Source organism: Schistocerca piceifrons, chromosome 7, assembly GCF_021461385.2.
Source record: "Schistocerca piceifrons isolate TAMUIC-IGC-003096 chromosome 7, iqSchPice1.1, whole genome shotgun sequence".
Lineage (NCBI taxonomy): Eukaryota > Metazoa > Arthropoda > Insecta > Orthoptera > Acrididae > Schistocerca > Schistocerca piceifrons.
This window is the reverse complement of record NC_060144.1, coordinates 4,532,419-4,604,507: the sequence shown is the minus strand read 5'-3', so window position 1 is coordinate 4,604,507 and position 72,089 is coordinate 4,532,419. Positions and strand designations below refer to the sequence as shown.

The window sequence follows — 72,089 nt, the reverse complement described above, 5'->3', positions numbered from 1 at the left end:
AATAATTTCATATCCCTGCAACTACAATAATACAAAAACAATAACAAAAAATAACAATAACAGAGAGGGTACGCTACAATTCATATCCCTACTTAGATATCCAAAGAGTATTGTCTCACTACTTTTGTTTTGGTGAGTGCTAGTTGACATTGTTGGTGACATCATACTCCGTTTTTTTGTGTTTGTGTTTTGTAGAGTTCTTTGTAAGTAGGGCATTCTAATACCCCAGCTTTGAACATTTTCTTTTTCTGTTCTTGCAAGGAACACAGCCAGCAGTTGTTTCTTTACGATTTTAAAAATTTTGTGTGACTGGGTTTCCCACATTTCCCGCATATAGCTTCCCTGTCACATCATTTTGAAGAGTGGCCAAAATCCTAACACTTGAGGCACTTTCGTACTGACACACTGTGTGTGTGTGTGTGTGTGTGTGTGTGTGTGTGTGTAGTGAACCGGGGACCTAGAAACGACGGAGAGGCTTCGTCCGGCCGTAGTCCTCAGTGGTTCACAACCCCACAACGGGCCACAGCTGTCCACCCACCCCTCCGCCGTCCCACACCGAACCCAGGGTTATTGTGCGGTTCGGCCCCCAGTGGAACGTCTCATACCAGACGAGTGTAACTCCACATGTTTTTGTGGTAGAGGTATTATGGTATAGGTGTATATGGAGACAGTGTCTGCGCAGCTGTCGCCGACGTAGTCGTACCGACACACAGTCCCTAATGTGTAAGGTCGCTGAGACTTATTTCAAACAGTTCTTCTAGAAAGTGTTGATCTGTTGTGTTGTTGGAACGCTGTGTACTGTCAGAAGTTTCCGTTTTCTGGATTCTTCGCATCGAATATCCTTGAAGTTCGATGTTTTTTTTTTTTTTTCAATAATCTTCCTCTTGTTTGCTTGTGTCTCAGTTCGAAGAGTTACTGTGTTTGCTGTATTACTTATTGCTCTGTTGTTGTTGTGGTCTTCAGTCTTGAGACTAGTTTAATGCAGCTTTCCATACTACTCTATCCTGTGCAAGCTTCTTCATCTCCCAGTACCTACTGCAACGTACATCCTTTTGAATCTGCTTAGTGTATTCATCTCTTGGTCTCCCTCTACTAAATTGGTGATCCCTTGATGCCTCAGAACATGTCCTACCAACCGATCCCTTCTTCTAGTCAAATTGTGCCACAAACTTCTCTTCTCCCCAATCCTATACAATACCTCCTCACTAGTGATGTGATCTACCCATCTAATCTTCAGTATTCTTCTGTAGCACCACATTTCGAAAGCTTCTATTCTCTTCTTGTGCAAACTATTTATCGTCCATGTTTCACTTCCATACATGGCTACACTCCATACAAAAACTTTCAGAAACGGCTTCCTGACACTTAAATCTATACTCGATGTTAACAAATTTCTCTTCTTCAGAAACGCTTTCCTTGCCCTTGCCAGTCTACATTTTATATCCTCTTTACTTCGACCATCGTCAGTTATTTTGCTCCCCAAATAGCAAAACTCCCTTACTACTTTAAGTGTCTCTTTTCCTAATCTAATTCCCTCAGCATCACCCGACTTAATTCGACTACATTCCATTAACCTCGTTTTGCTTTTGTTGATTTTCATCTTATATCCTCATTTCAAGACACTGTCCATTCCGTTCAACTGCTCTTCCAAGTCCTTTGCTGTCTCTGACGGAATTACAATGTCATCGGCAAACCTCAAAGTTTTTATATCTTCTTCGTGGATTTTAATACCTAATCCGAATTTTTCTTTTGTTTCCTTTATTGCTTGCTCAATATACAGGTTGAATAACATCGGGGAGAGCCTACAACCTTGTCTCACTCCCTTCCCAACCACTGCTTTCCTTTCATGCCCCTCGACTCGTATGACTGCCATCTGGTTTCTGTACAAATTGTAAATAGCCTTTCCCTCCCTGTATTTTACCTCTGCCACCTTCAGAATTTGAAAGAGAGTATTCCAGTCAACATTGTCAAAAGCTTTCTCTAAGTCTACAAATGCTAGAAACGTAGGTTTGCCTTTCCTTAATCTGTTTTCTAAGATGAGTCGTAGGGTCAGTATTGCCTCACGTGTTCCAATATTTCTACGGAATCCAAACAGATCTACCCTGAGGTTGGCTTCTACTAGTTTTTCCATTCGTCTGTAAAGAATTCGCGTTAGTGTTCTGCAGCTATGGCTTATTAAACTGATTGTTCGGTTTTGTTCACATCTGTGAACACCTGCTTTCTTTGGGATTGGAATCATTATATTCTTCTTGAAGTCTGAGGGTATTTCGCCTGTCTCATACATCTTGCTCACTAGATGGTAGAGTTTTGTCAGGACTGGCTCTCCCAAGGATGTCAGTAGTTCTAATGGAATGTTGTCTACTCCTCTACATCCTTACATTTGTCCTCTAGCCATGCCTGCTTAGCCATTTGGCACTTCCTGTCGATCTCATTTTTGAGACGTTTGTTTTCCTTTTTGCCTGCTTCATTTACTGCATTTTTATATTTTCTCCTTTCATCAATTAAATATTTCTTCTGTTACTCAAGGGTTCCTACTACCCCCCGTCTTTTTACCTACTTGATCCTCTGCTGCCTTCACTACTTCACCCCTCAAAGCTACCCATTCTTCTTCTACTGTATTTCTTTCCTCCATTCCTGTCAATTGTTCCCTTATGCTCTCCCTGAAACTCTGTACAAGCCCTGGTTTAGTCAATTTATCCAGGTCCCATCTCCTTAAGTTCCCACCTTTTTGCAGTTTCTTCAGTTTTAATCTACAGTTCATGACCAATAGACTGTGGTCAGAGTCCATATCTCTCCCTGGAAATGTCTTACAATGTAAAACCTGGTTCCTAAATCTCTGTCTTACCATTACATAATCTATCTGAAATCTTGCAGTATCTCCAGGGTTCTTCCAAGTATACAGCCTTCTTATTGCTCTAACTTTTATTTTATCGAGTCTAGTGTTTATTGGTTCAGTTAAGTCTCCCCTTATGGCTTTAGCATCCTGGTTGTTATCTGACTTGAAAAAGAGGTAAATTGCCTGTTCATTTTTTGCTAATTCAATTTGTTCTTCAACCCTGGTTTCCGGCTTGGTGATAGGACCACCTGGTGCGACTGCAGCGAAAGTCAGTGGTGTTGGCCTCCTCTCAGTGCGTAATTTTTTATTTTCTTGCTTAAAGGCTGCGATCTCCATTTGCAAACACTGAGTTCTGTGTGTTGCGTCGGGAGCATTTGCCGCCGCTAACTCCCTATGCAGTCTTTCGTTTTCAGTTCTTAGTTCCTCATTTTGTGCAAGAAGTCTGATTTGGCCAAGTGCTAATACCCATATTTTATTCCTGACTGGTGCAGTAACTGTGGTAGATACCCTTTTCTGCTTTAGATCTGTTTGGAAATCCGCCAGTATTTCGTCTACAGATGCTATGATTTTTGATTCCATGTTTGTACGTCTAGGTGTTACATCCCCTGTTGAGCTTGTTCGTCTGATCGTTCCTTGTTCCCATGTTGGTGTGTTGTCATTTCCGTTTCCTGCTGGTATTATTGTAATGTTTAATTACAGCGTGCGGCTGCTTTCACGTTGTTTGATGCCAGCTTGGTCCGCGATGTCTGTGTGTTAGCGCGGACTTGGAGCTTAACCTAATAGAGAGCCCGATATGCACGTGCTTAGAATCTTTCACAGAGTGAGGTAGAGGGAGCGCATACCAGGTGGTACTTGGTAACCGACAGCCAGCTTCCGCTATCTGGGTTTAATGTAAGTGAAAGACAGTCTCTTAAATCCTAGTAAACACTGTTAACTCGGCTTTCGTTCAGCCAATGTGCCAGTGTCAGCATCCGCTGAGTCGGCTGCTGCTGTCCGAGACGCCTGACGCAACGAACAGCTGTGGCTCGCGCAGTCAGCCTGCCACGAGCCGCGCTGCCAGCACCGCCTGTGTCCGACGTTACCGCAGCCTGCTGCACGCCGCACGCTCAGCAGAAGGGACCACGCGTCGCCGCCGCCAGGGGATAACTACAGTGCCGAACTAGTCTTTACAGCATCAGTGACAGATTACGCTTTTAACTATCTGCTACTGGCCACCCTGTCACAGGTGTCGCCAGCCGTGCTCCATTCATCGCCCAGCACAACGGAGCTTTTCCCACTTTACCCAGCAGCTTCCACCACTCACTGGAATGCCCAGCAGCTGTCGGTATCTTCAGGACTGTCTTCACATCATTGATCACATTTAGAAAGTACAACAACTCTACTTCAACATGCATGTGATGAGCATCCATTTGCAACATGAAAAAATGGTTCAAATGGCTCTGAGCACTATGGGACTCAACATCTTAGGTCATAAGTCCCCTACAATTTAGAACTACTTAAACCTAACTAACCTAAGGACATCACACACACCCATGCCCGAGGCAGGATTCGAACCTGCGACCGTAGCGGTCCCCCGGTTCCGGACTGCAGCGCCAGAACCGCACGGCGACCGCGGCCGGCGTAACATGAAAACTGTGCTACATATTGCATAAAAAACAGAACAATCCACGCATCACAGACCACATAGACTATCATGTCGCGAATGCAGTGGTAGATAAACTCCTACAAGCTGGTTTTGTATGGCACACTGGTAGTTCTTGGGCTTCACCCATCAAATTGGTTCCCAAAAAGACGTATTGTCAGTTTGTGTGTCGATTACAGTATTAACAACGCCCATACTAAACTGCAAAGCTACCCAGTCGCAAACACTCAAAACTTTACTGATTATGTCGTGGACGCCTCTGTGTTCAGCGTGACTGACTCCAAGAAAGCATACCTGCAAATCCCCATGTGCCCAGACAACATTCACATAACCATCATCACCACGCATGTGGCCTGTTTTGAGTTTATTTTTATGCTGTACGGACTGAAGAATGCTTCTCAAATAGGGCAGCACTTCATTGATTGCATACTACTCAAGTTCCCATTCTGTTATGCCTGTCTCAGTGACACCCTAATTTTCTCACCAGATGAAGACTGCCACAGCATGCATCTCAAACAAGTTTCCAACTGCTGTTTGACAATAGAGTTGTGATCAATGAAGTGAAATGCCGACTCCAGCAAAAGGATGTCATTTTCCTTGACAATGTAGTAAATGCCTCAGACATTCACCCTACCCCACAGTACATAGAGAGCATTCAGCAATTGCTGCCCCTCCAGGACTATGAGGAATTACACAGCTTTTAGGAGTGGCAAATTTTTACTGAAGGCACATTCCGCAGGCAGGTTTCCTTCAGGCTCCACTTACTCGAGCCCTCTCAGGCAAGAACCATTACTTTGGCGTACCTCCTCCCTGACTCTCATTAACTGCAGATGCAAGTGACTATGCCATTAGTGCTGCCCTGTAACAACAGATGGGGGCTGTTCAACAGCCACTCCATTCTTTCTCGCTCAATCTCTCGCCTTTGCATAGCAATTGGTCAGCTTATGATCGAAAGCTACTAGCAGTTTATGAAGCAGTATGATGCTTCTGGCAAGACATCAACATCTGATTATTTACATGGACTAAAATCCACTTGCCAACTCTATCTGAAACCCTCCCAAAGGCAGTCACTCTCTACGGTTTTGGCCTTTAGATTACAATATACATGTAACATGGTCAGTCTTCTCTGAAACTGTCATGCAACACATTTCAGAATATTTTATACTCATTTGCCTCAATCAAATGGTCAATTGAAGATGGTGCTTAATAACTGCAATCGAAAGATCTAGTATCTCCACTCACTTTTCCTTACTGCTTTTTGCTCTCTTCTCTTTTTTAGGACGGTGGAGGAACTATGCAGTTGGAGGCCTACGGGATGTCTAGCGAAAGATAAAGGTCATTTTAAGAGGAACTGGGTATCGCAAAAATGTACCGCATCAGAGGCAAAGTCGCAGTCACAGGCAGACGAACAAGTATTCCGTTCCCTCTCACTCCACTCTTTCTAGGTAGACTTGGGGCAGCCGCTCTCTGTCGAAAAAACATAATATTCTTCGCAAGATAACAGATTTCTACCCAGGTGTCGCTTCCCAGAGGACCATGTGAATCTTCATTACAATGCCTCGAAATAATGTTCAGCTTAAATTTTCAGAATCTAGATTTCAGATTGGTTCTTAATGTTATTTCCTTATAGAGCATACAGCATCTCAGCTGTGTCTAAGTGTCACACTTATTATAGGTCCTCTTGAAAACTGTGCCATATAGAAGATTTTCTGCCTTCCTTCCCCACTTCAGAGTACTACTGGTTGAAAAATAGCAAAAATCTGCAAGAGTGGGAGGTTGATTAACATCTTTATTTGCGTTTAGCTGGACGGAACTCGCAATCTCTAACCATTATTGGCTGGTGAGTTCTGTCGAAAAGGCAGCCAGGTTAAAGTATGTTCACAAAGAATACACTTCATATTGTACTTTTTCAGTGTAGGAATGCCTCTGAGAGAGGATGAAGTAAAGAGTTGTTACTGGGCGACTGATGAGGTGAGCCTTGTGGACACACAGAAAGATGTTTCCACACGAGTGCTGTGGACACAGAGACAGCTGAACTCAGGGCCTCCGGCCGCTACTGCTGCTCTTCCACATTACGCTACGAGTGTGGTAAGATGCGCCAGCGACGCGATACTAGTTCATTCTATACAGGAGCCAGTTCTTCCGTTTTAATACCTCGCAGCTGGCTAGTTCGCTTTCAGTATGCGCTTTGGCGATATCATTGGTGTTCAGTCCTACTTTTCCGTATTCTTCCTGTAATTTGCTAACCATACTTACAATTACTGTTGGTCGTATTCGTTTGTTATCTGCATGACTTTCCATTTATTGTGTCCGCCCATCTGTGCCAAGGTTACTGTTCACCATTAGAATACCACTGTCCAAGTATTCAGTGTACAGTGATTACTTTACTAGTAGGAATCTCATCGTAAAAGGACCACTTCTTTGTGTTGTAGATTAGATGATCTCTCCTCTCGGTGCCGGTCGCGGTGGCAGAGCGGTTCTAGGCGCTCATTCCGAATCCTCGCTGCTGCTATGGTCACAAGTTCAAATCCTGCCTTGGGCATGGATGTGTGTGATGTCATTAGGTTGGTTAGGTTTAAGTAGTTTTAAGTCTAGGGGACTGATGACCTCACATGTTAAGTCCCATGGGAACCATTTTTCTCCTCTCATTAACAAGACTATGTGTGTGGTGTGGTATCTATATTGTCATCTTTGATGAGGCCACCCCTATTAATTTCCAATCAGTAAGACATGAACCATGGACCTTGCCGTTGCTGGGGAGGCTTGCGTGCCTCAGCGATACAGATAGCCGTACCGTAGGTGCAACCACAGCAAAGGGGTATCTGTTGAGAGGCCAGACAAATGTGTGGTTCCCGAAGAAGGGCAGCAGCCTTTTCAGTAGTTGCAGGGGCAATAATCTAGATGATTGACTGATCTGGTCTTGTAACATTAACCAAAACGGCCTTGCTGTGCTGGTGCTGCAAACGGCTGAAAGCAAGGGGCAACTACAGCTGTAATTTTTCCCGAGGGCATGCAGCTTTACTGTATGGTTAAATGATGATGGCGTCCTCTTGGGTAAAATATTCCGGAGGTAAAATAGTCCCCCATACGGATCTCCAGGCGGGGATTACTCAGGAGAAAGTTGTTATCAGGAGAAAGAAAATTGGCGTTCTACGGGTCGGAGCATGGAATGTCAGATCCCTTAATCGAGCAGGTAGGTAAGAAAATTTAAAAAGGGAAATGGATAGGTTTAAAGTTAGATATGGTGGGAATTAGTGACGTTCGGTGGCAGGATGAACAAGACTTCTTGTCAGTTGAATAGAGGGTTATAAATACAAAATCAAATAGGGGTAATGTAGGAGTAGGTTTAATAATGAATAAAAAAGTAGAAATGCGGGTAAGCTACTACAAACAATATAGTGAACGCATTATTGTGGCCAAGACAGATACGAAGCCCATGCGTACTATAGTAGTACAAGTTTATATGCCAACTAGCTCCGCAGATGACGAAGGGATTGATGAAATGTATGATGAGATAAAAGAAATTATTCAGGTAGTGAAGGGAGACGAAAATTTAGTAGTCATGGGTGACTGGAATTCGATAGTAGGGAAAGGAAGAGAAGGAAACGTAGTAGGTTAATATGGAATGAGGTTAAGGAATGAAAGAGAAAGCCGGATGGTAGAATTCTGCACAGATCATAACTTGATCATAGCTAACACTTGGTTCAAGAATCATAAAAGAAGGTTGTATACATGGAAGAAGCCTGGAGATACTGGAAGGTCTCAGATAGATTATATAGTGGTAATACAGAGATTTAGGAACCGGGTTTTAAATTGTAAGACATTTCCAGGGGCAGATGTGGACTCTGACCACAGTCTATTGGTTATAAACTGTAGACTAAAACTGAAGAAACTGCAAAAAGGTGGGAATTTGAGGAGATGGAACCTGGATAAACTGAAAGGACCGGAGGTTGTGGAGAGCTTCAGGGAGAGCATTAGGGAACGATTGACAAGAATGGGGGAAAGAAATACAGTAGAAGAAGAATGGGTAGTTTTGAGAGATTAAATAGTGAAGGTAGCAGAGGATCAAGTAGGTAAAAAGACGAGGGCTAGTAGAAATCCTTGGGTAACAGAAGAGATATTGAATTTAATTGATGAAAGGAGAAAATATAAAAATGCAGTAAATGAAGCAGGCAAAAAGGAATACAAACGTCTCAAAAATGAGATCGACAGGAAGTGTGAAATGGCTAGGCAGGGATGGCTATAGAACAAATGTAAGGATGTAAAGGCTTATCTCACTAGGGGTAAGATAGATACTGAATACAGAAAAATTAAAGAGACCTTTGGAGAAAAGAGAACCACTTGCATGAATATCAAGAGCTCAGATGGACACCAAGTTCTAAGCAAAGAAGGGAAAGAAGAAAGGTGGAAGGAGTACATAGAGGGACTATACAAGGGCGATGTACTTGAGGGCAATATTATAGAAATGGAAGAGAATGTAGATGAATATGAAATAGGAGATATACTACTGCATGAAGAGTTTGACAGAGCACTGAAAGACCCGAGCCGAAACAAGGCCACGGGACTAGACAACACTCCGTTAGAACTACTGACAGCCTTGTGAGAGCCAAGCCTAACGAAACTCTACCATTTAGTGAGCAAGATGTTCGAGACAGGCGAAATACCCTCAGACTTCAAGAAGAATATAATTCCAATCCCAAAGAAAGCAGGTATTGACATATGTGAAAATTACCGAACTATCAGTTTAATAAGCCATGGCTGCAAAATACTAACACGAATTCTTTACAGACGAATGGAAAAACTGGTAGAAGCTGACCTGGGGAAAGATCAGTTTGGATTCCGTAGAAATATTGGAACACGTGAGGCAATACTGACCCTACGACTTATCTTAGAAAAAAGATTAAGGAAAGGCAAACCTACGTTTCTAGCATTTCTAGACTTAGAGAAAACTTTTAACAATGTTGACTGGAATACTCTATTTCATATTCTGAAGGTGGCCGAGGTAAAATGCAGGGAGAGAAAGGCTATTTACAATTTGTACAGAAACCAGATGGCAGTTATAAGAGTCAAGCGACATGAAAGGGAAGCAGTGGTCGGGAAGGGAGTGAAACAGGATTGTAGCCTATCCCCAATGTTATTCAATCTGTATATTGAGCAAGCAGTAAAGGAAACAAAAGAAAAATTCGGAGTAGGAATTAAAATCCACGGAGAAGATATAAAAACTTTGAGGTTCACCGATGACATTGTAATTCTGTCAGAGACAGCAAAGGACTTGGAAGAGCAGTTGAACGGAATGGACAGTGTCTTGAAAGGAGGGTATAACATGAACATCAACAAAAGCAAAACGAGGATAATGGAATGTAGTCGAATTAAGTCTGGTGATGCTGAGGGAATCAGATTAGGAAATGAGAGACTTAAAGTAGTAAATGAGTTTTGCTATTTGGGGAGCAAAATAACTGATGATGGTCGAAGTAGACAGGATATAAAATGTAGACTGGCAATGGCAAGGAACGCGTTTCTCAAGAAGAGAAATTTGTTAACATCGAATATTGATTTAAGTGTATGGAAGTGAAACGTGGACGATAAATAGTTTGGACAAGAAGAGAATAGAAGCTTTCGAAATGTGGTGCTACAGAAGAATGCTGAAGATTATATGGGTAGATCACATAACTAATGAGGAGGTATTGAACAGAATTGGGGAGAAGAGAAATTTGTGGCACAACTTGACTAGAAGAAGGCATCGGTTGGTAGGACACATTTTGAGGCATCAAGGGATCACCAATTTAGTATTGGAGCGCAGTGTGGAGGGTAAAAATCATAGAGGGGGACCAAGAGATGAATACACTAAATAGATTCAAAAGGATGTAGGTTCACTAGGTACTGGGAGATGTAGAAACTTGCACAGGATAGAGCAGCACGGAGAGCTGCATCGAAGTAGTCTCAGGACTGAAGACCACAACAACAAGACACTTCTATTGCATGACATTATCATTTCGTTTAATTAAGTTGTGTGGTCATATAGGGATGTAGATCATGAAGGGCTACAAATAGAGATATGCTGAATGAAACACGTTTGGCTGTCAAGAGACCAATGCATGATGCCTTCAGTGACTACCAAAGCAGAATATTGTCAAATGACATTTCACAAAATCCAAAGAATTTTGGTTGTATGTAAAGGCTGTTAGCGGCACCAAAGTTAGTGTCCAGTCCGTAGCGAATGAGACAGGAACTGAAATTGAGGGCACCAAAGCAAAAGCTGAAATGCTGAACTCTGTTTTCAAATGTTCCTTTATAAAGGAAAACCCCAGACAATTGTCCCAATTTAATCCTTGTACAACTGAAAAGGTGGATGAAATAAGTATTAGTGTCTGTTGTGTTGAGAAACAGCTGAAATCGCTAAAACTGAATAAGGCTCCAGGCCCTGATGGAATCCCTGCCAGATTCTATACCGAATTTGCAGCTGAGGTAGCCCTTCTTCTCACTATAATCTATCATGGATCCCTTGAACAAAAGCCATGCCCAGTTCTTGGAAAAAGGCACAGGTCACGCCCATCTACAAGAAGGGTAGTAGACATTACATGATGACGCAATACAACCAGCCTTGCCACCCTCATTTTCGGATCCTCACAAGGTATTTTGATGGAACTACCATACATATGACACACTGTTACCTGGTAAATCTACTACAGTGTGCATTAATCATCTTAAGTCAGCACAGACCATGCATGACGCTTTACTGGACGATGATCCCAGCCAAGTTCCACCCACTACTCTGTTGAATAACCCTCCTACTACTGGCGGTGCACTCTGGCCTTCGAGTTATGTTTTCATGTCCACGACTCTCTTCCTAAATACATTAACATCAAGCTGATTGACAACAACCTCCTCATTGTGGGACACCATCCAGACTCTGGACAGCTCCGTTACCAGTCACTTCAGGAATATAGTTACGATACCACTCGATACTACTGTTCTCACTTCCCGTTTCTCCACCTATCGTATTCTTACCATCATGGCTCCCCATCTGAGCCCTGCAGATGATGCATCATCACCAGCGCCATCCAGCCCTGTGACCTCTCCACGACCCCTTTGTCCTCTGACACCACCAAGCGGTCACACATTGGCCATCACCACTGAGTGCTGGTGTGCCAGTGTGTGTTATTGACTGCCAACTGTACGCCATTCAGTGTACATCACCTTCCAGTGCGGGCTCTGTGCAGACAACAATATGCCCATGACATCCACATGGCGCCCTGACGATCTCTCTGTCTCCATGTTGTCTCATTGGCCCTGTACTCCGGGCATCTCCCCTCAGATAGCTCCACACTATGGGTGAGGGCTCTGTGGGAACTCTGCAACAAGAAAGAACATTGGTGGTGGTCGCCTGAGACCGTGCATCAATGATCTTTGACTACCAGTTTGGTTAATGGCTTGTGACAGTGCAAACATACCTCTACTGTACTGTCTTATTATTAATATACTTTGTGTTTATTCGGATTGGAGTTGTGTTACTATGCATCATGATTACTCCCTTAGTGGAGTACTACATATATAAACGAAGTATATGGTAGTTTGACCTCCTCTGTTCTCTGGGTCATCAACAAATACTGAGAACCAGCAGGAACATGAAGGAGGATGAAATTGCAGTTGCAGTGTCAGAGGAAAAAGTCTGTAATAGATTGATGGTAGACTGCAGCCAGGGAATTAAAAGTTCTGAGTCCTGCGATACTCAGAAACAATCTAAACAAAAGCTCACTGGCTGTGTCTAATATATATAGACTTCCAAACACGTTTAAAAATGTAAAAAAGTTGGAGCTTGTCGCAATTGACATGTTACAGAACTGATGTACTTTACTCATCTTCATCAACTTCAGGACGGCATAAATACATCACTTGTGTTGGGTATGATTGTCTCGAAAATGGAGTAGGAAATTGCATATCCTTGGAACTATTTTCTGATGTGAGGAACCTTAATGTCACTGTTGGCTACTCACGTGGAAAAATTGCTCTCCTCACACAAGCATTTTGCCTTATTATACAAGTAGTTATGATCATCAAAATATACTTATATGTTTCCAAATCCATCCAAAAAAGTGCTATGCTAAGACCAGCACAATATTATTGTGCAATACTTATGCCTGGCATATGTCATGTTATGAAGAATAGGCGAAACAAGTCCAAAAAGCCTTCTGTGACTATTTCTGTGCCCAAGGGCACTTTCATGGAGCTTAAATTCATCAGTCAGATAATTACAAATTATACACATGCGTTCTGTAATTGTTTTTACTTGAATAGGCCTGTCCAGTAAAGCAATTAAGTAAGGTGATCACAGTTTTAAGTAACATACAAGAAACGTTTTATAGTACTAATGCATGCATCTAACATACAAAACACACGCATAGGAACAAGAATAAGGAACACAAATAGAAATTAATCATTTGATGATGTCTTGTTCTTGTGAGTGACTTACAATTAGTTAACAAATCGGTAAGTATCTGCTCTGTCAGGGTTTGTTGAGGTGAGTCTATTTTTCGTCTAATAAAATAATGTCTGTTATCAAAATGTCTTGTTCTTCCTCTGTAGCCACTTGTTTTGGATAAATCATTATAAAGTTTCATGGCATGGAAAGATTTTCTGTTTTAACCTCTGTAGTCAGAGTGCCCCTTGAAAAGCTGAGGCCAAGACCATATATTCAGCTTCAGCAGCTGATAAAACCGCTGTGGGTTGTTTCTTACTGCTGCAGGAAATTACTGCTCCTTGTGATTTAAACAGAAAAATCGTGATTGACATTCTGTCCTCTATGTCTCCTGCCCAGTCTGCAGGACCTATTGGTTCTCTTCTCAAAATTGCAGCTTCATCTCCTTAGTCCCTTCCTCGTATCTCTTGATTCCTTTTTACTGCCTGCCAGTGAGACATGCCTAGAGCATTGTTGAAGTGGCCTACAGTTATGATGGTATACATGAGGTCAGGTCTGGTTTAGAAGTGTGCATGCATCATACTGCCTATAGCTTCTCTGCAGTGATTATTTCTCATAGCTTTTCTCGTTTTATCTGTCTTGGGGCTCATATAATGTGTAAATACTTGATTGTTGTTTGAGGTGTAGGCAATGAACTGCTGCCCTTCATGCTGTGTTTATTTAATATTTGTTCTGTGTAGTGAGATTGGTCCATCCATAATAGTCCCCTTTTATCACTGGAACTGAAGATGTCAACAAGACAAAGTGCAACACTTAATATGTTGTTTCCATTATTCTTCTGATAAAAACGTGCGTCCTCTGCAATGCTTGTAAAGTTCATGGTTAAAGACGTATTTAAACTGAAACGATCACAAGTGAACGTGAGTGAAAGTACAGTCACACACGAAACCTGCAAGGATTCACTAGTGTGTATCATCCATACTTGTATCTGTGAATAGATATTTATACTAGAATGAACAGAAGAGGACTGAGATGAAGGGGAAGCCAACATGTTGGATTCAACATTTGTGAAGCCGACATGCCATATTTGGTGATTTTCACATTTATACTTGCGTGTTACGAAAATACGCAGATTTAGTGATGCACTACTTTAAAGATCTCTCTGAAATGCATCATGTTTATTACCGTTTGTTCTGTCAATTCATCTGCAAATGTACGTAAACGTGAAAAGGGTGGAGATAGCGCACTTAACACTGAATTGCTGCTCCAGCTTTTCTTAGCACTAGCTCAAAACTTTTCACATATGTAGATGGATGGTCTTTGGTAGCTTCTCATTTCAAATGAGGAGGAACTTAAAAAGAAGGGTACTAATTACAGACGATCAATACAACCTGAAGAAAGGTTAGCATTTACACTTTGGCTATTAGCACCAGAGACATTTGCTTTAGTGACTGTTTCGCATTTCAGTAGCTGGTATATATCTGATAGTTTCTGATGTCTGCATTGACAAATGCAAAACACTTCAAGAATTTAATCGAAGTACATGTAAGGAAGATCAGGCCAATAAAATACGATTACTAATAAAAAGTGAAATGTACTTACAATCTGTCAATAAGGCTACTTGATAAAATTCTGCTATATCGTTTGTTACAGGGTAGGTAGAGGTATTTATCATCAACAACCGCTAACCGTGATACATAAGCCATGTAACTGCGTATAAAAAGAACATATGTAACTAGAATTATCAGGTCTTTTGTGTATTTTTACTTTTAATCAGCATAATAAGCTCAGTGGACAAAAAAATTAATCACTCCTAGAGAAATCATTTCAAGCGTCATTCCAAACCGTGTAATTCCGGCCCTGGACTTCATAACTGACTGAATTTGGTTAGAAAGTAATTCCACAATGCTGTGCAGCTACGTCGCATCCAGGTTAAGCCACTCGCTGAGAATTTAAACGCGCGATTTTACCAAATTGTGGGGATGCTGATGTCAGCGTTTTACCCACGGTTCCATGTCCCACAGAGGGCACAGAAAACTAGTCAAATATTATTCAGACCTGATGCACTCTGCTGCTGTCATCTTGAAAAATAGGGTATCAATAGCTTACTCATCATGCAGATGTTGACTGAAAAGCAACGCCTGATGCTGAGAATGTTTAAATAAACATCCTGTTCATGTTAGTGGTCACCTTAATGAGTGGGTCCAATTAATGATACAAAAAACACTCCCAAAACATCACAGAACTACCTCTGGCGTGAACCTGACGTTGCACACATTCAGGATGAAATGCTTCGGTGCACTCGACAATGTGCATCATTTGAATACAGACAAATGTGATTTGTCAGACATTACGATCTGCCAGTCAGCTACTGTCCACCTTCGATGATTTCCAGCCAACTGAAGATGCACAGCTTTACGTGCTTGTGTGAGAAACGGCCTCTAGCGAGGTGACTGACTCAAAATCTTCATTGCATGCAGTCCCTGTCGCACCGTTCTCTCTCTTGCACGTGGAGATGGACCTTCATTCACGGCCTGCAGCGATTCCTGTCAAATTTGGAGCAGATTTTGATTCACATACCGTGAAACTCGTCTCCAATCACTCTTAGTCAGGATCTTTTTCCGACCACAATTCTTACGTCGTGTTTCGTGACCATGTGAGTTACACCCCTGCTCTGCAGAGATGTTGAACACTCCACCACAAAGCACCTACAGATCCAGCAACTTCACACAAACGTATGGCCATGCACATGACCAAACGCGATTGCCCCTTTTGCCACTCTGTTACATCCTTGCATTTACCTATGTTTACATAGAATGTCCGCTTGAAACATAAATGGCCCTCTGATCTCTACTTCCTTATGCTTACGTAGGGGCAGTGCGCATGGAGTTGAGCATGTTGTTGATATAGGTCAAGGGTTCCAGCTCAGTTTCTGATATTTGCCATTTACATTTTTCAGTTCTTTGCGGAAATTCGTTTGGAGCGAATATCTGTCTCGATGGGCTTGACATGTACTGAACAAGACATGGAACGAACGTCAGTATTTTAAAGCTCTGCATTCTTTTCCACATATTGTGAAAACTGTTAACACTATATAATTTCAGATGGTCAATAATATTCCACAATTCTCATTACTGTGCAACAAGCATTGAGCGTGTGTGTGAGGGAGAGGAGGCTTAATACATTTTTCTCATTTTTTTTCAGCAGAAGTATTTTTAAAAGCTGTGTTGTTTTGAAAATCAGCCTTATGCAAACGCAATTAGTTTATTTTTATATTTACCCTGACATGTTTCGACACCAATGTGTCATCTTCTGTGGGTCAATCATTTTATTTCTTAGAATTACATCGCTAACTGGTCTGTATTATTATACACCGGTTTTAGTGCTCGTTTTCGTCGTTTCTTTCTTTTTTGACAGCATGTCACCTGCAGAGTTTTTTGGCCTGTTTCTTTTCTCTGGTTGGTGTCTAGATCAACTGCTATTTAGTGCATTGTTTTCACTCAGTTTTTCACAAATTTCTGCTCACTATTTCACCCCACATGCGCTTTCACAAAATGTGGCGAAATGTGGTCTGAGCAGACACTTCTGACACCATAATCAGTGAGCACTGAGTGTGGTGTCAGAAGTCTGCCCGGTTAGCCGTGAGGCCTAAAGCACTGCTTTCTGGGTGGGACGGCGTGCCGGTCCCCGTCACGAATCTGCCTGGCGCATTAGTGTCAATGTCTGGTGTGCCAGCCAGGTTGTGGATGGTTTTTAATGTGGTTTTCCATCTGTCTCAGAGAATATGGGCTGGTTCCCCTTTTTCCGCCTCAGTTACACTATGTCAGCGATTGCTGCACAGACACTGTCTCCACGTACATGTACACCATAATTACTCTACCACGCAAACATTTGGGGTTACTCTCATCTGGTGTGAGACGTTCCCGGAGGTGGGTGAGGGGGTGGGGGGGTCCACTGGGGATCAAACCGCACAATAACCCTGGGGTCGGTGTGGGGCGGCGGTGAGTGGACTGCTGTAGGCTGTTGTGGGGTTGTAAACCACTGAGGGCTACAATGGGGACAAAGCATCTCCACAGTTTCTATGTCCCCAGTTCCATACTGTAGAATACAATACAATACAATGATGTCAGAAGTGTGTGCTTAGATCACATTTTGCCAAATTTTGTGAAAGTGCATGTGAGGTGAAGTAGTGAGCGGAAATTTGTGAAAAACTGAGTGAAAACAGTGCACTAAATAGTGCACTAATTAGCAGGTGCTCGAGATACCAACCAGAGACATGAAACAGTACACAGTATTTTGCATCTACGTCTACATCTACATCCATACTCCGCAAGCCACCTGACGGTGTGTGGCGGAGGGTACTTTGAGTACCTCTATCGGTTCTCCCTTCTATTCCAGTCTCGTATTGTTCGTGGAAAGAAGGATTGTCGGTATGCCTCCGTGTGGGCTCTAATCTCTCTGATCTTATCCTCATGGTCTCTTCGCGAGATATATGTAGGAGGGAGCAAGATACTGCTTGACTCCTCGGTGAAGGTTTGCTCTCGAAACTTCAACAAAAGCCCATACCGAGCTCCTGAGCGTCTCTCCTGCAGTCTTCCACTGGAGTTTATCTATCATCTTTGTAACGCTTTCGCGATTACTAAATGATCCTGTAACGAAGTGCGCTGCTCTCTGTTGGATCTTCTCTAGCTCTTCTATCAACCCTATCTGGTACGGATCCCACACTGCTGAGCAGTATTCAAGCAGTGGGCGAACAAGTGTACCGTAACCTACTTCCTTTGTTTTCGGATTGCATTTCCTTAGGATTCTTCCAATGAATCTCAGTCTGGCATCTGCTTTACCGACGATCAACTTTATATGATCATTCCATTTTAAATCACTCCTAATGCGTACTCCCAGATAATTAATCACAATTAACTGCTTCCAGTTGCTGACCAGCTATATTGTAGCTAAATGATAATGGATCTTTCTTTCTATGTATTCGCAGCACATTACACTTATCTACATTGAGATTCAATTGCCATTCCCTGCACCATGCGTCAATTCGCTGCAGATCCTCCTGCATTTCAGTACAATTTTCCATTGTTACAACCTCTCGATGTACCACAGCATCATGCGCAAGAAGCCTCAGTGAACTTCCGATGTCATCCACAAGGTCATTTATGTATAATGTGAATAGCAACGGTCATACAACACTCCCCTGCAGCACACCTGAAATCGCTCTTACTTCGGAAGTTATAGGTCTATAGTTCTACACATCTGTTCGACGTCCCTTCTTGAAAACGGGGATGACCTGTGCCCTTTTCCAATCCTTTGGAACGCTACGCTCTTCTGGAGACCTACGGTACATCGCTGCAAAAAGGGGGGGCAAGCTCCTTCACGTACTCTGTGTAAAATCGAACTGGTATCCCATCAGGTCCATCGGCCTTTCCTCTTTTGAGCGATTTTAATTATTTCTCTATCCCTCTGTCGTCTATTTCGATATCTACCATTTTGTCATCTCTGCGACGATCTAGAGAAGGAATTACAGCGCAGTCTTCCTCTGTGAAACAGCTTTGGAAAAAGACATTTAGTATTTCGGCCTTCAGTCTGTCATCCTCTGTTTCAGTACCATTTTGGTCACAGAGTGTCTGGACACTTTGTTTTGATCCACCTACCGCTTTGACATAAGACCAAAATTTCTTAGGATTTTCTGCCAAGTCAGTACTTAGAACATTACTTTCGAATTCATTGAACGCCTCTCGCATAGCCCTCCTCACACTACATTTCGCTTCGCGTAATTTTTGTTTGTCTGCAAGGCATTGACTATGTTTATGTTTGCTGTGAAGTTCCCTTTGCTTCCGCAGCAGTTTTCTAACTCGGTTGTTGTACCACGGTGGCTCTTTTCCATCTCTTACGATCTTGCTTGGCACATACTCATCTAAAACATATTGTACGATGGTTTTGAACTTTGTCCACTGATCCCCAACACTATCTGTACTTGAGACAAAACTTTTGTGTTGAGCCATCAGGTACTCTGAAATCTGCTTATTGTCACTTTTGCTAAACAGAAAAATCTTCCTACCTTTTTTAATATTTCTATTTAGGCTGAAATCATCGATGCAGTATCCGCTTTATGATCGCTGATTCCCTGTTCTGCGTTAACTGTTTCAAATAGTTTGGGTCTGTTTGTCACCAGAAGGTCTAATACGTTATCGCCACGAGTCGGTTCTATGTTTGACTGCTCAAAGTAGTTTTCAGATAAAGCACTTAAAAAAATTTCACTGGATTCTTTGTCCCTGCCACTCGTTATGAACGTTTGAGTCTCCCAGGCTATATTGGGCAAATTAAAATCTCCACCCATAACTATAACATGTTGGGGAAATCTACTCGAAATATTTTCCAAATTATCCTTCAGGTGCTCAGCCACAACTGCCGCTGAGCCAGGGGGCCTATAGAGACATCCAATTGCCATGTCTGAGCCTGTTTTAACTGTGACCTTCATCCAAATTATTTCACATTTCGGATCTCCGTCAATTTCCTTCGATACTATTGCACTTCTTATCGCTATAAACACGCCTCCCCTTTCACTGTCCAGCCTGTCTCTGCAGTATACATTCCAATGTGAGTTTAGAATTTCATTACTGTTTACATCTGGTTTCAGCCAACTTTCTGTCCCTAGTATTATGTGGGCATTGTGACCGTTTATTGATGAGAGCAGTTCTGGGACCTTTCTATAGACGCTCCTGTAGTTTACTATTAGCAGATTAATATTGTTATTCCCTGTTGCATTTTGCTTACTCCTACCTCGCCGCGTCTCAGGAGGCGTCTTGTCGGACCTAGGGATGGAATTCTCTAACCTAAAAAACCCACATGCTGTCAAAATAAAAGATTAAAAAGAGCACTAAAACCGATGTATAATAATACAGTTTAGTTAGCCATGTAATTTTAAGAAATAAAAAAATAGACCCACAGAAGATCACACTTGGTGTCGAAACATGTCTGGGTAAATATAAAAATAAACTAGTTGTGTTCGCATAAGGCTGATTTTTTTAAAAAAAAACAGTTTTTTAATCGCAAAAACGGAAGAACAAAAAGAGGAGCTTCAAACCTTAGTAAAATAAGTATTTTTTCTATAATGAGATCCTGTTTAATTTAAATAATTTATGAGTTTGCGAGAGCGTATTCGCTTTACTGTGAAATTTATGTTCTAGACCAACAGATGTCGGGCCAGCAGCAGCTTGAAATAATGTTGCTTGAACGCACCGTGTTGCGGCGATTTACTGTATACGTATTTTTGCGCAGTATATTGCGCAGATATTTCGTCGGTTTTAGTGTTACTCTGATAACTGGAACGAAATAAACAAAGCAGTAGATCTCTGGATTCAAACTTGTTGTTACAGAGATATTAGTAATCATGATACAGGCATGGCCGCGAATACGGTGAAATTTTTACGTGTCGTGCGAAATGTTGCGAATGGTTTGAAAGCTGTGTCTTCCGTACAAGTTTATACTCCATTGACGAGTAGACGCTGGACAAATGGTGACTTTAGAGTTGATACTTCTAGGTTCTACGCTTCAGAAGGTACAAGAAACCTCTGTTTACTTCGTTTAACCAGTCAACTCCATTCCTTTTTGCCGGTGGAATTTTGTGCTTACAACAAGTTTTTACTTACCTGTAGGAGTTGGAGTGGCGACGTCAGATAAAACAGAAACTGACGAAGATACGAAGAAGAGAGAAGCATCATGGAAGGCAATGAAATACGGATTTATAGCATTTGGAGTTTCGTTTGGTTTTTTGGGCTCCTATGCAATTTATGAATTAGGTAAGGTTATGAATAGTCGGTTTTGTTGCGTTAGCAGTAGTGAGTCATTTCAGTCATTTAATTTCCTCGCCATAAGATATTTCAAGGCTAATCAATGTTGTACTTGCTCGGATCATAAGTCCAGTAGGCATTGTGGCCAAGCAATGCAATATAGTGAGTGGCATGTTCATGTCAGCAGTGAAGATAGTGTGAAATACTAACTGCTCACTGTTCACACGTCAGTAATTCAGTCAAAGGCAAAATTTTCCGTCTTCAGGACTGTAGCGTAACAGGAGAAACAGTTTCGTTAGGGAAAATGTAATTCACTTCTAGACAATATAACTTGTGTTAGTATTACTTGAAAACTTTTATTTGCTTCATCCAGTGCTATTTTCCATAGACATATCGTTAAGCAAAACGTAATTGCAGGCAGTATAATTATGTATGCAATTAATATGGAGTATGATCCGCACCCCGAGAGGTGTGACTAAGGAAGCTGATACTGTTAATCCTTCACATGCAGGTAGTCTTTAGTTGACGAACATGGGTTAGCCATGCCAGCTTTTTATCAGAGCTACAAAAGTCGGTACTATCCAACAATGTCCGATGCCTTCAGTACAGAGAAAGTTGTTATTTAACATACCAAAAAAACCATTCCCTTGGGAAGATATCAGTTATATAAAAACACTAATAATGAAAAGAACATCATGCAAAACAGTTTCAATAAGCAAATTATTAAGCACATGTTACATAAGTAGTAACTATTAGGTTGCTCCTTGGTTTCATAGTCTTAAGTATATGGCTCCATGCTGCCTGTTTATTCTTCCTCATCCCCATCAGATAGCTAGTGACCTCTGTTGGACCAGTGGTCTCCCCTGTTCGGTGTGTCGATGACTTTTGCATTTTGTGTAGCTGTCAGTCTGTAGCCTTGGCTAAATATCAGCTCCAAGGAGCTTTCTGAAGGGTCACTGTTTGGACTCTTTCGTATGGATTCCAATCCTCTCCCATGAAAATGCAAGTCTTGTATCTGTCATATCGCTTTTCATTCTGTCTTCGAACTGTACGTGGGCACCCGGCACTTGGACATTCTCAGATAGTACTGATTTTTGGGACTCCTCTTTGATAAAAAGCTGATTTGGGCTGCTCTGTTTTCTCAGCTAAGGAGCTGCTGCAACCAAAAGGTTAACAATTTCCATTCCTCTCCCACACATCTGGGGATGCGGATCATACTCCTTGTTTGCTTGGGCTTTGGTCTCATCCCGACTGGACTGTGGTCATCAAGTTTACGACTCAGTAACATTTTTAGCTTTGAAATTATTAGTTCCAGTGCATCATTATATGCGGAGCTGGTCACATTCCTGACTGGTCCTGTAGACAGTCTCCTTGCCAAAGTGGGATCTTACCTCTTCATTTTTGGCAGTACCAACTGTTCCTTATTTACACAGCCACCATACGGCAATCTACTACTCATCCAACTTACTAAATTCATTTTTCATACAAGGGACATCACTCCCCTGACTGTCACCCTCAGTTGTAATGCATCTGGAGAACCTTGCCATCTACCCACTTAGAATGTGCTGTCGATATTTTCACACCCACCTCTCCTTGTTTAGTACCTAGACTTTTGATTAGGATTGACCTATTTCAACGATCTCAAGTTTTAGTTGCCCCCGTGACCTTTTGGCATCTGTTTGTATAAATTCTTCTGGAGTATCAGGTAGGGATGGTGGTTATTGCTGAAACAACTGGTTTTCGGTTATATTGGTTTTATTACATGCCGGTTTAACCTTGTTGTTAAAACCATTCAAAATAAATGTTTTCCAAAAAACCAATTTTTATTCTTGTTATTTCTGATGATAAAACATAGAATTTGAACAAAAATTGCGAAAATTTTGGTCTCTTCGTTTCAAGACAGACGGAATGAAAATATTAGGCGTATATTAAATTGGCAAATAAAAGAAAACATAGTGCATTCACTGTTCACAGCTTTTCTCGAAAAGTTATAAGTGGCTGAATACAACAAAACATTACCCATCTCCTATTGATTCCGATTTTTTGAAACTCTGCTCAAAATTATGTGGTAAACTGGGATCATACCACTATTTGGGAATTATGAAAAAAAAAAAGTTTGTTTAAAAACAAAAAATTCCACCACTGCTGCTATGGCTAATTGATATTTCGGTTTTTTATTTGGTTAGTAGTAAAAAGTAAAGAATGCCTGTTGTAACAGAGACCAAACAAATACTGAAAAATACTGATTATTCAGAAGTAGTAAAACACCGGTATCAGTTTTAACTGGTCGGTTTTTGCCAACCCTAGTATCAGGGTAGTACCATCATTTACACTGTTGACTCTGAAACCTGATATAAGATGGGATATGTTTTTACATCTCTTGCTGGTTAATAACAACACTCATTGGTGGAATATGTAGTGCTTTTATGACAGAGATGATAGCTATTAATAGAGCTCATTGTTTTCTTAAGTAGACCATCTTCAATTGCATTTTATTTTGCAGTGACCCAGTGAGCAGTCTCCTGGCTATCGATCAGTGTTACTTTTGTCACCCTGTAATATCTGCTGTTGACTGTCTTCTATCTGACCTTAGTTGTACTACCTGATGAGTTGTCCTGCTATGGGTCGCAAACCATGCGGTTATTCCTTGTAATGAACTGACTGGCCATTTGGCTAGAGGAACAGTTACTTGTTAACATTCAGTTTGATGATGCCAGATTTGGATTTGGTCCAAATAAGAGCTTTACTCAACAGGAAGTGGAACATCATCTGGTGGGCTAAAGAACTCTATGCTATCAAGGAGACCACCACTGAGACCACCACTGCAGGATGATCCTCTTTCTGTTTCTCCAGATAGGAATCCAACTTCATATGCCACCTTTGCATTGACCATACCAGACTAACCCATATTTATATCTTTTGTAATCCGCATTTTGATTGTGGAGCTTTAGAGGCATTAGTCACTTCCAGTGGGAATTCCCCTTCTGCCCCTCCACACTAAGTTTGGTTTTCCAGATTCTTTCTCTACTGTTGGCAGATGATGTATGGCATTTCCTCTGAGAAAGTGGTTTTCATTCTCAACTGTAATCTTTTAAATTGTTTTTGAGGTCTAGAGAGAGTGGTTTGGGGCTATAGTGCCTCCCACCACTTGCTGGGCTCAGGGCCGCTCGTCCCTACTTTCTCTGCCAGCTGCCTTGCCCATCCCTCTTTTATTTTGTGTTACTCTTAGGTTTGGTTACCCATTATTTTTTCTGCTGCAATGTATTATACTATTTAATAGGGCCCTTTCATTTTGTTCTCTTATGAAGACAAAGATTCTTTATCCTTGATACTAGCTGTTGATTGATAGAATGGTTGAGCAAGTTTTTACACTTTCTTTGAGAGTGCCCTCTGGATGCATCTTTAACATTTTGACCATAATGGATTGAGGATGGGATGTTTGTGGGACGCTGTTGAGTCCTGGAGGCACTCACTCGCCCCCACTGACCTGATTATTATTTCTCTCACCTTCTTTTACTATTTTTGATTATGTTTTTAACCTTTTCACTTTTACTGTTACAAACTTCCCAGTTACAAGGCATGATTTATTCCTATACTGTCTTAGCCCTTTTCTCGGTTTGGTGAGAATTGAGATGTGGGCGAGATATCTGTAGCCACAGATGAGTCCTCTGGGAGCTCTTGTCTGCTCAGTGACTGGCATACTGGCCTGACCAATACACTTTTACTTCTCTTTAAATTGTGTCCCATCTCTGGCATTGATATTGCCTTCAGTGCCTTGATTTTACCACTCCTACATACAATCACAAATTGATTTGATTTGTGGCTGATATGATTAACTCCACAGGGCATATCTCTTGACTGATAAAGACTGATGACTTCACTGTTCAATCCCATAACCCTGCCAACCAACCAACCAACCACCCAACCAATATTCACCTGGCCCTCATTTAGGTTTCCCAGTTCTCATTGATCACTTTAGTAAATGGCAAGTTGGTTGCTTCAGTAAGCTGCATGCAGTTTGCTACCCATTCCTATAGCATTCTAAGACAGTCTTGCAAGGCTAATGACTGATGGAATATGGTACCATATATTTACTTCCTACCTTTTTGAATTGCACAGGAAGATAGCATACCCTCAACACATCGTCTAGTCTTTGCAGTCCATATGGCCTCAGTCTTCCCTAGTCATCTGTAATAATGACCGTTCCACTGACAAGATTAGTTCTTAGCTTTCTTCTCAATGTACATCCTGCTCCCCTGCAGCAATTTGTGCCCCCCCCCCCCCCCCCCCACACACACACACACACATACACACCTCTTTATTCATGTGTGCAGCATGCAACCATCGCTCCGCACACCTCAGAGCATTTTTGCTTGCCTCCCTATTCCTGTCTTTCACCACTGCATTCCCACCCTCTCAATATTTCTTGCTATTACCTGCTGTATTCTTCTTTCACACTGATCACACATACTGTGTCAGACACACTTACCTCATAGAAGAGCTGCAGAATCAGGTTACTCTCCCTCCCTCCCCACCAACTTCCAGTGTGTGTGTGTGTGTGTGTGTGTGTGTGTGTGTGTGTGTGTGAGAGAGAGAGAGAGAGTGAGTGAGTGAGTATTGTTAGTGAAGCTTGTTTGCTTCCTGTAAGTTTGCGGCTTACTCAGTGTGTTGAATAAGCATACATTTTCTGTAAGTTTTGTGTGTGATTTAAAAATTCCTTTTTTCAGGGTCGCCTGAGACAGATGAGCAAGGAAATGTAGTTGAGGATGAATTTAGTAGTATGCCTCTCCCAATACAGTACCTCAGGAGGACATGGAGGCAAATGAATTATTTCAAAAAGGTAGGAATGTTATGCACACTCCATAACTTGGAACTTACAAATTTTTTGGGTAGTTTTCTTTTTTTCTTTTGCCTGTCAGTTTTCTATTCAGTGAGGGCCTGCTTTAGTCCTAAATTATTTTTTGTTTGTTTCAAACATTTAAGCAATTGTTACCTCACAACTGTTATTTTATTTTTAGACACACAATTTGTGTTTTTGATAAATTGTAAGATGATAGTTTTCTAAACTATTTTTGTGTCAGAAATATTGGTTATGATATGTGTATAAATTCTGGGCACTTGATCACTAAGTCAGCTTTTGTGCATCACTATGCTACTACCATCAAGTAAGATGAAGTTACAAAGCATACTGTCCAGTTTTGTGTGTGACTGTCATTCTTTGTTATTGTAAAGTGAATGATGAAATGCAAACAGCACAGTGAGTTATGCAATGACATGGCAGTAGTATGCATGTTAATCACGAGTCTTACATAAGATCTGCTGAATGTTTTTGTTTCATGTAAAGCATTCACAGTACCTGTAACGAGAAGGTCTCCATTGAAACTTTGTAAAGAGTTTTTCACTTCCCAGAATTAGAAAATGGTGATTATTATTGGTGCATTCTCAATTTGGAGTTAACGTTTTGGTAAGACTGCAGTGGCATTCCTCCATCCCCCCTGCTGCCCGTTCCTCCCACATGTTACTTCAATAGTAGTGCATCTGTTTAGGCACCTGTCCAGACCTGAGTTTTGTAGCATCTCCACAGGAAAGCAACAGCTGTGAAAGTATTGCCTGCAGCAGGCACATTCAGCAGCCACAATGTTTTGGTTTTGTGCATAAAGAAAATGAAAGTACAGTATATTGAGGAAAAAAAACCAACCTTTTCCTTTCCACTGGCACACAAGCTAACTTTCAGAACCAGGGAATGTGCCATCCAGAAAAAAAGACAATAGAAAAAGTAGAAAAATTTATACCAAGACCAGGATTCAAACATGGCGCTCCAGCTCACAAGGCAGATGCACTAATCACTGTGTCATCCTGGCACATTGGCTTTGCACAACTGCACGGGCTATGCCGGCATGCCTCCCTCCTCAATCCAGAATCCAATTCACAACTTAGATTGAAGAGGGAGGCATGCTAGGGCAATCCACACACATGTACAAATCCACTGTGCCAGGATGGTGCAATGGTTAACTCATCTGCCTAGTGAGCAGGAGACCCGGATTCCAATCCCAGCCTTGGTATAAATTTTCATTCTTCAGTCTGTGTATGTATACATCAATACTTGATTGATAGATATAATTTCAGGAGGCAGAGTTCCACACGGCTAGCTCTTATAGGCAGCTGTAAGAGAGTAGTGAGGCTGTGACACTGCTACAATCATCCAGAGGGCCTAGTGCTTAAAGCCAAATTAGCTCCATTGGCCTAGCTCTAATGACTGTCTTCTTGGTTGAGGGAGAATGGCCTATTTCTGAACTGTGTTATAGGGTCAGCTTTCTTCAAAAGCATTGACACGGTTGTGTATGATTGATGCAGCTGGAACTCAGGCCAGTTTGGCAGTTTGCGCTTACAAGCAGTTAGGAACCACTACGTTTCCTCCGCTCTATGATGAAAAAATACAGGTGTAGCATCTGCACTCCATTTTCAACTTGCATAAATGTGAACACAGCCCATATTTACATTAACAGAATCCAAAAATATATTGGCTACAATGAACTCTTTGTTATTATTGAATAGTGCGTTGTGGATTTTTGGATCACTGCCCCAGACACATGGTTTCTCTTTTTTGTTATTGAAGAGTGTGTTGTGGATTTTTTGATCACAGATCCAGACAAATGGTTTGGGTCGGTTGTCATTCTCACTCTCACCAAAGTTGTTCTGGCTGCCTGCTATAGCCTGTAACCACCTGAAAATGTTGAGCATATTGCGGGAGGAAATGTTACGGTATTCATACAGACCCTAGAGCCAAATGTTCAGCAATTCTCCTAGAGAGCACAAAGTGTCACAGATGTTGATGTTCATTCCAGATTTAGACAAACATTAATTGATTAACATGGTGTGCATGCACTCACACTATATGTTGAGTGTAGGAATTCATATTTGACATTGGTTTAAATATATGATCTTAATGACTCACAAGCAAGATGTTTTAGACTCTCTCGTCATCTTTCATATACATAAAACGGTGGAGAAGTAGAATCTAGAGGGAGGAAATGATTGTAATAACTGTACTGGACACTCAGTTAACATATATGGCAAAATGTGTGGTCTCTCTTTACGAGTTATGGCTAGGGTGATGAGGGAAAGACTGTTTGTGCTCATAGTATTTTTGCATTTCTTTCCTAACAATGGATGGAAATCCAGCCATCCTAGGCAGCCTTTAAGTAAGGCACTGCTTCATAACATGAAATTTTCTGCTTAAACAAGATTATCAGTTTGTTATTTTTGGAACCTGGTTTCTATTTTAAGTGAAGATTAAATAAATACGATGTACATTTCAAAGCTTCATTGTCTCTGATCTCATTCCTCTATTAATAAACAGAATGGGCCAAGAGACACATTTAATGACTTACTCATTTTTTCCTGTTTTAGTTCCCAGTTAGCTTATGTTTAATTCTTGTAATTATTTTTAACTGTTTGCCTTTTAATTCTTCAAATAGTAAAAACACCAAATTTACACTGGATGTGCAATAATCTCATATTTTAGAACTTACCACTGTTATTTTCGACACACATATTTTCCCCCGTCACTTTTATGTTTTTATTGCTCACTGGTTCCAATTGCCAGACTAAGCACTTACATTTTCCTGTAGATTACAGCAATTTTTGGGGGTAAGTGCAGTCATGTGGTTTCTTTTTATTATTCTTCATGTATGAAACAAAAAATACATTGTGTGCTTATAAAGATATTCTTTCAGCTGATAAGGGAGCCATCTCGAGAAAAACTTCTTCCGGATCCCCTGACATATCCCTACCAGCAACCTCCATACACGCTTGTTTTGGAAATGAAGGATGTACTAGTTCATCCTGATTGGACAGTAAGTATTACATAATTTCTCTGACATTTTGAATTCTTTTGTGGCTTACTAGTTGTGGGTCTAAGATTTTTGTTGGCTGAGGGTACCACAAAAGCTTACATGTACCCTTAGTTGCAGCACTGTGATATTAGAGTGACTGTTGTAAACACAAAGTAAACCAGGAAGAGTTGTTTGGTTTATTTAATGTCAAATGTAACCACTAATATTTGAAAGTGTGTTCTCTGTTCCCTTTCCTAATTCATATTCGTATATCAAACAATGGAAAATCTTGGACTGAATACTGAATAACAATATGAGCTACAGTAGACACTGCTGTTCACTGTGCCCACTTCCTGCCGCCTTACACACACACACACACACACACACACACACACACACACACACACACACAAACACACGTTTTTTTTTTTTTTTTCCCCACTGAGGCCCGACTGAAGGAAGTAACAATCTCATCTGGGGTGGATAATGGGGGATACAGAAAAGGCATTGGGCAGAGAAAGGAAAGGATACCATGTTAGGGGTGTGGGAGATGCAGTACTGCTGCTTGCGGAGTGTACAGGGTTGTGATAGAGACAGATTGGTGGCCTGTTAGTTACAGCATTGGGAGGCTATGCTATTGAGAGAAAAAAAAGGAGAGGAGAGAAGAGAAAGGGAAAGGACTATGCAGCTGTGCTTGGGGGAGTAGAAGGCATGTGTGAGATTAGAGCAGTAGCAGGGAAGAAGGTAGAAATAAGTATAGGACAGGGACTAGGGAAGGTTGAAACCAGGACCATAATGAGAATGAAGGATGTGTTGCAGGGAGTGTTTCCATTTGCCCAATTAAGAAAAATTATTGTTGGTGTCAAGAATTTAAAGGGCAGAGTTGTGGAGCAGTCGTTGAAGTCAAGCATGCTGTTGCGCGGCGTGCTCATCAACTACATGGTCCAGTGGTCTCTGGGATGCATTTTGGTGGTGGCCATTCATCTGGGCAGACAGCTTGTTAGTGGTCATGCCCACGTGGAATTCCACATAGTGGTTGCAGCTAAGTTGGTAGACTGCATGACTATATTCAACTGTGGTCCTGCCTTTCATGGGATAGGAAATGACTGTGACAAGATGAGAGTAGGTGGTAATGGGAGAATGTATGAGACAGGTCTTAAAGCTAGGTCTGCTGCAGGGGTAAGAGCCATGCAACAATGGCAACAGAGTAGGAGGAGGTTGGACAGTGGTATTGCATAGGCTGGGTGGGTGGTAGGATGGTAATGTAGGAGGATAGTTGGGGTGATATTTCTGATTTCTAGGCATGACAAAAGGTAGTTGAAGCCCTGGTAGAGAAACTGATTCAGTTTCTACAATCCTGGATCAGATTGAGTCATGAAGGGCCAAACAGTTGCCCCTCCCCTCCCCCTCCCCACCCTTTTACATATGGACTAACCACAAAGGAGTGCACTCTTCATGGCTCAGTATCAACCAGGACAGGAGCAGCTGAATCACGTTCAACTCTTCTGTACAGCCACTAACCACCACACTTGAGGTCGCTACTCACCCATGTTGGGACTCAGTTCCTGGAGACAACAGTGGTCTTGTGTGTGTGAGTGTAAATGGCTACAGAAAACTACTACTTTTGTAACAATGTGAAATTTGCAGGGTTTAAGCACAAAGAAGTCTTCCATGAACTAGGCCTGTTGAAGATAAATGTGTGTGTGTTCTCAGTGAAAGGTGAAGCAGAAGGGAATCAAAAATATAGCAGATTAGTCATTTTTACAGTGGCAGTAATGAGGAGGAAAGGCTGGCTGTCCATAAGGAGTGTAGAGGAGATATCATGTACAGGGAGGAAATTAATGTGAGAATTATGACTGTGAAAATCTCAAGATATGCCCATGGAATTATCTTTGTTGGAGTTTATGCACATACAGATGATACTGACAGTAAAGCCAAAGGTACGTTTCATGAAAAAAGGGTGTTAGAAAGCATAAGCACCTACAAAGAAAAAATTTTAATGGAAAAGTAGGAGTGGCTACCAATAGTGGAGTAGTGGAAGATTTGGAGATGACACAGTAAATGACAGTGGAGAAAGATTAGTTGACACATGTGAGACATTGTCCTTGAAGATTTAAAATGGTTTCTTTCCTCACCAAGAGATCCATATGTATCCATGGGAGGATCCTTCCATAAATATCAGGTGAATAATAGACTATATTCTTCTTCATCACAGCACTGCACTATATTTTTCATCATCACTGCACTGCACTGAACAGATATTTGAATGTTGTGCATGGGCAGTTGAATTTAGTGAAACTAAACTTCTAATTGTTGTTGTTTATAGGCCCACTAACTCTGACTTCAGAGCATTTCTGTTTGAGCTAGAGAGGGTTCTTGGTTCACTTTATAGGAAGTACCAGAAATTAGTTATATGTGGTGACTTCAGTATTAATTTCGTATATGATTGTGCAAGAAAAAGCATGTTGGTAGATCCCCTAAACTTAATGATCTGATGCAGACTGTGTCTTTTCCAACTAGAGTGCAGGGGAACAGTAGCATAGGCATAGACAAAAGTTTTATTCACTCTTCATTACTAGATGGCCATTCTGTTAGTAAAGGGGCTAATGGCCTTTCTACGTCTACATGGATACTCTGTAAATCGCATTTTAGTGCCTGCAGAGGGTTCATCGAACCACCTTCACAATTCTCTATTATTTCAATCTCATCTCGTATAGTGCGCACGAAAGATTGAACACCTATATCTTTCCTTACGAGCTCTGATTTCCCTTATTTTATTGTGGTGATCGTTCCTCCCTATGTAGGTCGATGTCAACAATATATTTTCGCATTCAGAGGAGAAAGTTGGTGACTGGAATTTCGTAAGAAGATTCCGTCGCAACGAAAAACGCCTCCATTTTAAATGATGTCCAGCCTAAATCCTGTATCCTTTCTGTGACACTCTTTCCCATATTTCGTGATAATACAAAACATGCTGCCTTTTTTTGAACTTTTTCGATGTACTCCGTCAGTCCTATCTGGTAAAGATCCCACACTGCATAGCAGTATTCTAAAAGAGGAAGGACAAGCATAGCGTATGCAGTCTCCTTCGTAGGTCTGTTACATTTTCTAAGTGCCCTGCCAATAAAATGCAGTCTTTCATTAGCCTTCCCCACAACAATTTCTGTGTGTTCCTTCCAATTTAAGTTGTTCGTAATTGTAATACTTAGGTATTTAATTGAATTTACACTTTTAGATTAGACTGATTTATTGTGTAACTGAAGTTTAATGAGTTCCTTTTAGCACTCATGTGGAGGGCAACACAATTTTCGTTATTTAGGGTCAACTGCCACTTTTCGCCCCATTCAGATGCTGTTGTTGTTGTTGTTGTTGTTGTTGTTGTGGTCTTCAGTCCTGAGACTGGTTTGATGCAGCTCTCCATGCTACTCTATCCTGTGCAAGCTTCTTCATCTCCCAGTACCTACTGCAACCTACATCCTTCTGAATCTGCTTAGTGTATTCATCTCTTGGTCTCCCTCTACAATTTTTGCCCTCCACACTGCCCTCCAATGCTAAATTTGTGATCCCTTGATGCCTCAAAACATGTCCTACCAACCGATCCCTTCTTCTATTCAAGTTGTGCCACAAACTTCTCTTCTCCCCAATCCTATTCAATACCTCCTCATTAGTTACGTGATCTACCCACCTTATCTTCAGCATTCTTCTGTAGCACCACATTTCGAAAGCTTCTATTCTCTTCTTGTCCAAACTATTGATCATCCATGTTTCACTTCCATACATGGCTGCATTCCATAGAAACACTTTCAGAAATGACTTCCTAACACTTAAATCTATACTCGATGTTAACAAATTTCTCTTCTTCAGAAACGATTTCCTTGCCATTGCCAGTCTACATTTTATATCCTCTCTACTTCGACCATCATCAGTTATTTTACTCCCTAAATAGCAAAACTCCTTTACTACTTTAAGTGTCTCATTTCCTGATTTAATTCCCTCAGCATCACCAGACTTAATTCGACTACATTCCATTATCCTCGTTTTGCTTTTGTCGATGTTCATCTTATATCCTCCTTTCAAGACACTGTCCATTCCGTTCAACTGCTCTTCCAAGTCCTTTGCTGTCTCTGACAGAATTACAATGTCATCGGCGAACCTCAAAGTTTTTACTTCTTCTCCATGAATTTTAATACCTACTCCGAATTTTTCTTTTGTTTCCTTTACTGCTTGCTCAATATACAGATTGAATAACATCGGGGAGAGGATACAACCCTGTCTCACTCCTTTCCCAACCACTGCTTCCCTTTCATGCCCCTCGACTCTTATAACTGCCATCTGGTTTCTGTACAAATTGTAAATAGCCTTTCGCTCCCTGTATTTTACCCCTGCCACCTTCAGAATTTGAAAGAGAGTATTCCAGTCAACATTGTCAAAATCTTTCTCTAAGTCTACAAATGCTAGAAACGTAGGTTTGCCTTTTCTTAATCTTTCTTCTAAGATAAGTCGTAAGGTTAGTATTGCCTCACGTGTTCCAACATTTCTACGGAATCCAAACTGATCTTCCCTAAGGTCCGCTTCTACCAGTTTTTCCATTCGTCTGTAAAGAATTCGCGTTAGTATTTTGCAGCCATGACTTATTAAACTGATAGTTCGGTAATTTTCACATCTGTCAACACCTGCTTTCTTGGGGATTGGAATTATTATATTCTTCTTGAAGTCTGAGGGTATTTCGCCTGTCTCATACATCTTGCTCACCAGATGGTAGAATTTTGTCATGACTGGCTCTCCCAAGGCCATCGGTAGTTCTAATGGAATGTTGTCTACTCCCGGGGCCTTGTTTCGACTTAGGTCTTTCAGTGCTCTGTCAAACTCGTCACGCAATATCTTATCTCCCATTTCGTCTTCATCTACATCCTCTTCCATTTCCATAATATTGTCCTCAAGTACATCGCCCTTGTATAAACCCTCTATATACTCCTTCCACCTTTCTGCCTTCCCTTCTTTGCTTAGAACTGGGTTGCCATCTGAGCTCTTGATATTCATACAAGTGGTTCTCTTCTCTCCAAAGGTCTCTTTAATTTTCCTGTAGGCAGTATCCATCTTACCCCTTGTGAGACAAGCCTCTACATCTTTACATTTGTCCTCTAGCCATCCCTGCTTAGCCATTTTGCACTTCCTGTCGATCTCATTTTTGAGACGTTTGTATTCCTTTTTGCTTGCTTCATTCACTGCATTTTTATATTTTCTCCTTTCATCAATTAAATTCAATATTTCTTCTGTTACCCAAGGATTTCTATTAGCCCTCGTCTTTTTACCGACTTGATCGTCTGCTGCCTTCACTACTTCATCCCTCAGAGCTACCCATTCTTCTTCTACTGTATTTCTTTCCCCCATTCCTGTCAATTGTTCCCTTATGTTCTCCCTGAAACTCTCTACAACCTCTGGTTCTTTCAGTTTATCGAGGTCCCATCTCCTTAAATTCCCACCTTTTTGCAGTTTCTTCAGTTTCAATCTGCAGTTCATAACCAGTAGATTGTAGTCAGAATCCACATCTGCCCCTGGAAATGTCTTACAGTTTAAAACCTGGTTCCTAAATCTCTGTCTTACCATTATATAATCTATCTGATACCTTTTAGTATCTCCAGGATTCTTCCAGGTATACAACCTTCTTTCATGATTCTTGAACCAAGTGTTAGCTATGATAAAGTTATGCTCTGTGCAAAATTCTACAAGGCGGCTTCCTCTTTCATTTCTTCCCCCCAATCCATATTCACCTACTATGTTTCCTTCTCTCCCTTTTCCTACTGACGAATTCCAGTCACCCGTGACTATTAAATTTTCGTCTCCATTCACTACCTGAATAATTTCTTTTATCTCGTCATACATTTCATCAATTTCATCATCATCTGCAGAGCTAGTTGGCATATAAACTTGTACTACTGTAGTAGGTTTGGGCTTTGTGTCTATCTTGGCCACAATAATGCGTTCACTATGCTGTTTGTAGTAGCTAACCCGCACTCCTATTTTTTTTATTCATTATTAAACCTACTCCTGCATTGCCCCTATTTGATTTTGTATTTATAACCCTATAATCACCTGACCAAAAGTCTTGCTCCTCCTGCCACCGAATTTCACTAATTCCCACTATATCTAACTTTAACCTATCCATTTCGCTTTTTAAATTTTCTAACCTACCTGCCCGATTAAGGGATCTGACATTCCACGCTCCGATCCGTAGAACGCCAGTTTTCTTTCTCCTGATAACGACGTCCTCTTGAGTTCAGATATCTTTCTTAAATCGTTTTGCAGTTTGTTTTGATCTTCTGATGACTTCATTAGTCAATAAACTACAGCATCATCTGCGAACAACCGAAGACTGCTGCTCAGATTGTCTCCCAAATTGTTTTTATAGATAAGGAACAGCAAAGGGCCTCTAACACTACCTTGGGGAACGCCAGAAATCACTTCTGTTTTACTCGATGACTTTCTGTCAATTACTACAAACTGTGACCCCTCTGACAGGAAATCACAAATCCAGTCACATAACTGAGACGACATTCTACATCTACATTTATACTCCAGAAGCCACACAACGGTGTATGGTGGAGGGCACTTTACGTGCCACTGTCATTACCTCCCTTTTCTGTTCCAGTTGCATATGGTTCGCAGGAAGAACGACTGCCGGAAAGTCTCCGTGCGTGCTCAAATCTCTCTAATTTTACATTCGTGATCTCCTCAGGAGGTATAATTAGGAGGAAGCAATATATTCATTACCTCATCCAGAAATGCACCCTCTCAAAACCTGGACAGCAAGCTGCTTCCATAAGCAGGCAATTGCACTATGAGCCGCTTGTGTGGTACAGTGTCAAAAGCCTTCCAGATATCCAGAAATACAGAATCGATCTGAGATCCCTTGTCAATAGCACTCAACGCTTCATGTAACTAAAGAGCAAGTTGTGTTTCACAGGAACGATGTTTTCTAAACCCATGTTGACCGTGTGTCAATAGACAGTTTTCTTCGAGGTAATTCATAATGTTCGAACACACTATATGTTCCAAAGTCCTGCTGCAGATCGACATTAACGATATGGGTCTGTAATTTAGTGGATTACTCCTACTACCTTTATTGAATATTGGTGTGACCTGTGCAACTTTTCAGTCTTTGGGTACGGATCTTTCATCGAGCGAATGGTTGTATATGATTGTTAAGTATGGAGCTAAAGTATCAACATACTGCGAAAGGAACCTAATTGGTATACAGTTGGGAGCAGAAGACTTGCTTTTTATTAAGCGATTTAAGTTGCTTCACTACTACGAGGATATTTACTTATTCATGTTGGCAGCTGTCCTCGAATCGAATTGTGGAATATTTACTTCATCTTCTATTGTGAAGGCATTTCAGAAGGCTGTGTTTAGTAATTCTGCTTTATCAGCACTGTCTTCTATAATATCTCTATTGCTATTGCACAGAGAAGGCATTGATTGTTTCTTGCCACTAACATTCTTCACATACAACCAGATTCTCTCTGGATTTTCTGCCAGGTTTCGAGACAAAGTTTCATTATGGAAACTGTTATAAGCATCTCGCATTGAAGTCTGCGCTAAATTTCAAGCTTCTGTAAAAGATTGCCAATCTTGGAGATTTTGTGTATGTTTAAATTTGGCATGTTTGTTTCATTGTTTCTGCAACAGTGATCTAACCTGTTTTGTGTACCAAGGAGGATCAGCTCCTCCGTTTGTTAATTTACTTGGTATAAATCTCTCAATTGATGCCGATACTATTTCTTTGAATTTAAGCCACATCCGGTCCAGACTTATATTATTAATGTGGAATGAGTGGAGATCGTCTCTCAGGAAGGCGTCAAGTGAACTTCTATGTGCTTTTTTGAATAGGTATATTTTTCGCTTATTTTTCGAGGATTTGGGGATTACAATATTCAGTATCGCTACGACAACCCTGTGTTTACTAATCCCTTAATCGGTTTTGATGCTCATTATTAACTCAGGATTATTTGTTGCTAAGAGGTCAAGTGTGTTTTCACAACTGTTTACGATTCGCTTGGGCTCATGAACTAACTGCTTGAAATAATTTTCAGAGAATGCGTTTAGCATGATTTTGAATGATATTTTATGCGTACCTCTGGAATTGAACATGTATTTTCGCCAACATATCGAGGGTAAATTAAGGTCACCACCAACTATAATAGTATGAGTTGTGTACGTGTTTGAAATCAAACTCAAGTTTTCTTTGAACCTTTCAGCAACTGTATAATCTGAATTGGGAGGTCAGTAAAAGGATCCAATTATTATTTTATTCCGATTGCCAACAATGACCTCTGCCCATACTAACTCACTGGAAGTATCTACTTCAATTTTCCGACAAGTTAAACTACTTCTGACAGCAACAAACATACCACCGCCAACCGTGTTTAGCCTATCCTTTTGAAACACCGTTAGGTTCTTCGCAAGAATTTTGGCTGAGCTTTTATCCGGCTTTAGCCAGCTTTCAGTGCCTATAATGATTTGAGCATCAGTGCTTTCTATTAGCACTTGGAGCCCTGGTATTTCCCAACACAGCTATGACAATTTACAACTGTTATACCAATGGTTCCTTTATCTATGTTCTTCCTGTGTTCCTGCACCCTTTGTGACTGACGCCCTTCTTGTGTTTTTCTGAGATCCTATAACCTAAAAAACTGCCCAGTTCACACCACACAGCCCCTGCTACCCATGTAGCCACCTCCTGCGTATAGTGGACACTTGAACTATTCAGCGGAACCTGAAACCCAACCACTCTTTGACGCAAATTGAGGAATCTGCAGCCTACACGGTCATAGAACCGTCTGAGCCTCTGATTCAGACTCTCCACTCAGCTCTGTACCAGAGGTCCGCAATCGGTCATGTCGACTATGCTGCAAATGGTCAGCTCTGTTTCATCTTGCAAGCAAGACTGGCAGCCTTTACCACTTCTGTTAGCTGCTCAAAACCAGAGAGAGTCTTTTCTGATCCAAAGTGGCACACATCATTGGTACTGACGTGAGCAACCACCTACAGTTGGCTGCACCCTGTGCTCTTCATGGCATTCGGGAGGGCTCCACCCGGTATGCACACGGAGTGCACATTGGTTTTCTTACCCTTCTTGTCAACCAAGTCCCTAAGGGGCCCCATAATGTGCGTAATGTTGAAGCTTCCAACTACCAATAAGCCCACCCTCTGTGATTGCCCGGATCTTGCAGGCTGAGTGGTTTTCTCTGAAACAAGGCAGGTGACAGCATCTGCCTCAGCGATGGTGTCAGCCACAGACCTGGAACCTGTTTGTCAGACAAACTGGGGAGGCCTTACGTGCGACCGCATGGGAAGTCTTTCGCCACCTGCTTTGCCCCGGGGCAACCTCCCACTCGACCACAGGTGAGGGATCAGCCTCAGTGGGAGTAGTAACTTGGTTGGCCACCAGTGAGGACCGATCGGAGGACTCGGACGTGCTGGACATCCATTGGATCCTCATGGCCGGCCCACAACAGTGGTGCCCATCCACTGCAGCCTCGAGCTGTGTAACCGAAGCCATCACAGCCTGAAGCTGAGAGCGAAGTGTCACCAACTCTGCTCACATCTGCACACAACAATCGCAGTCCCTGTCCATACTAAAGACCGTGGTAAACTAAACTATGCAGATAAACGGACTATCAGCACAAGCTGTGCAACTCTGCTGTACACCCTGACGAAAACACAGGAACTGTGTCTAGTGATACGCAGATATTCAAAAACCTAACTACCGAAGCACTCAGGTGAAACTAAATAATTCGCCCCTGATTAGGAACTTGCAATATGTCACAAAATCAGTTTACTTTCTGATGCAAATGAAAGCACGAGAACTGTGGCTATCTTCTCACATTAAACACCTATCATCATTCCACAACCGCAATACTAGATCGGATACGTCTAGCATCTTGGCTGTACCTTTACATAACACAAAATCTTTCTCTGTGTCATTCTCCATCTCAGCCATACGACTATGGAACGTGCTCCCCTGTGATCTGCGTCATATCCAGAACCACTCAACATTCAAGAGGGAACTCAAAACTTACATATTAGGGACGGTATAGCCACCATTGTTGTGCCCCTCTCATCTCTTTCTGTCTCCTCTCCATCATAGCTTCGAATTTTACCATTCTATTTGTCTTCCTCTAACCTATCTACCTCTTCTATATCTCTTTCATCCCATACTATCCTCTTACGTCTCTGCTCGATGAGAATAACTCACAAGCTGCAAGAACATAACGAGGAAATTCCCAACTAACAATAGGACTGACATTCATAAAAGAAAAATATGTTTACTTTCATATACATAGTCATTACTATTATTATTATTATTATTATTATTATTATTTCTTTCTTTTCTCAGACATTTTGTCTGGTCAAAAATGGAAAGTGACGCGGACCTTGATTAAGCGTGACTTCCTTTTAACTGTACCGTATATGTTATATTGCATTTAGGAACTTTCGGGTAATTGAACATGTATCAATAATTACGGATTTCAAATTAATGATATGAATATAATAGAGGGAAACATACCACGTGGGAAAAATACATCCAAAAACAAAGATGATGTGACTTACCAAACGAAGGCGCTGGCACGTCGATAGACACTCAAACAAACACAACTATATACACAAAATTCAAGCTTTCGCAACAAACGGCTGCTCCATCAGGAAAGAGGGAAGGAGAGGGAAAGACGCCTTTGCCACGAAGAAAAATGATCCTAATCCTACTCCTAATGATCCAACTCTCCAAGACACTATCCAAATTGAACCCTGCCCGGAACAGTTCCGTCCTCCGTCACAGCGGGACCCACCTCCTCTTCCTCAAAATCACCCTCTCCAAACCTTCCAGGAATTTCTGACTTCCAGCCTTGCCTCTCAATCCTTCTTAAAAAACCTTAATCCTACTCCCAAAATCACCACTGCTGAAGCCCAGGCTATCCGTGATCTGAAGGCTGACTGATCCATCGTCATTCTTCCGGTGGATGAGGGTTCCACGACCGTGGTACTTGATCGTCGGGAGTATGTGGATGAGGGACTGCGTCAGCTTTCAGACAACACCACATACAAAGTTTGCCAAGGTAATCCTATTCCTGAGGTCCAGGCGGAGCTTCAAGGAATCCTCAGAACCTTAGGCCCCCTACAAAACCTTTCACCTGACTCCATCAACCTCCTGACCCCACCGACACCCCCCACCCCTACCTTCTACCTTCTTCCTAAAATTCACAAACCCAATCATCCCGGCCGCCCCATTGTAGCTGGTTACCAAGCCCCCACAGAACGTATCTCTGCCTATGTAGATCAACACCTTCAACCCATTACATGCAGTCTCCCATCCTTCATCAAAGACACCAACCAATTTCTCGAACGCCTGGAATCCTTACCCAATCTGTTACCCCTGGAAACCATCCTTGTAACCATTGATGCCACTTCCTTATACACAAATATCCCGCACGTACAGGGCCTTGCTGCGATGGAGCACTTCCTTTCACGCCGATCACCTGCCACCCTACCTAAAACCTCTCTCCTCATTACCTTAGCCAGCTTCATCCTGACCCACAACTTCTTCACTTTTGAAGGCCAGACATACCAACAATTAAAGGGAACAGCCATGGGTACCAGGATGGCCTCCTCGTACGCCAACCTATTCATGGGTCGCTTAGAGGAAGCCTTCTTGGTTACCCAGGTCTGCCAACCCAAAGTTTGGTACAGATTTATTGATGACATCTTCATGATCTGGACTCACAGTGAAGAAGAACTCCAGAATTTCCTCTCCAACCTCAACTCCTTTGGTTCCATCAGATTCACCTGGTCCTACTCCAAATCCCATGCCACTTTCCTTGACGTTGACCTCCACCTGTCCAATGGCCAGCTTCACACGTCCGTCCACATCAAACTCACCAACAAGCAACAGTACCTCCATTATGATAGCAGCCACCCATTCCACATCAAATGGTCCCTTCCCTACAGCCTAGGTCTTCGTGGCAAACGAATCTGCTCCAGTCCTGAATCCCTGAACCATTACACCAACAACCTGACAACAGCTTTCGCATCCCGCAACTACCCTCCCGACCTGGTACAGAAGCAAATAACCAGAGCCACTTCCTCATCCTCTCAAACCCAGAACCTCCCACAGAAGAACCACAAAAGTGCCCCACTTGTGACAGGATACTTTCCGGGACTGGATCAGACTCTGAATGTGGCTCTCCAGCAGGGATAAGACTTCCTCAAATCCTGCCCTGAAATGAGATCCATCCTTCATGAAATCCTTCCCACTCCACCAAGAGTGTCTTTCCACCGTCCACCTAACCTTCGTAACCTCTTAGTTCATCCCTATGAAATCCCCAAACCTTCTTCCCTACCCTCGGGCTCCTACCCTTGTAACCGCCCCCGGTGTAAAACCAGTCCCATGCACCCTCCCACCACCACCTACTCCAGTCCTGTAACCCAGAAGGTGTACACGATCAAAGGCAGAGCCACGTGTGAAAGCACCCACGTGATTTACCAACTGACCTGCCTACACTGTGACGCATTCTATGTGGGAATGACCAGCAACAAACTGTCCATTCGCATGAATGGACACAGGCCGTTGGTTGCGAAGGCTGGGATTTTGTGAATGTGTTTGTGTTTGTTGCTAATGAGGATCACCCTGTGGCAAAACATGCCTTGGTGCACGGCCAGCACATCTTGGCACAGTGTTACACCGTCCGGGTTATTTGGATACTTCCCACTAACACCAACCTATCCGAACTCCGGAGATGGGAACTTGCTCTTCAATATATCCACTCTTCCCGTTATCCACCAGGCCTCAATCTCCGCTAATTTCAAGTTGCCGCCACTCATACCTCACCTGTCATCCAACAACATCTTTGCCTCTGCGCTTCCGCCTCGACGGACATCTCTGCCCAAACTCTTTGTCTTTAAATTTGTCTGCTTGTGTCTGTATATGTGTGGATGGATATGTGTGTGTGTGCGAGTGTATACCCGTCCTTTTTTCCCCCTAAGGTAAGTCTTTCCGCTCCTGGGATTGGAATGACTCCTTACCCTCTCCCTTAAAACCCACTTCCTTTCGTCTTTCCCTCTCCTTCCCTCTTTCCTGATGAGGCAACAGTTTGTTGCGAAAGCTTGAATTTTGTGTGTATGTGTGTGTCTGTTTGTGTTTCTATCGACCTGCCAGCACTTTCGTATGGTAAGTCACATCATCTTTGTTTATATATATATATACATATAATAGAGGGAAACATTCCACGTTGGAAAAATTTATCAAAAAACAAAGATGATGTGACTTACCGAACAAAAGCGCTGGCGTGTGTGTGTGTGTGTGTGTGTGTGTGTGTGTGTGTGTGCGCGCGCGCGCGTGTGTGCGAGTGTATACCTGTCCTTTTTTCCCCCTAAGGTAAGTCTTTCCCCTCCCGGGATGGGAATGACTCCTTACCCTCTCCCTTAAAACCCACATCCTTTCGTCTTTCCCTCTCCTTCCCTCTTTCTTGATGAAGCAACCGTTTGTTGCGAAAGCTGGAATTTTGTGTGTATATTTGTGTTTGTTTGTGTGTCTATCGACGTGCCAGCGCTTTCGTTTGGTAAGTCACATCATCTTTGTTTTTAGATATAATTACGGATTTCTGTAGTTGTATATATAAGTTTGGATGTAGCTGTATTGCATTGATGTACTGGTGGATATTGTGTGGTATGACTCCTGTAGTTGATAATATAATTGGTATAATTCAACTTTATCCTGATGCCACATGTCCTTGACTTCCTCAGCCAGTTGGATGTATTTTTCAATTTTTACTCCAGTTTTCTTTTGTATATTTGTTGTATTGGATATGGATATTTCGATTAGTTGTGTTAATTTCTTCTTTTTATTGGTGAGTATGATGTCAGGTTTGTTATGTGGTGTTTTTTATCTGTTATAATGGTTCTGTTCCAGTATAATTTGTATTCATCATTCTCCAGTACATTTTGTGGTGCATACTTGTATGTGGGAACGTGTTGTTTTTATTATTATTATTTTTATTATTATTCTTGATTGTTGTAATTATATTTTTGATTGTTATAATTATCATTGTACTACTGTTATAATCTCTCTTTTTTTCTTTAACATCAATACTATATAACACGTTATATGTCCTTAATGTTCTGTAGAAACTGTAATTCGTTCAATCTGAGTATGCCTGGTTAGACGTAAGAGGGGGCCTGATGGCCCTAATCTTGCCAGGTAAAATAAATGCATAAATAAAATAAATAAATAAATATTATATTTACATGCAGAAACTCAAGAATCTAAACTATTAAAGCACACAGATGATATAATAAAATTCGCTCCTGGTTAGGAACTCATAAATGTCACGAAAGCAGTTACTTCCCTGTTGCTGCGTCTGTCTCGCTCGGCTACTACTGCCTGACTTTCAGACCATGATGCACAAATTTTGACATTAAAAGGCTTCTGTACTCAAGCAAATGTCACATATAATTGCAAACTATGTAGGAAAGCTAATGCAGTGGCAATAGACAGTTTTGTAAACCTCGTTAAGGAACAAGAGTGGCAGGATGTTTGTAGTGTCAATAACGTAGATGACAAATACAATGCTTTCCTTAACACATTTTCTCATGCTCTTTGAGAGTTGCTTTCCATTAGAACATTCTAAATGGGGTGCTAGCAGTAAAAGGCAGACTGGGTGGCTGACTAGTGGGATAAGGACATCATGCAGAATATAGCAGGAATTATATCGAAATGTAAGAAGTAGTCACAATCAAGCTGCAGTAGTCCATTACAAACAGTACTGTAAGGTGTTTAAAATGTTATTAGGAAGTCAAAGAGTATGTGGTATACAAATAGACTAGATAATTCACATGGTCAGTTGTGAAGGAAGTGTCTGGTCAGCAGCACAAGGTTGTCGATACAAAGTCAGTTTGTAGTAAAAATGTTTCTGTTACTGATAAATCCGATATACGTACAGTATTTAACAATCATTTTGTGAGCATTACTGGTGAATTAAATAAAAATTTAGTTTCTTCAGGAAATCGTATAACTCTCTTGGCAAATGAACTTCCGAGATTGATGTCTGAAATACTCACAAGGGGAGATTGAGTCAATAATTAAATCACCAAAGGCTAAGGACTCTCATGGATATGACGGAGTGCCTATCAGAATATTGAACTACTGTGCTGGGCATGTTAACCCTATATTTAGCCATTTTTGTAATTTTTCCTTCAGGAATGGTTGGTTTCCTGAACAATTAAAGAACTCAGTAGTAAAGCCGCTTTATAAAAAGGGAGAAATGGACAATGTAGACAATTTTAGACCTATTTCTGTGCCATCAGTGCTTGTTAAAGTTATTGAAAAGGCTGTTTATGTAAGGATAATTGATCATTTTATATCACATAATTTGCTATCAAATGTACAGTTCGGCTTTAGAAGTCATATTTTTTAATTTAAGTAAGGCGTTTGATTGTGTTGATCACAAAATATTGCTCCAGAAGTTGGACCATTACGGAATAAGGGGAGTAGCTCACAATTGGTTCACCTCTTACTTTAATTCACAGTGTTGAGAATGGCTGTGATGTGGGGTTCTGAGTGGGGTACAGTCAATTGGGGGGTGCCCCAGGGATCAGTGTTGAGGCCATTTCTATTCCTTATTTATATAAATGATATGCCCTCTAGTGTTAATGGTAATTCTAAAGTATTTCTGTTTGCTGATGATACTAACTTGATAGTAGAGGATGTTGTGTGCAACATTGGCTCTGTTTCACATAGTGCAGATCATAACATGTAGAAAATAAACTACAACAAAACCCGACATTTTAATTTCACAGAATGGGAATATGATTAGTGGAACTAAACAGTTCAAATTTTATTTATTTACATTTTCTTTGCGTGGAGCGATCGTAATGATGACCTTTGCAAACATCAGACTTAATACTATGGTTATATTTACACTTTTAAAATGCACTATATTCTGTAGCTGTTGCTTCTTATGTCTATTTTTTTATATTTACTACATTACAACTGATATGCTAATGCCTCATGTTACAATCACTATCTTAAAATTCGTTGAAAGAATATAAACATTTTTCTATTAGAAAAGATTTAAATTTTGTTTTAAAAACATTTCCCATGTACATTCTTAGAGCATTTGGTAGTGATATATGGACTTCTATCAGTCATTTTTAACGTTGTTCTGTTGGTTGACTAATAAAAATACAACTGTTTTTAAGATGTTTAGAGAATATATTGTCAGATATTTGTGCTGCACAAACACTTCATGACATGAATCTGTATGTCCCATTCCATGTACATGTCTTATTGCTCTTTTCTGTAGTAGTAGTATTCTTTTTAAATGTACAGTAGCTGCACAGCCCCATAGTTCAATTCCGTTATAGAGAAAGGGATAAAGTGTTCCATAATATACTAATTTCAGTGCTTGGCTAGGAACTATCTTTGCAAGCTTGCTGAGGAGATATATGGCACTACTGACTTTTCCGCATGCAAAATTAATGTGATATGTCCACTGCAAATTTTCATCAACATACACACCCAGGAATTTACAGTTACCATTTTCTGTTGCAGAGATATTACGCACACTGTTCATGTTGTGGTGAGAACTGCCTGTTTTAAATGTCAGTAGTTGAGATTTGGTGACATTCACCTTGAGTCCCTGATCATTGAAGTATTTTGTTACTTCTGTTACAACACTAGTAGTAAGAGATTCTAGCTCGTTATATTCACTCCCATAGAATAAGATTGACGTGTCATCTGCATAGCTTACAATATGGGAGTTAATGGGTTGTGCAATGTCGTTAATATATAAAAGGAAGAGAAAGGGTCTAAGGATTGAGCCCTGTGGTACACCTTGTAATACAGGTTCACTGGTGGACTGGGAGTTCATGATTTTATTATCTAGTTTGTATGACAGTTTAGTGCTTTGCTTATGATTCAGCAGGTATGTAGTTAGAAGATTCATGGTTTGATCCCCAATAATATAAGATTTTAGCTTTTTAAGAAGTGCCCTATGGTTTACTGTATCAAATGCTCTTGTCAGGTCCAAAAATATACTTGCAGTCTGTATCTTCTGGTACAATAGACAGTAAACTTCATGGATGAACTGTGTAACTGCTGTGATTGTACTTAACTCTTTTCTGAAGCCATGCTGCGAATCTACAAGCAGTTTATGTCTTGTGAAAAAGGCACTTAGCTGAGAAAGGATAATGCTTTCAAATATCTTACTAAAAGTGGTCTATAGTTGAAGACATCTTCCTTACTTCCCTTTTCATACACTGGTTTCACTACACTAATTTCTTAATGTTTAGATAGATAGTAAACTGACATGGAAATGGCCACTTGAGGATATTGTTCAAAGACTTAATGCTGTCATTTTTACTGTTTGAATGGGTTCTGAAGTAACTGATAGTTTGACACGAAAATTAGTCAACTTTGCTTATTTTCGTTTGCTTATATCATATGGTGTTATATTTTGGGGTAACTCTTCCCATTCTAAAAGGATATTTTGGCTCAGAAATGGGCGGTTCAGGCAGTAAGTGGTTTAAGTTCGTGAACCTCTTGTTAACCCCTCGTCAATAGGTTGGGTATTTTGACATTGCTCTCTCGGTATATATATTCTTTACTATGATTTCTTATTAACAATATCAGTTTATTCCCAAGAATTAGCAGCTTTCACTCAGTTAATACTTGGCAGAAATCCAATCTGCATTTGAATCACACTTCCTTAACTCTTGTGCAAAAAGGTGTGCAGTATACTGATGCATCCATTTTCAATAAGCTACCACAAGAATTCAAAAATCTTAGCAGTAATCCATGTGTTTTCAAATCAAAACTGAAGAGTTCCCTCGTGAGTCACTCCTTCTATTCTGTTGAGGAGTTCCTTGAAAAATTATGCTGATTCTTATGTTATGTTGTGGAGTGCGTTTACTCAAACTTATGGCTTGACTTTTTTTGGGTTCATAAACATTTCATACTATCTGTTATTACTTTTATGTTGTAATTTCATGTACTGACACATTCTATGACCTTGGAGATTTGCTCCTCAATTTGGTCCTACAGAACTAGACGTGTAAATAAAATAAAATATCACCACCACCTTACTATTGCCTGTTTGAAACTCGCAGATGAAATCATTGTCATCTTTTTCAAACCCTCACAATATATGTGACTGGAGTAGATGTAATAAATGCTGAACTAGTTAAATATGGAGGTTTACTACTAGGTAAAAGACTTATGAAATTAATAATTTTGGAGGGACTGCAAGATCCCAGACCCTTGGTATACAGCAGAAGTAATCCCTTTCTTTTGAAGAATGGGAAACACAATGATTGTAAAAACTATAGTGGCGTCAGTCTGCTAAACATTGGCTACAAATTTTGCTTGAAGATAATCAGTAACCCTGAAGACTATATTATTCAAAATAAAAATTCCAACATACGAACAGATGATGTTAGAGTCCACAGGAGTGCAGAATGTGGTTCCGATCACTTCTTGTTAGGTGCGAAGATGATGATAACATCTAAGAGGAAAAACAAATTAAAGAGGCAAATTTTCCCGTGAGGACGGGACATTATGAAATACAACTTACATAGTTCGAAACAAGAGTCTGTATGACAACTATATAAATTACGGTTAGCAAACAGAAGCACCTAAAAGAATGAATGTCGGAGCATATGTACCAAGGAACTAAAAAGTGCATACACAAAGCAACATTTGAAGCACTGGGACAGCGAAAAGGAGGAGGAAAATGATCACAATGATGGTGGACTCAAATTATTGAAGAAAAAGGAGACCTAAAAAAGATACTGTGTAATAATTGGTTGAGAAAAAGGGAGCAACAAGATAGAGCACTATGTGATAGAATGAATAGAGAAGTAAAAAAGAAAAGAACATGTGTAGAAGGAAAAATGAAATCTGGGAATATAAATGGGAGGCACAAGAGTGGTGGCAGCATGGAAAATGGTTGCAGGCTGAGGAACAGGTTAAAGGAAAGAGCAAACCTGCCGATTATCAGTCTGATAGAGCAGGGGAAGCATTGTAAAGGCTTGCAGACAGAAGAACGGCTAGAGTACAAGGAAATAAAGGGGAAGATGAGAGAGAACCAGTAGGGTAAAGAGGTAGAGAAAAAACCACGAAAGAGGTACATAAGGTAGTTACACAAATAAAAACGGGGGTATCACAATTGGCCTGAAAATGTACCTTTATAATTAATAAGGTATGGGCCAAGTATTCTGTATGAATATCTAAACAAGTTATTCACTAAATGTTTGTGGTCTGGCAAGGAAATTCCAGCAGTGTGCAACATAGTGTATTGAGCCCCATACATGAAAGCGGAAGCAGAAAAGTATGTAGCAATTATCAAAACATTTCACAAGTACAATCAGTAGGTTGTACAGAATGATTTCAAAATCAAGAATGGTAAAGAAAGAACGGAAAAGATTGTAACTGGAGTGTAAGAAGAAAGTGACTTTTGAAGAGGCAGGTTGTGTGTAGATAACAACTTTACCCTAAGATGGACCATGGTGAAGATATTGGAAAGGAATGTAGTCATTTGGTCTTCATAGATCTTGAGAAAGCATATGACACAGTGCCACTAAAGCTATTGTCTGAGGTGTCATGTTCAATGTAATTGCCATAATTGCCCAAAATCAGTTAATTACACATTTTTGAACACAATTAATACATATAAGCTTTTATCGTGGCTGACTATCCATGTCCAGTCCAGCTACTCTCAACAGCAGCTAAACGTCTACTAAACAGTCACTATTTCGAGTCTCTCCATTTGTTTTTCAACAATACAAAGCTACATTACTCTTTGCAGCCGGCCACGGGGCTTCCGGGCCGTATTTGCTTATTCTTGGCAGGTTGCGCTGAACACTTGCCAGTGCCGACGAATTATCTCCCTTCCAGTTTCGCCTGCACAAACAATAAATGGGTGCAGTATCCCATGCTCATCCTTACGCCCTGCTTTAAAATAACGCGTGTTTGAAACGGCTGGAACACAAGTGTCTCCTGACTTTCGTAAAATTCTGGGGGCACTACATATCCCTCCTCTTAGCTCGAACACTCCTTATTTTGCACACAACATATATTTTAATAATTTTTTTTTCTTAACACTTACCTTGTTACTTTGTACTACATAAAAACATTAGGTACAAAAACTCTCTTCCATCTCCAGTATTTCATTAAGCTGTTGGTAATATCTTCCCTAGACATTGTAGTATGATAAACTAATAGTACAACAAGTATTAGCTATTCCCAATAGATTTATCTACTCTTGTTTCCAGGATTGAGCCAAAATAATTTCTTTAGAAGCTGTTGCAATGATAACCACCGGTTTTCCGGGCCTGAAAAAAATTTGTTGTACTGCGGGGTTTTCTCTTTTTTCTATCTCCTTGCGCAGGACTCGTCTTTTCTATTTAAAAAAAATTAGAATTCAAATTTACCAGATGAAACTTTCCACTACAATCTCTGGTCACTATACCACCCTTTCCCTTTGGGTTCCAATCTACGTAAAGGTTGATACTATGGAAACATCTTCTTCCTCATCCTTGGGTAGGTACGCCCCTTCCATTTATACTAAACTATGGTACATTCCAATCCCCTTTTTTGGTGCCCCTGCCCACACAGTATAGGTCAGCCTCCTCTGGGTGTGCCTACCTGCCTCTCTTTCTCTCATTTCATCTATATCGGATGTGCCCTCCCTATCTTCTCTAACAATGATTCATAGTCTTGGCTCTTTCGTACTCCTCTGCACACTATTTTATTTAAAATTTCCTGGTAAAATTTCTTTTTACCTCTCCTTTCCTCCTCCTAAGTCCTTCACCCTATCTGCTTAAATTCTTCGCTTGTTCATTGCTTACAGCTCACTTAAATAGCCTTAATAACTAAATATGTTTCATCCATGATTGTAACTTTATTTCTTTTCATTTCTTTTCGTCGGGCTATTCGGTCTGCACAATCCTATTATTCATCAGAAACTTATTTGACTTGATACTTCTGGCTTAATATCTATTTCTTTTTATCTCCATTCATATTACTTTGTACTACTATAGCTATGAACACAGGTGGATATACACTTCGTCCCCCCTTGTTCCTTTAGCTTAAGCTTACTATACCATTTCACTTGAGATGTGCAACCGTCATTACTTAGCACATGTGCTCTAGCCCTTCCTGAGTACTACCTTCCCCCTTATCTGTGACGGTTGTTACATCTCCCTGTGTATTACTTGTCTGCGTCTTTGTATTTAATTGTTTGAGTGTGGAAGTGTGATCGTGCGTCCTGATTCTTCGGCCCACTAAGGTTCTTAGTTGAAGATTTTTAGAAATCACGGAAAAGAGAAGGACTTCAGCGATAGATGTATATGAATGTGGACAGGGGGAAAGATAGATTGGTACTCTTAGAGAAGTAAGAAACGAAATAAAAGAATTGGTTGCTAAGACTGAAGAAAGAAAGAAGACAGCCCCAAAGACAGGAAACCCTTCCCACACCCCTTCCCCAGGACCCCGCCTGGTTTGAATTTAGGAAACTGTCTCAACAAGCCTGAATTTGATCCCCATTGCAAATCAGTTATCATGTCCTTATTTAATATCATATTTTGGGAAACTGTGCCTTTCTCTAGTTTCTCCTGCATAAGCTTGAATTCTTTCCTCAATGTTTCTAAGTCTTTCTTGGTGTTATCTAAATCGGAAGTTACTATAGGTGAAGAGATATCAACACTTAGTTTCTCTTCAACCTTTCGTCCTATTAATTCTTCTACTTGTTCTTTTAAGCCATTCAAATTTATAAGCTCTGCAGTCATTAACTTTTCTTTGAAGTTCTGTTCTACGGTTTCCACCCGTGATTTGACCCCTAAAATTTGCGCCTGTACTAGGGGGAGCAACTTATCTTGTTTCTGGACATTGGTTTTCAGCATAGTTTATTCTCGTTCGACCACATCAAATGTAACATTACGTACATTTTTCAGAGAGTTGTATTTTTCATTAAATTGTGTTTCCAAATTACTACATTTACAGTCTACATCATATTCTAATTTTTGAACTAAACCTTTTAGATTAGCTTCATTTCTTTGTTCTAAATCCTTAAATAAAATATTTGTCTGTTCACTCAGGGAATCGGACAATTCTTTTTTCCATTCTTGCATCTGATTACTTAGGATATTAACTTGAGCCTCTAGTTTTGTGGTTTGCAAATCTAACTTAGAATTGAATTCTGCCTTCAGTTCGTCTTGTTTTGTGTTCTGTGATTCAAACTGCGCTTCGATAAACCTCATTAGTTCGCCTAAATCTGGCCCCTGTATTACAATTCCCATAGCCCCAACAGACTCTACAGATTGATGTTCCTGCTCCATTGTGTTTTGTTTTGCCTTTACTCTAGTTATCATTAAAAGTACACTTGCTTATTTCCACAACACCCCACACTTCACAAACAATCAAAGGTCAGTAGTAGCTCACCCGGCGTCAGTGGAAGGTGGCATCAGCACCGGTGTAAGGCAGTGTCAGCATCGATGGATGGCAGCGTCGGCTTTTGTGGATGGCGGTGTTGGCATTGGTGTGATGCGACGTTGGCGTTGGTGTACGGCGGCGTCGGCGTTGGTAGACAGCGGTGTCAGCGATTTGAGACTAACTGCAGCGTTGTGCAATTTTCTTGATTCCGTTAATCATTTCACCATTTATCAACATGATATTTCTGGATAAGTATCGTGGAATTGCTCTTCAGCCTCGCTGTTATTGGTTGCTATGGCAACTACCAACCTTTTTCCTTATAGCTTTTTCTTTAATATTTCCCCTTCTTTCTCAGGTCCTTTCTTTACGGTCGCCACATTCTTGCGGTGGCCCGGTGTAATGTTAAGCTCTCTCTATACAGCTTAAGCGTTTTTGTGGACTTACTTGTTGAAGAATGCAGGTTCTGCTTTCTTGCAGCGCTGATGTCTTCTGCTGGCACTGGACGCTTCTCCGAAGATTTCACTGCTAGGAAGGGGAAATTTTCATTCTCTCGCTCTCTCTCTTCTTATTTAAAAAAATACGCTACTCTTGGAATATCATCAATGCGCCAGAACATATTTATTTCCACTTTGTACAAAAAAACAACTAAACTTTATGACGTAAGCCCACACATTACCGGGCACCCAGAATCAGTTAATTACACATTTTTGAACACAATTAATACATAAGCTTTTATCGTGGCTGACTATCCACGTCCAGTCCACGTACTTTCAACAGCAGCTCAATGTCTGCTAAACAGTCACTATTTCGAGTCTCTCCATTTGTTTTTCAACAATACAAAGCTACATTACTCTTTGCAGCCGGCCACGGAGCTTCCGGGCCATATTTGATTATTCTTGGCATGTCGCGCTGAACACTTGCCAACACCAACAAATTATCTCCCTTCCAGTTTTGTCTGCACAAACAATAAGTGGGTGCAGTATCCCATGCTCATCCTTACGCCCTGCTTTAAAATAATGCGTGTTCGAAACGGCTGGAACACAAGTGTTTCCAGACTTTCGTATAATTCTGGGGGCACTACAATGTATGTGATATGAGACTTTCCCCTTGCCCAGTAATGAACGTTTTGAGTGTTATAAAGGCCATCCTGATGGAAGGTGCACTCGTCAGTAAACAACACAATGGCGGGGAAGTCGGGATCTCGCACAACACGTCCCAGAAACCACCGGGAAAACCCTAGCCTATGTTCATAGTCCGCCACAGGATATAGGTCTTGGACAGCGTGGAAACTAAATGGATGCTGGTCGTTATCCCTCAAAACCTCCGAGACTAACTGATGAGTGACCCCCATGTTGTGTCCAACCGCTCAAATACTTGTCATAGGTGCTTCTTTGAAGCGCTTGAGAACAGTCTCTTCAAATGCAACATCCCATTGTGAGGTCTTCCAGCATCATGATGATATCCTGTTAATGAACCTGTTTTTCCAAGTCACCGGTGAAGTGCTGTAAACGTTTGCGAGTGTGGGTGGCATCTTGCTGGGTACCGATCCTCTTATAACCATCAAGATTCATGAGCATTACCGTCAGCTAGTCCATAAACAAAAACCATATGTAGTTGTTCCTCAAATGAAAAAAAAGCTTACATGTGAATGCCCCTGACGTGAGATGGAGACAAGCAGCAAGACCTATGCGACACGTGTGTATCACGTTGGGGCAGTGATGGGGTGAGGGACGTTTGTATCTCTGAACTGACAAACACAGCACTGCCCATCAACCGATGAACAGCAACAGGGCAATCCCGCGGCCTGTCGGAGTGCATGGCGCCAAGTTTCCATAGTTTAACAATGGTTCGTTGTCAACCTACACAACATTAGTAATTTTGGTTCCTGCTGGCATTAGCTGTCAAGGGTTAAAATTTTTGACACAATTTTTCTCTACTCTGTATGTCTTCTGGAGAAAAGGGAAGTAACTTGGACATTAGCAGATGTCAGATTAAAGTGTGTAAGGAGTGTAAGTACACGTGATGGAAGATATGACAGAGATATCCAACAAGAGCCAGGCAGGGAAGTGTGGCAGTGCAAAAATTAAATAGTGTACTTTTTGCTGTAGGAAAGTTCTTGTACAGTGTAAATACTTACGGATTAAAGGAGACTACACACCAAAAAGCAGAAGCTTTGGATTGTCAATATGCCCACACAAAAGAAAGAAAATTTGCTAGCTTTTGGTGTTACCCTTTCACAAGCCCCCCCCCCCCCCCCCCCCACACACACACACTTTTGTCCCTACATGGTGCCAGCTAGGTGGATTGGTTGTGGTCGGTGTCGTGTCAGTTAGGGTGGGGAAGGGTGGCCAGCGGCCCAGAGGGAGGCGGCCAGTTTGCTACTTAGGGATAGGGTAGGGAGGGGTGGCAAGTATATGGGCCAGTATGATCGTTGTGGCTGGCAGGAAGCAGCACACACTGAAGGCAATTTGAATTGTGAAGGGTTGACAGGTTGGACTAAGGGGAAACTGTTGGGTGGAGGGTGCGGGGACAGTAGGTTATCTGAGATTGAGGCCAAGATGTTTACAAGAGCAGAGGATATGTTGTAAGGACAACTCCCATCTGCATAGTTTAGAGAAGCTGATGGTGGAGGGAAGGACCTAGATGGCTCAGATTGTGAAGCAGCCATTGAAATTGAGCATGTTGTGCCAGCTGGTGGACAACTTTGTTCTTGACAACAGTTTGGTGGTGACCATTCTTCCTGGCAGACAGCTGGTTGGTAGTGATACCAGTAAAAAGGCAGTGCAGAGTTTGCAGCAGAGTTGGTATATGACATGGCTACTTTCACAGGTGGCCTGGCCTCTGATGGGGTAAGGTAAGCCTGTGACAGGACTAGTGCAGAAGATGCGTGGCGGATGGATTGGGAAGTTCTTGCACCTTATTATGCCTCAGGGATTGGGAATGGGAGTGACAAAGGAATCAACTAGGAAGTTATGTAGAGGATAACTCCAAAAGCTAGTGGTTTTTCTTTCTTTTGTGTGTGCGTATCAACAGCTCAATGCTTCTGCTTTTGGGTAAGTGTCTGCTTTAATCCTAAAGTATTGACATTCTATAAGTACTTTCCTATAACATTTATACTGCCTAGTGGCTCTCTTCCTTTTAAACCTTGTGTCATCCCTCTTTTGTTACTATCCATAATCATTATCCTTTTTGTCTCCTCTGTATTGTCCGTCCACATCTTTACCTGTGTTTTCCTGACCACCTTTATTATGCTTACACTTTACTGTGCCAACTAACGTGGTTGTGCATGACTTTTGTGACACCCTGTAGCACCAGTCATAACCATTACAACTGTGCCACACACTGTTCATGTAACACCTGTCCACCAGAATACAGTTATAACACCTTTGAGCAACCAACCACTATATTTAATGTCCAAATCCATTCATTCTACCTCACACATTCCTCCTATCAGAACTTTACATATTTCCTCCTTCATTCTGGTGCGTGATGACAACTTAGACGTGAGCAAATATCATTACACCACAAATCCATTGTATTGCTCCCAACAAAACTTCTTCCATTTCTTCACTCAATGAACTCATGCTATATTATCCAGTTCTCCGTATAACCACCTAATGCTTTCACTTGCCCATTTCCAGCATCATTTACTGTTTCCTAACATCATCACTATCCCAATGAATCTCTGCTCCATCTTGCTGCACCAATTCTGAAAAATATCCCTTTCCTTGGCTAAAACCCAGTTCCACATCATGTTCCTTAAATGCTGTGCAAACCAAAATTCCTTCCCAACACCCCACAAAACCCAGAATTCAAGCGAACCTCTCATCAAAAAGCCTCATTGCCACAGAAGTTTGTCATATCCAGAGGCCTAACCTTTAGCCCCGCACCCAAAAATTTATCCATGTTAGACTTGTCAAAGACCTACTCTCCTGTTCCCTGTTCCTACAGTCGAAGTTTGCTGGAGATGTGATGAGATGTTCTTCAAGCATTTGTCAAGCTTGTATACTTCAGGGAATCTGTAAGAGGATATGGATTATGAGAGTTTCACACAAGTGCACAGAAGTAAATATATAACGGACTGTCAAATGAAAAGAGGACAAATGGAAAAAAGTAAATACACTGTTTATTTTTCAAAATTCTTCACCAAATCTATTAATATATTTATTCCATTGTGAGACAAGGTGATCTGTATCTTCATGGAAAAATATTTGTGGTGTCTATGAAACCATGATTGTACCCAGCTGTTCATCCAAAGCAAATCGAAGATGACAAATGTCTTTCTTCAGGGCTCCACAAATATGGAAATCACATGGGGAGATATCAGGACTCTGTGAAGGAAGTGTAAAGGCTTCCCAGCAAAACTTTTGCAGTATTCTCAAAACAACTTTGGCAACATGTAGGCGGTCACACATGTTGTCAAGGTTGTTTTGATTACTCTGCTGAAGTTCCTGTGGGAAGCCCTTACATATCCTCCATACAGTCGTGATATGGCCCCACGTGATTTCCATATCTTGCATGCCCAAAAGAAAGACGTTTGTGGCCATCAATTTGCTTCAAAGAGGTGCGTGCCTGGGTACAATCATGGTACTGTAGGCAACCACAAAAATTTTTCTATGAAGGCGTTGACTGCCTTGTCTCACAATGGGATAAATGTATTAACAGTTATGGCAATTACTTATGAGATAACAATTTCCTTGCTTTTTATCCACCTGTCTCATTTTCATTTGAGTACCTCTTACATCATAATTGAATGTGATTCTCCTGGAACACCATACCATTAAAACCTGAAGAAGCAGTCTTTAAATTTGTATAGTACCTCTGTTTTATTTTGTGCAGTAAGGTTCATAACACAATGTATTGTCAATGATGTGTAGAGCAGAGATTTAATTTATTCCCTAGGTGTTCAGTTGTCTCCCTCTTTATGAAGGTGGAGACTACACCAGAGGCAATACCGTTGATGCTCAGTTTCAGTAGTAGAACCAGTCAGTCGCACTTGTAACGATTTTCACCATTTATCATTATCCACAATTACATGAAGCTTACTAACCATTGTTACTATTGATGGTGTGACCCAAATGCTTGAAATGAGTTTATATATTATTGTAAGAAGCTTGCATGCTTGGAGTATCATAAAATATTGTGCTCAGAGTGATGAGTAATGAATAAAAGCTAAATAAAATAATAGTTCTGTCTCCTGTATGTGTTTCACTAATGAGATAGACGTTTATGTTCCATGAATATTACCCACAGAGGATGAAAGGTAAAATAAATTGTTTGATATCATACCTTTGCCCATAGTTAAAAGGCATTGGTCAATTATTAAAATATTTATTGTGTAACCTTAGGGAAGGATAAAAATAAACCATTTCATTATATTTAAAATATAAATATACTTTCGAAAGATGAGGGGATGCTATAATCTGGAAGAAAAGTAAGATTGCTGTTACTATCTGCCTCTCATCCTCGGATGAGGACAGATTGGTCAGATCTTGTACATCAGAAGATGTTTCGAAGTAGGGGTTTCCAGGGAATTGTGGTGGTACCAGAGGTGTCACAGCTTTTGCCACAATCACCTGAACCTTGCTGCAGCTTAGCACAGCAACCTGAACCCTGTTGTCCTCGGCCAACAAAGTGTCCGGTCATTTCTGGACTGAGGGCAGTTCCCATTGTATCTTCGCAGAACAAGCAGAGTCCCTGTACATTTCCTACGATCTAAAACTATGTAATATAATGAAAAATGTATTAACCATAATAGTCAGTCTAGTTGAGAATCTACAGGTCAAGCCAAAATTCAAATTATCACCGACTTTGGCTCTGTAGATGGCATAAAATCTACACTAGTAAAATTACTGTACATACAGAATATGGAAAAAAAGAAAAAATGAATGCTCTGTAGCTGATGAAGTCAGTATTACTTAACACTGTTACAAAAGTCAAATGTGGCTGTGTTAGGAGTAGTAATAAAGTTTTAATTCTTACTAAAAAAAAAGTTCCGTAATTAATGTTTCATTTGTTGGCAAGTACATGTCTACAGTCCACTGAAATCACCATACTGCTAGAGGAGCAAAAATAAAATGGTACAGCTGATTGATAAAGAGGAATATAATGCAGTAAATTGTGTGGTAATTCATTTGTGCAGCTGTCAAAAAATATTACTGTGTGATGCTCCTCACCCCATTTTATCAGTGTGCTGTGCCATTTCACTTTGGCACCTGTAGCACTAGACTACAGTGCTGTGAGTGAGAATTTAGTATGTGTCAGGATTGCAAACATGTACCTGGAGGAAAAAAAAAAAATTACTGCAAAACTTCAGTTTTTGGGATGATACATCAAAACTTTTATAAGTACCCTCATGTGAGCTCTGACTCACCAAACACTATTTCACACCACACAGAAGGACAACAGCTCTGGGGAATTAAACATCTCTCACTGGCTTAGCCAACCTCCTCTCGACTCTCTCACCACAAGGAGATCATTTTATCTGGGCTGTGTACTGGGCAGTGTCTTTTTAGCTATCACCATTTGTTAAGTGGTGATCCCCCAACACTTTGTGCTCATTGTCCTCAACCATTGACAGTTTGCCATTTCTTTGCACAGTGCCGCTTTTTTTAACCACTGATGTTCTCATTTATGTTTGCCGTCTGAGTTATCGCCCATTTTAGCAAAAGACATGAGGGCTGTCAACCGCGTTTCACTTTTTTCGTTGTAGCAATGTGGCGAATAACATTTAATCTTTAGTTCAGGACCTCCATTGTCTCTATGGCATATGTTATGGACCTTTCTCGAAGTCCTTGTTTTTAGCTGTTTTTCCTTCCATTGATTGGGCTTAACACACAGAGGCTCTTTAATACCTTTTTTGCCTTTGTGTTCTATGGTTCTGACATGGGCGCACATGACCCTTGTTGTTTTTGCTCCCTGAAACAAAACAAACAACCAAACAAACAGGAAGACAACAAACATCCCCCCCCCCAATCCCCCTGTCTTGATATATACTTACATCTAGGAGACTCAAGTCCTGGAAACATATTTTTTATATATCGGTGCCCTGGATAAATAGCCGACAACATGGCGTGGAGACCTGCAGTAAGTCTGAATAAGACATTTCACAGAGTGAGTGAAGTTTTCCAACTCTGCACTTCGAAAATGTGGAAAACACCGAAATGCTTGACATGTGGCATTGGCAAATCCAAGAAAGACCTCAAGAAGTGGGGCTGTCTGGAAGACCAATTGGACGATTGAGAAAGGGGAATATAAACTACCTTACATTTGAATCTGCCAGGTGTGCTCTGCCTGATGAAATTTCAAAATATGAATCAAGCCACTGAGTAGACTGATGTTCATTTCCCAATTGACCCTCTGTTAATTATATTCCTTATGTAAGATATATTTTATCTTTGTAGCCATGACCAGCACTGTCTCAAAATAATAACAAGGAGGCATGACACACAGAAAATGAGGCTGATCCAAAATAATCCCATTGACACAGTTGCATGCACAAGATTTGTTGTTTGATAATGAGCTCTACTAGTCCTTTATTTCATATTAATCATTGCTGGTACTGTTTGCACAGCAGATGCATACTATTGTGCAAGAGCATTTTGCATATGTTTTGTGATGTATCCACAAAAATATTTATGTACTTACACAGCTTTTGTTTTGCAGTACAAAACTGGTTGGAGATTCAAGAAGCGCCCTGGTGTTGACCAGTTTCTGGAACAAGTGTCTTTCCCACTCTTTGAAGTAGTAATTTTTACAGCAGAACAGGGAATGGTTTGTAAATCACATATGGTTGAAGTATTTTGCCTGTCATATATTTTCTGTATTTTTAATTTGTGAGATTTTATTGTTCATTTCTGTTTTTCAGACTGTTTTTCCAATATTGGATGCACTAGATCCTAATGGATACATCATGTATCGGCTAGTGAGGGATGCTACCCATTTTGTAGATGGACACCATGTAAAGAATCTGGACTGTTTGAACAGGGATCTTAGTAAGGTTAGAGCACAACATCAATATTGTCTGGAAGTGCAGAATATCCAATTGTATGTTCATGAACTGTAGATCTGATTGTTTATGAGAGATTGATGATACTGTACTAATTTTTTAACCATTCTCCTTAATGACTATCTGTTCTGTGTTGTTGTTCTCTCATATCTTATTAATACCATAACTGCAGTAGTTCTAATTGCTTCTTGATTCATTTTGGATACAACCTTCTGTTTTAGTGCTTCATTTGATGTGGTTCTCTTCTCATACAGCTCCTTATTTCTGCCAGCTAAGTGAGTTGCTACAGTGGTACAGATGTAACATATTATGCTGCACTTTGCACATCTCTGGTTCAGATATTAGTTTTTCCATTCTTAAGTGGATGTACTACAGCGCCCTTGGACTGCACCAAGCAGGCACTGAGATGATACCTTGGCTGATTCTGCTTGTATGATTTAAACAGATAACTAGACATTTTTTTCTTTAGCAACTTCATGTACATATTTAGCACCTCTCTTCCTGTTATTCATCATTTAATTAGGCAATTTATTATTTCTTAAGAAGTTTGCTGGGACAGTAATGAATCCAGTGGTTGCTTGTCTTTATTCACTTGCTGTAAGAAGAATGAGAGCTAGGAAAACTTGAGGGAGAGGAGAGGAGAGAGAACATTGAAAACATTATGAAGGGTAACATGAGAGGACAACAGCTTTGTTAACCACATTATTTCCCTTAATCCTGTGTTTGAATCCATTTATTTGCACATGCATCTCCATACATTTCCATCATGAAGAAGGATCTTTAGGCGTGTATGAAAATTCAGACAGCATCTATAAAATGGCAAGAGTCATCACTGGTTATATTTATAAAAGAGGGTAAGTAGTATAAACTGTTATGTGTGGTGGTATAACATGTTCAAGCTTTAGGTTTTTTTATTAGTTGTTGTCATTGTTGTCATTATTGCAGTTGCTGTAATCATTAACAGGTTTTATAACTAGTCCAGGCTTCTTACATCTTACAGTATACCACGATGTTCCTCAGTTCATTCCATTAGATTCTGTGTGAAAATGTCTAGCCACTTACTACTAGTTTTTCCTCTTACTTTTGACATTCTGCTTATCGGAACATAGTGATTTTCAGCTCTTATGGTATTTCCAGAGTCTTCTAATTTTGTCTCCAATGGTTTGCTCATAAAGTAATTTCGGTTTCCATGGGAGGAATGCCATGAAATACAATTTGCCACCATTCATGATTTATATGCATTTTTTCTGTTGATGGAAAAGGAGGCTAGGGGGAGAATGATGTTCTAGCTGTTTTGAAACTTAAAGGTGGCTTTGAACCACATTAAATAAGAGTTCATATTATTTTACTCAACCACCTTGCTTTACTATAGTTGGAGTCACAAATGATGGCAGTCAACTTTAGGCTTGTCCTGTGTACTTAGGTTAGTGCTCTGAGCGCACTGTTATGAATGTTGGAATGTTGTATGCAGTGTGAGCATTATGTGTGATCTCAGCGAGTTGCTTAGTGAATTTTTATTACATCTGTTGCGATTTGTCATGGCTGATTGTGGTGGTAAGTGGCATATTCTACACAAGAAAGTGAGAGGCATAATTTTCAGGATACAAGCTGACATCAGGTGCAAAGCACTTGTATGAGCTTGCCACAAATGTCACCCTTAGAACCGGAAACAGTGTGATCCCCGCCTGTTTCTCGACCTGTGTGAACCGCCATCGTTTGTGAATCGGACTGTAATACAGTTAATATTATCTGTCTACAAGTAATCTACAAAGTGTGCTGCTGTCAGTATTTTCATTTTTTTTTCTTTTTTTAAGCACACAAGTAATTGTGACATGATGTTTTCTTTTCTTCCTTCCACCCAGCCAATGTTTTTTTTAACTGCATCCCAGATTAAATCTTATTTGCAGTATTGAATTCTATGCCATTTTTTTCTTTTCCTCTTTGAAGCAGACACTAGTAATAGTGTAATGTCATTGCTTGTAACTGCATAACAATTTCCACTCTTGTTCTTATTTCATTTTCCACAAAGTTTCTTTAAATTACCAAATTTTGAAATTTATGAAGTGTATTTTTATGGCAAAATTTTATATGCTGTTTAAATTTTGAAAATTATCTTTGTAAGTTCAAAAAATATTGTTTTCTCTCACTTTCTTTGCAGGTGATCGTGGTTGACTGGGATGGTGAATCTGTCAAGTTTCACAAAAGAAATACACTGATTTTGCCTAGGTGGAAAGGAAATGATGATGACAAAACATTACTGGATCTTGCAGCTTTCTTGCGAAGTATGTATTAATGACTAGGGGTGATAAGTTGTGATTATTTTCAGAGTTACTATGTTTTGCTTATTACTGTGTTTTTTACTGCAGCTATTGCACTAGCAAAGGTAGAAGATGTCCGTGATGTTCTAGACTATTACCATCAGTTTGATGATCCAATAGAAGCTTTCAAGGAAAATCAAAGGAAACTTCTGGTAATTATAGAACTACTTTTTACAAGATATTTTTCTTGTAGTATTCTGTTACCGGTGTATGCCATGAATAGGAAAGAACTAGTTTAAAGTCCACTTACATATTTTACAATTTCTTTTTTTCTTCTTTTACTTCCAACCTGTTGATTGGTCAGCAGCAATTCTTGTTCATAATTTTTCCTTATCCTCCACAGACACTTCACTTCAGAGTATGTTGTCAATTTCTGATCATGTCTTATCTGCCTGATGTACTGAGGTATTTGTCTGCTTTGTGCATTCTTCCCAGATATTTTTCCTTTCATTATTTTCACAGTGAAGGGCTTATGTCTACACACATCTCCAACCAGTTAGTCCCTCTGTTCCTTATTCACCCCGCATAAAAAATCTTTTTTATTTAGTATTGTTGAAGCCTTTCTCACTCTCCCTGTTCATTAAATCTTTATGGCTCTTCCCTAGTATCGTGTCTCAAAAGCCTGTTGTCTTTGCCATTCTCAGCCCCCTACTGTCAATGTCCTTGATCCATAAGGGCTACTCTCCAAACAAATGTTTTGACATACTATTTTTGCATTTAATGTACAGGCATCATCTATGATCTGTCTTTTCATTGCCTAGCTACTTGCAGCTAGTGACCTACTTTAGGTTCATACATCTTAGTATTAATTATCAAAATGTATCATTCATTAGATAAATTTTAGATTACTTGCTAGGACAGCTCCACATTAAGAAATTGAAAACTTTTCTATGATAGAGCCACTTGGGGTGTAATTAACATTGTTCACATTCATATAGTAGTTCACATCCATATAGTAACTGTGTTCTGTATTTATGCAGAATATGATGATTAGCATTTAATTATGCACACTTCCATTTTAGTGAATGTTCTGTGATGATAGTGGTTAGTCATTGTGATACGTGTACATGATCATTTGCTTGTGAAACATGATGGCAGTCACCACATTATGCTCCCTGTCATAGCACTTTAAAATTTCTTATACAAGAACCATGTAGTTTCATATGCTTAAACTTTCTGCCACTGGTGTGCCTCAATGTTTACAACTTATGCCTTCAGGCGATGTCTTCCCATCCTACGATGTCCAATGATGGTGGTGCCACTGTCATGCTAATATTGATTCCACGTAATGTGTCAGGTAGTAAGGAGAAGATGGCTTGATTGTTGATATGAGGGTTGCATCTTAGTGGCAACTATTTGTTTATAACTAATACCACATAGATACATGTTTTGAAATTTTGCTGTCCATCACAATAGTCACACAATTGTGTATAGCCATTGGCTTTGATGTTGAAATCAGAAACTTGCACTGTATGCACCTGAGCTTTGTGCTGCGAAATGATGTGTGTTTTCTGCAGAAAGTGTTGCCATTTTTTTCTCAAAGCTGGTTATTTGATGTGTTATAAAAACAGTAATGATGCACATATACAATATTAAAAATGGGGAAAGGTATGCATTAGGATAACACCATCACCATTGCCCAGACAGTTGACTAATGATTTTTAGTGATGCCGTTCATTTGATCATGCGGAAACCATCATGATGCATTTTTTCTCATACCCAGTCATTCCTACAGAATGTGCAGAACACTTCTGTGCACTAATTCTGTATCTCAGGACAACTCATGTCTTGTTCATTGTTATCAATGTCCAGTAATGTGGTACGAACAACACTTCTTTTTCACTACCACAGGAACGACCAGGAGGGTGAATGCCGGCTCTTATTGAAAGCTTTTACCCACTTTTTGCCACTATTCTGTAAAGTAATACTCATCCCCCCCCCCCCCCCCCCCTCCCAAAAACCTCTTGGAGGTCTTGATACCAGTTTCGTCCTGCCCATCATCTGGCACATCCAGTATTTATCAAATTGAATTCTTGTTTCAGAAAAATTGTGATAGCAGTCAATCATACCATTTATTACACTAGGCAGTGTACTTGTAACTTCGCTTGTTGTGGTATGGCGGTGTGTATTTACTACGTAGGTTTATGTAGCTAGCATGTGATGTAAGAGACATCACTTGATTGCACCTCTATGCAGTGTTGTCACTATTGAAGTTCCAACCCTCATGCAACACAAAATTTGCAAATGGTCCTCTGTACTGTGGCTTGTTTTCCTGTCTGATACTGCTCTATAAACTAACTGATTCTAACTCTTGTGATCTGGTCATTAATATATGTTGTAGTTTACACCAGTGGCATCAGTCTTATTAAAATTACAATAGAAAATGTTGGTGGTTAACACATGGACCTGTGAGATCTTCATAAATGGTTGAAATCTCTGTGATGTTCAAGCCAAGACCAATTGGACTGAAGTGTCTCACCTACAGCTGTGTGCCTTTGCCATTATGGTACAATATTTGATGACATCATGGCCATATTCCATAGAGAACTTTTTGTGTTTATTGCATGATATAACAATACAAATGTGACATATGTCTGAAATTAATTCATTTGTCAGTCCAAACTGTGCATCATTGATTAAGAAATAAAATAAAAGGATGTGCGCATTTTAAAACAAGCAAAGAAATATGGTATCAGTAAAGACCCTGCAAGAAAGCAAAAAATGACAAAAGCCTGTGACTTACACTCATAAGCCAAAACATTATGACCGTCGCCCACCTTGACATTGCATGCCGCCTAGTGGTGATGCAGGCACATAACATGGTAACAAAAGTGTGTAAATAAGTCAGCCTAGCGAAGATGTGGTCTGCAAATGGGGAAATCCATTGAGATAAACAACTTCGACAAGGGCAGTTTATTCTAAAGCGGAGCCTGTGAATGAGTATCTCGAAAATTGGGAGGTTGGTCCAGTTTTCATGTGCTACTGTCATGAGCATCTAAGGAAAGAGGTAGAAGGACAAAGAAACTATCACTAGGTGCTGAATGGTTGGATTTCATGACTCTTCACAGAATTTGGGGTTCAGAGGCTTGTCTGCTCTGTAAAATAGGATAGATGCTGATCTGTACATCTCTGCCGAAAGAGCACGATGCTGGTGCTTGCACAAGTGTTTTGGAGAACAAAATTCATCATACAGTGTTGAACATGAAGCTCTACAGCAGATGACCACCCCAGTGTGTTCACATGTTGACCCAGCGATATGATGGCATCATCAGGATTCAAACTTACACAATGGAAACATTCTGGCTCATTATATGTGTGGTGTCTAGGAAACCTGTGTACTTAGTTTCCTAGACGAACATTCAAACAAATCATATTAATGAGTTTTATTACAAAAAGTAAATGGCAATACTTAAGTCTGCAATTACGCAGATGTGTCACTAGCAAAGGGCAACATACAACATAAGCTGTCTTCTTCAGTATAAACAATTCCAACTCTATGCTACATAGAGACTACAGGCAAAGTAACTAGAGTTAATGCTTCTATAGAAGTGACTAATATTGAAGCTGCTATTCAAGTGGCCATCATCAGTTGGTCGCAGCGCTTATGTGCTCCTCACATAGGGGTCGCTGCTGTAGCTTTGTTGTCCTGGAGAGGGATCAATCAGTGTGTGATTGGCTGACATGTACTCACAGCCATTTCTTCTCTGTTGTTCCCAGCTAGCGTGCTGGTACTTGACTTTACACCGTAACAAGGTGAATTACGTTTTTGCTACACTAGGTCAGTGGTCGTCTCCACAGACATCATCATCAAGGTGAACGATGGCTTGGAACATGCTGCGCACCATGAATGCAGGCTGGTGGGAGCAGTATTATGCTGTGGGAGACATTCTCTTGTGCTTGCATGGCACATGCGGTAGTAATTGAAGACATGCTGATAGCTGTGAACAATGTACGTTTCTTTATGTATGATGTCTTCACTGATGGCGATAGGTATGATGTCTTCACCGATGGCGATGTCATCTTTCAGCAGTATAATTGTTCATGTCTTGAAGCCAGACGCGTGCTATAGTGTTTTGAGAAACATTATAGTGAACTCACATTGCTGTCTCAGTGATCAAATTCACCTTACGTAAATCCTCTAGTTGCTATCGAGTGCCTCACTCCATATGCAAATCAGCGACCCATTATTTATGTGAATTACGTGACCTGTGCATAGACATCTAATGCCACGTACCTCCACAAACCTATCAACAAACTACTAGATCCTTGGTATGCAGAATCAGTGATGTATAAGGGGTGTTCAAAAAGAAACGAGCCGGAGGCATAATTACCTGTATGTTAGAAGTATTCAACCTGGCTGTTGAGACACTTGTCCCATTGTGACACAAGGCGGTGAATGGCAGTCTCATAAAATTTCTGGGGCTGCAATGTTAACCAGCTGGACGTCGTCGTCCAAGGTGAATCGTTTGCCCCTCAGAGCCGATTTAAGTGGACCAAAAATGGTGTAATCACAGGGAGAGAGATCCGGACTGTATGGAGGGTGGCCAAGAACCTCCCATTTGAATTTCTGTAGGAGTGCCGGGACTGTGTTGGCCATATAAGGCTTTGCATTGTCGTGGAGCAGAATGACCCCATGGGTGAGATTGCCTGGTCGTTTTGATTTGATCGCTTGATGAAAGGTGGTTCAAGTTTTGCAAGTAATGCTGAGCATTCACTGTTGTCCCGTGCTGCAGGAAGTGAATCAGAAGTGGGCCATCTTGGTCAAAGAAGAACATCAGCACAACCTTTCCTGCACTCGTGTGGATGGCCTTGGCTTTTTTTGGTGGTGGTGGTGACCCTGGATGCTTCCTCTGGAGGAGACTTTGTCGTTTTGATTCTGGTTTGAAGTGATGATACCATGACTCACCTCCAACCACCACCTGTGCCAGGAACTCATTCCCTTCCTGAGCATAGTGCTACAGATGAGCAAGACAGTGGGCCATTCAGCATACTTCCTGGTGTGGTTGAAGACTGTGGGGCACCCATCAGGCACACACTTTGTGCATGTGCAGTCATTCCTTCATGATGGTGTGAACACTTCCAGTGCTCAATCCGACTACGGCGGCTGCGGATTTCACTGTCACTTGGCGGTCCTAGGTAATTAGTGCATCCACCAAATGTGTGTGAGTTCTTAAGGGACCAAACTGCAGAGGTCTTCGGTCGCTAGACTTGCACACTATTTAAACTAACTTAATTTATTCTATGCCAAGAGCAACACACATACCTATGCCCAAGGGAGGACTCGAACCTCCGGGGGGAGGGGCGCGCAATCAGTGACATGGCACCTCTAACTGCGCGGCCACTCCACGCTGGTAGTGCATCCACCAGCTAGACGATGTCATCGGTAATGCAGTGTGCTGCTCCAGACTGTGCATCATCGGCTAACGACACCCGTCTTTCCCTGAAACACTTGTTCCATGCCTGGACCCTTACAAGTGTCATGTAGTGTTCGCCGTACACCTGTGACATTCGTAGATGAATGTCTGTTCCTCCTACTCCTACGCTGACAGAAAACGAACAACACCTCTTTGCTTTCCATTTGACGCCTCCATGTCACTGTTTTCAATGTGACTGGCAGCGTTGGATGATTGATTGCAAGCTGCTGCTAGCTCTGTATAGTCACTTGACGTGCATGCATACCCTGTAGTGACGGGCTGTAAACTTCCACGCTCTGGTCGGAACCCCACATCGTTACACACGTCATGTTATTACCCTCCTGTCACCAGTTTGTGCATTGCAGATTCTGGCTCGTTTCTTTTTGAATGCTCCGTATATTTCATTCCAAAGAAGGACAAACAAGCTGTTAAGCAGGTTGTCGTAATGTTTTGGCTCACCACTTTAACGTTGCCATTATGGCAGCACTAGCCCATTGTGTATGTTAACCCTTTAATTCACATTTGTTGAACAATTGCGGTAGAATGGTTTTGTAGTGCATTGATCAGTAAAGAAAATCAGAGGAGTGGGAAATCAAAATTCAAAATAGTTCATGGGTGAATGGTTGTATGTCAGTGCCCAGTGGATGTTGCCATCATCAGGTGTGCTGATGAACTGGAAATCTGGGGTCTATCAGATATATTGCCAATATGGCAAGACATGTATAGGACAGTTGATGCATACTTTTGAAGATCATTGCTGAAAACACCAGTGGCATTATGTGATGTGCTATATTTATAAATAAATTTACAATCACCATTGATTAATAGTTTTGACCTCTTCTGTTTAAACTGCCATGTCAGTTCTATTGCCATCTTCAGATCACCGGATAGGTGAATTTGATTTTATAATTTGCATATCCGATGACCTGGAGATGGCAATATAACTTTACCTAAACTAGTAATCAGGATATGTATCAACTGTGATCTGGGCAATAAAACTTATTTGACATTCATTCTTACTCAAATGACAGCCAGCAGAAAAGTGACAGCCAAACTGCTACTGCTGTTCTCTGACATCATGGCATTTCTTCATCCATGGTGTGCAAGATATCTCCGAGGCAGAATCTGATGACATGGAACAAACTGACCAAATAGCAAGTACCTCAAAACATAGTAAGAGTACTATCGTTATCCTGGCCTGTAGGTATGCTTTGTCCACCCAGACCAGAATACATGCATTTAAAGAAGACAAACTTCTGAACAGCATACTGTACTAACTCATTTTTAAATAAAACATTTACTGTGGCAAACATCGCTCGTTGGCTCAGTAGATGCCGTGCAACACATCATTTCACTAAAGTGATGTGTTACACTTCAGGCTCACCAGATTGCAGCAGTCTAACAAGTTGACAGCCACAGAACATTCATTGCCTATTATAATTACATGGAATGGAGTACGACCCTACTAAGGTTCTGACAGAGATGTCTAGCTTTTGGGATTGTATGATTAAGGAATCTATCACAATTTGAATAAGGGAACTGCTGATGAGTCATAAAAGTGGCTATAGCCTTAGTAATGCCTGGACACCTGCATTTAGTCTGGTTAAGAAGAGGGAGGAGATATCCCACTACAAACTGACTTGGGGGATAGATGGGGGACAGCAAGATGCCGTCAGCATTCAAATCTGGGCTCGAACTTAGGGCAGAGCAACATATTGGTGGGAGGAGTGGTGAATGAGATGCCTGGGCGTGGATGGTGTGACAGATTGGAGAGAGACGGGGGAGAGAGAAATGCACTGCACTGGTCCCTTAAGTGGTCAGTTTATCAACACATCTGATGATGGCTGAATGCTTGCCTGACAAAATATTGTGTCCGTTGGACACTGACTTCTGGCTGTGCGTCATCTTGAAATACCCTGTGAAAATTGGAAGAATCACAAAACGGGATTTATTCTACAAACTGCAATGTCATATGACTCTAAGAATGTGCAACATATATAGAGTGAGTCATTAAATTTGCGAGGTAGCTTGTTATTAAAATTTTGTTGATTTGTAGGAGGTGGAAGGTCATCATAGGAACATGAAATGACTCCGTTACTGAAAGTGGATGCCGGCCACACAAAACAATGATTGCAATGATTGTTGTTGGTCAATATGAGTGTATGGTATCAAATCAATTCTGAGCAAATGTTATTGTTGCCAGTGCACAATTTGTTCTGCAATGTGTTTTTGTACGTGACTTGTGTGTAGGATAAGCAGATTGTATATAGTTTACCCAAAAATCAGAGAAGACAGCTTCCACACATAAATAAGAGTATGTGAGAAATGGGCTCATATGTACTAGGAGTCATTTACCTATTCAGATGGATAATTTCTATGAGGCAATATGCTTCATAGGGCAGCAAATTTGAGAGAAGCAGGGTCATATCACTACTCATCCAATAAAGAGTGCAATTTAGAGGTGTCCATGTTGTTGTCTGGTGTACTAACTTCCTTAAGGAATAACTAGGCGTTGTTCATAGATGCAAGGTCATTGCTGCTGAAGTCTAGAGATGAATCCTGGCTCCAGAGTTATACAGTCTGCAGAAGCATTAGGAGGAGAAAGGCCACACACAACATTAGAGTTTGCCCAGTTCCTGGAGGAAGATTATTAAACAAAGTAATGACCAGCAGTGAGCTGTAAAATGCTACTCAGATGTAGTCAACATAGAATCTGTTAAATAGTTTTGAAAGCATGTTGTTAGCAAACATTACTGTAAAACTTGAATTACTGTTTAAGAGGATGATACTTTGTTAAAACTTAGTTGTAACTTTTTTATTTTGCTGTAATGATGTTGCTTTTAACGAATTATTGTATGCCTTTAATGCTCATTCAGCTACAAACAAACCAAGTCAGAGAAAATTTTTGACTTTTATTATGTATCCTGCTTTTTTTTTAATTTGTGATATTCTGTCCGCACCTCCTGAAACAAAATTACTGGCAGATGAAATATTTCAGTGCAACCACATTTTATTGATTTTACTGATTTTTATTTTACTCGAATATGTTATAATTGTTACTGCTTCCATTCTGTCCCAGGAACAAATGGAAGAACAGAAGAAACAAGAAGAGAAAAATCGCAACAGTGCTTTGACAAAGAACTGGGTTTCAAGCCTTGTACAACAACGAAGGCTGTGATGTAATAGTTTGTCTCAACTGAAATTTCTGATATGGACTTTTTTTTTAAAAAGAGAGATATATATTACATAAATTGGAGAGTAGATGTTAGTTATTTTTGTTGCATGCGCGTATGTGGAACTGTGTTCTGACCACTTACCTCCAATTGTGTGCTCTTGTATTTCCTCCAGGAACTTTTTGTGTAAGTTTCTAGACTGATTATGTACAGTTAATTCTGATATGTTCTTTCAGAGCAGTGCAGACTTTATGTAGTCAAGTTCCCTACTCTGTTATAGTATGTAGTAATACATATTATAAAACTTCAATTTTTATTTTGTTATTTTTAACGTAACTTTAATGAAATAAAGCCGTTGATTGTAGACATTATTAAGAAGTTGCAGGTTCTTGCAATATGTTGACTTAGCATAGCCTTTATTGTGCTAAGGAATAACATAAAAAGTAATGAGAGAAAAATTGTCTTACTGGTGTCACCACATAGACCAAAGTTTTTTTAAAAATTTGGGGTCATGTTAGTGATGGCAGTTTTGTATTTTTCAGTTTTTATGTGCAACTTGGTTTATTCAAATTACATTAAAAATGAAAAAAATTGAACACAGAACAAAATATAAAAGCCACTATAAATAGAACTTTAGCAACATTTTTTTTTCTGTGGTACAGACTGAATGAGAATGTTTACTTACGAACTGCAAGATTGGAAACTGTGAATAACATAGATAAAAAAGAAGATTATGAGGTACATCTGCAGATATGAAAAAATTGGGGCCTTTGCTGTCATTGAATTTTTTACTTCTCTTTGGTGTACATTTGGGGTTCCTCTGTCAGAAGCTATTTAGATGATTTTCTACCACTTCTAATGTAACCAGAGTGAGTGGGTGGCATTTTTGAAAACTGTCATCCTTCATTTACTGAAACAAACTTGAATTTGAAGTCATTGCTTTATGTTAAGTGTTGTCAGGGAATTATCTTAGAACCTCCGTATGTCTTTCACTATTATGTCTTGACAGTTGTAACTGGTTAGTACAAATAGGAAAGTGATGCTTCATTCCTCTTGATACAATTTCCATGGTATAATTTAAATGGATAGATAGATAAAAAATCTACTCGCCAAGTGGCGGCAGAACACACACATAAAAGGTTGTAATTAGGCAAGCTTTCAGAGCCAGTGGCTCCTCCTTCAGGCAAAAGGGTTGAAGAGGAAGGAAGAGAGATGAAGGAAAATGACTGGAGAGGTATAGGAAAAGTGGTAGTCTTTGGGAAAGTCACCCAGAACCGCAGGTTGGGGGAGACTTACTGCATGGGATGAGAAGGAAACACTGATTGTTGGGGACTGCATCGAATAAGATTTGAAAACCTGAGAGCTTAGAGATGGAAGACAGGATAATATGCAAGACAAAGGTTACTGTTTAAACATCATGCATGATTTAATAATAGTGAAATGCTAAGTGGATTGAACATAACAGTGGTGGCAGCAGGTGGTAAAAAATAGAAGATAAAGATAATGAAAGATGTTGAAAACTAAAACAGAGTGAAGAAAAGAGCAGTTACTTTGAAGAAATGCTGAGACGGAAGAAACTGACATAAATTAAGGCCAGGTGGTTGGCGAAAACCAAGGACACATTGTAGTGCTAGTTCCCACCTGCAGAGTTCTGAGAAACTGATGTCTGGGGGAAGAATCCAGATGGCATGTGTGGTGAAACAGGCACCGAGGTCACAGTTGTCATGAACATGCTCTGCAACAAGATATTGTGTTGCCAGTATACATCCTCTGCTTGTGCCCATTCACTGTAATTGATAATTTGGTGGGAGTCATGCCGACATAAAAGGCCAAACAGTGTTTACATGACAGCTGGCATATGACGTGTTGTTTCACAGGTGGCTATCCCTTTGATAGTATATGTTTTGTACAAGTATATGGAGTGCTTATATTTACAGAAATTCAGTTTCGAGACATTTATATTAAAGGAAGTCAGAATGTTATTGCAGATGCCTTGTTTGCATTACCATAAGGTTTAGAGGAATTTAGTGAATTAACAGAGCAACATGCAGAAATCAAAGCGTTATTAATTCAAGGTACAACACAACAGTCTGATTACCATAAGTTTTGTAAGCAGATGAAAATTGTACAACAGCAAGATCGCAGATGGAGTAAAGTCATGCAAAATC

The 72,089-nt window shown here is 40.6% G+C and overlaps 1 protein-coding gene across 1 annotated transcript; it reads left to right on the top strand.

The window, feature by feature from the left end:
* The first annotated feature begins 20,279 nt into the window (after positions 1 to 20,279).
* LOC124805000 (mitochondrial import inner membrane translocase subunit TIM50-C-like) lies at positions 20,280 to 70,552 on the top strand. Its single transcript, XM_047265397.1, has 9 exons — positions 20,280 to 20,458; positions 20,556 to 20,699; positions 25,418 to 25,530; positions 28,427 to 28,546; positions 58,674 to 58,781; positions 58,876 to 59,007; positions 61,175 to 61,298; positions 61,383 to 61,486; positions 69,828 to 70,552. The coding sequence occupies exons 1-9, from the start codon at positions 20,302 to 20,304 to the stop codon at positions 69,924 to 69,926; spliced, it is 1,101 nt and encodes a 366-aa protein (XP_047121353.1). The 5' UTR covers positions 20,280 to 20,301; the 3' UTR covers positions 69,927 to 70,552.
* Positions 70,553 to 72,089: the final 1,537 nt, after the last annotated feature.

Coding starts and splice junctions, on each gene's coding strand:
- LOC124805000 (XM_047265397.1), top strand. CDS start 20,302: ATGGCCGCGAATACGGTGAAATTTTTACGTGTCGTGCGAAATGTTGCG. Junction 59,008..61,174: donor TGAACAGGGATCTTAGTAAG/GTTAGAGCACAA, acceptor CTTTCTTTGCAG/GTGATCGTGGTTGACTGGGA. Junction 61,299..61,382: donor TCTTGCAGCTTTCTTGCGAA/GTATGTATTAAT, acceptor TTTTTACTGCAG/CTATTGCACTAGCAAAGGTA.